This window comes from Gigantopelta aegis, chromosome 3, assembly GCF_016097555.1.
Source record: "Gigantopelta aegis isolate Gae_Host chromosome 3, Gae_host_genome, whole genome shotgun sequence".
Lineage (NCBI taxonomy): Eukaryota > Metazoa > Mollusca > Gastropoda > Neomphalida > Peltospiridae > Gigantopelta > Gigantopelta aegis.
The window spans coordinates 29,666,159-29,738,247 of NC_054701.1; the positions used below are offsets into that span (position 1 = coordinate 29,666,159).

At 38.5% G+C, this 72,089-nt stretch overlaps 2 protein-coding genes and 1 non-coding gene across 3 annotated transcripts in view; 1 reads left to right on the plus strand and 2 right to left on the minus strand.

The window, feature by feature from the left end:
- Positions 1–35,956: 35,956 nt before the first annotated feature.
- LOC121368585 (15-hydroxyprostaglandin dehydrogenase [NAD(+)]-like) lies at positions 35,957–56,970 on the minus strand. Its single transcript, XM_041493324.1, has 7 exons — positions 56,878–56,970; positions 51,584–51,707; positions 48,785–48,891; positions 47,350–47,446; positions 46,344–46,420; positions 44,256–44,401; positions 35,957–36,277 (listed from the first exon to the last, which is right to left on the minus strand). Exons 1-7 carry the CDS (start codon positions 56,968–56,970, stop codon positions 36,112–36,114), a joined length of 810 nt encoding a protein of 269 aa, XP_041349258.1. The 3' UTR covers positions 35,957–36,111.
- Positions 54,520–54,592, minus strand: Trnar-ucu. The gene has a single exon. It is a non-coding gene; the product is annotated as a tRNA-Arg (tRNA).
- Positions 56,971–64,442: 7,472 nt separating the features above from the next.
- The window catches only part of LOC121368586 (15-hydroxyprostaglandin dehydrogenase [NAD(+)]-like), a 17,082-nt gene continuing 9,435 nt past the window's right edge, over positions 64,443–72,089 (plus strand). Inside the window, exons 1-3 of the mRNA XM_041493325.1 lie at positions 64,443–64,535; positions 67,017–67,140; positions 68,086–68,192. Coding sequence (XP_041349259.1) covers positions 64,443–64,535; positions 67,017–67,140; positions 68,086–68,192 — 324 coding nt within the window. The remainder of the gene's footprint in view (positions 64,536–67,016; positions 67,141–68,085; positions 68,193–72,089) is intronic.

A 72,089-nucleotide genomic window follows, 5' to 3' on the forward strand; every position in this document is an offset into this window, starting at 1 on the left:
TGTGGGTGTCTTCAAGTTACCAGGTGTGGAAATTTCAAATCCATCGGCCATGCTGATTTTCATAATGAACCATCAAAACTATTGGCAGCCACCAATATTCCTGACTACATTTTATTGATAGCCTACTGTAGTTGGAGGTTTTAATAGTTGTGATATCTGGAATAATCATGCAGCTTTAACACATTTATATTTGATTAATTACTGAAAAAAACTATTTTTAAATGACAAAATTACCCGAACATCTATTTTCTTGCATTATTTTCTAATCCGGATGAATACAATATGTACATTAGATGTATTCCTACAATCTGTAATCCAGCATTTTATTTAGCTAGTAACATTAGGTAATACAGCTTTAACAATAAAATAAATTATCAACTTAATCCAAGGCAGATAATCAAATCTGAAAAATTTGGTTCTGAATCTAGTATAAACTCAAAATGCTTTTCATGAGAGCTAACTAAGTGATTATTAAGAGAAAAAAAATGATCTGGAGATCTAAGTATATGTTTAACAACCTTATTGTTATGTACAAATAAGAACAGAAGGCACAATAGTGACAACAAATTTAATTATGTTTTTGGTAAAGTTTTTCTTCAAATTTACTTTAAATTCTGCATAAAACTACAAATTTGTCTAAAATATAACTTAGCACCCTATAAATATGTCAAAATGACAATAAAAATCAACTTCTTTACAAATTTGAGTTTTCAGAATTTCATACATAAGAAATTAACAATGTTAATGGAAACTAAAGACATTAACCCACCATTGGCACATGCTATTTTTAATATAAAAATAAATTGCTATTAAAATCTTAGTTCAGGTTGCCTATATATAATACCATATTTAAGAGCAGTTGTATATGGCAAATCAAATACCATGTAAAAAGAAATTATTGAAATCTTTACAGTATGAATTATAGGCCAAAACCAACTTTTCTTCAGTGCCAACTCTGATTCAAACTCCATTCAGAGCCATGTACAGAAATTATTGTCACGGTCAAGGTCATTGTGAACTTGCATGATCGAGTGATGGCTAATTAATCAACCAGTATAGTTTAATTAAATAAAATGACAAAATCATAATATTTTTTATTATGCACTGAATATGTGCTATAGGGTGTATACTACCAAATCAAATCCCATAGACGACAATAGTAACATATGTGGCTAAAACTCGTACCTGCAACGTATCAACCGACATAAACACCACGGATATAAATACTACCACCCCTTACACTTAAAGTGAATCAGAAAAAAATGTGGGTCAAGCTGCTCGTTTCTGAGATAACTGGTAGCGTCTATGACTACCCTAGTTTCGCACAAAATTCGAGTACTTTTTTTTACAGGTACCCCATACATGTTTCAAGCACAAGGCTACTTGACACATTGGTACTAGATGAAATAAAATTGCACATTTTTTTTACTCAGATGAAACTATTATTTTTTATAACCAACACACTCACATTTATAACCAATCACAGGACTTGTGGTGTTCACTTCTCTATCAAAAGTTCGGTGCACCTCCAACTTTGACCCAGCCGGAAGTTATTTGGTTTAGTACTACCTTTATCAAGATATGTTCCTACTTAGAAGGTAATGATGAGGAACAATTAACAATTTCTGACCTGAGGTGTAAAATGAAACCATTTTTATGCTGTAACTATTCTCTTCCATATATACATTACTACCTTAAGGACAAACTAAAGCATAGCAGGAGGGGTAGGCCTTCACGACTTAGTGACTATGAGAGAGAAAACTACACAATTACTTCGGTCTTACTTCCAAAGTGCTAAGGAAGGTGATGAGGAATATCAATATACTTGAAACTACTGCCAGTCAAAAGTGACATAAAAACCAATGTTGCTTCTGTTACTGACCAGTATCCAGATAGTCGTATGCTGAAACTGGATTCTGCTTTGCAATTAATTCTAGACACCCTTCATACGATGCTGGATTTGCTATTTGTTGGAAAAGATACTCGGAGAAAAGTGGCAGTCATTGGTCAGTCAATTATTCAAGTTGTTAAGCCAAGTGCTGTTTGTGGTGCCATTACAGATGAGACTTGCTGTCCAGATGCACCATTTATATCAATCTAGACTCCTTATAGACACTCTTTCTGAAATGGGGTTTATCTCCTCCTTTACTGAAGTGCAACGGTTTGAAAAAATCCCGCTAATTCTGTTGCCCCAGATGTTCTAGGCAAGGATAATGACCTGTTACACACAACATTGTTATTCGCTGCAGACCAGATTGACCACAACATCCTCACAATAGATGGAAAGAGGCTATTTCATGGGTTGGGTATGATTGTCACACTAACACCAGGAAAGAAGACAAATCGTATTGTACCAAGAAAAACGTCTGTCTAATTTAAACATAACAGGAAAGACAAAGATCAAAATAAAAGACTACCGTTTTGCAAACTCTGCTGCAATGCCATTTTTCAAGAACTTCCCAAACTCAGTGATTATGATAGGCGAGTAGATATTTTATGGCAACTGCCGTTCAGTTTCAACAAGCTGACACCAAATTGGCAGAGCATGGTGCATATTGTCCATCAAGATTATGTTCACACTGGTCAGTCTTCTGTTGTGTTTTTGCCCATGATAGACATATACTGTGAAGGCAAGACGTGTATTCCATTCACACTGGATTACCTTTTTAATCTAGCTTTGAAGTACTATGTATCCCCAATAATAGCATTTGACCAACCTTTATATTGGAAGGCATCCGAAATTATCAGCAATGTATCAAAGAATAGTAACTTGAAAATTATTGTTTTGATGCTCAGCAGTTTTCACACATTCATGAATGTACTTGGACTCAAAAACATTCTAAAAGTTGTTTATGGTGAAAATGCTGTTGTTCATAATGCTGACAGGAAAATCATTCCAGGGATCATTCCGTGGTAATTTGTTTTTGTGGACAAATGTGTTAATTGCATGATTATGTCAGACATGGTGGATAATGATCCTGTGTTTGCATCACTCGTAAATCAGTCCGAGGAAATGTACACTTCTTCATTGGCAGGTGTAATTGACTTTTGAATCCATATAAACATCTGAAATGATAGCCAAAATGTAAACAGAAATGGACAAAAGGAAGACTGAGCTTTCTGCTTGGTCGACAACCAGTCAGTTATGGCTTGTTTACCAAAGAATGATACAGATTGCTAGAACGTTTGTCAAGGCAGATCGCAAGGGGTCATGGATAATGCACCTGCAAGCTGTATCTGACTGTCTGTCGATTTTTTCTGCAGCTGGGCATTTCAAATATCTAAAATCTGCCTACCTCTATTTACAAAATATGAACGAGTTTGATACAACCCATCCGCTGGTTTTCAGGACGTTTGAACAAGCGTTCAACATTATTCGAAGCAGTGATTACTTCTGGGCTGGCCTTGGGTCAGACCTGGTGATAGAGCAGACACTGGTGCGATCTTTAAAGAGTACTGATGGCCTAACAAGAGGAAGTGGATTGACAGAAGAACAACATGCATTATGGGCAATGTCTTCCTCCATATCTGCAGAATACAATGATACAATGCAGGATTTTAACAACTGGTCATACACCACAAGGGAACAACATAAGGAATCCACTGAAGCAAGAATCAAGAGAGATTTGTCTGACCCAGAGAAAATAAGTTTAAAAATGGTCCCCTGTACGCCATTCTCCACAAACATATTAAATGGTGTGGGAAATAATGATGTGAATGTGCATGACTTAAGAGTCGTGGAAAGAAAATCGTCACCAAAATGATAGGAAATCCTGCATACATATATTCATTCAAAAGGATTGACAAAGCCAAAACCTTCCGAAGTCTGCTTTCCATAAACCTGTTAAAGGTGATTCGGTCCTGAAATCCTGTGCATCCCAGTTTACCTGGCCAGACAAGTGACATCGTGGAGAACTTGGGAAGCCAGGCTATGACTATCCTGTTTGAGGGGGGGGGGGGGGGGGGGGGGGGGGCATCTACAGATTCCCTTGCCACCTTGCACTATAACATTTTCAATAAAAAGTAGATGCAGCAGAATCATTTGTTACACCTGAACATCTTCCCCCAATTACATCTTCAACCAAATTCCACTGCCTCAGTTTACTACCAGATCATGGTATGGATTGGAAAGGAAGGTAACATGGATCCTCTAAACTGGGGATAGAATGCTGAAGACAATCACTTAATGCAGAATGTTGCCCCCGACATTCTCCTGAAGGTGGTCCATGCAACTGCTGAACTATCTGTAGAACACCCCGTTATAGCTGCAGGGGCTATGGACTACCATGCATAGCTGCTTGTGGGTCCTGCCAACTTGAGTCATTTTATGGATGGACAAGAATGCTAGTATGTGGATTACATGTCATAGGTTATCATGACCTCACGTTCATTATTTTTGCAATGAAGCATTATTCAAAATGGCATTAGAAATTGATATTTTGCAAATAATGATATCTTTCAGATAAAATACAGTCAACTTTAAGGACAATAGTTTTTGAATATTGGATATTTTAGCAACCAAATTGGAACGTGATGTCAAGATATCATATGACGTCGCTGCAAGATCATAGACATGTTTTTTAGAACCCTCACAGTCATTTTCCTAGTCAGGAATAATACATGTAATGAGCTTTTGGTGCACCATGTCCGAGATAAAAAGCCCAAAAAGTTTATATATCCGCCATGTTGGATTTGACCTAATTTTCCTACTTTCTGATTGGTTAATTTTAATAGATTTTTTGTATGTTATTATGTACAACTCAACAAACCTAAAACCACCAAAAAACCTTTTGTAGCAATTTTTTGAGGGTCAAACCATATATTGACTCTACTACTCAGTCTTCATTCATTCACATGGGGCGGGACGTAGCCCAGTGGTACAGCGCTCGCTCGGTGTGGGATCGATCCCCGTCGGTGGGTCCATTGGGCTATTTCTCGTTCCAGCCAGTGCACCACGACTGATATATCAAAGGCCGTGGTATGTACCACCCTGTCTGTGGGATGGTGCATATAAAAGATCCCTTGCTGCTAATAAAAAAAGAGCAGCCCATGAAGTGGCGACAGCGGGTTTCCTCTCTCAATATAGACGGGCTTTTCCGATTGTCGCCCAGCAGTTTATGACGTTGTCGATAGATGGCGTAACCGTACGGCCGCCATTAAGGGAGTGAAATTCACGCAATAATAACATGTGACGGTATTGCAGCTGGGTGCAATTCAATCTAATTAAAATTAGCTCCACTATTACATGTGGATCTAAAGACAGCCAGTTGGAGCTCATGTCCACCAATCAAAACCTTACTTGCAGAATCCTGCCAGTGATTTAAAAATAATTTGAAAACATTCCGAATTATCCTGAGGGTATACGACATGTTTCGTGTGAATTACGAATGCCTTAAAACATGTTTTATTTTATAAAATAAATAATTTGTAATGTAAAACTGAAGACTGATTTAGGTGGGTTTTTTAATGTTATAAATAAATAAATAATTTTTAATGTAAAATTGAAGACTGATAACCCACCCCGTACGTATTGGTATGGTTCGCTGTACTGTGGCCACTAAAATAGACTGGCCCGATATTTTTAGAATTTGTATGCTCCCAAATAACGTTATAAAAGGCGAAGTGTGATTGGTCAATATTTAAATTATTATTTACAGACGAAATGTTACCTGGACATTGGGGACTACGCAGTGTTGTTAGTTTTAAATCACTGGCAGGATTCTGCAAGTAAGGTTTTGATTGGTGGACATGAGCTCCAACTGGCTGTCTTTAGATCCACATGTAATAGTGGAGCTAATTTTAATTAGATTGGGTGCAATTTCAGGTTTTATGACTTTTTTGGAACGTTTTGCAAAAGCAAAACCAGTCTCTTGGATAATTCAATCTCATTTAAAGATTGTATATTCATATCAATATCGGTGTAAATCTGTGAATGATTAAAAACATATATAATAAGACACCTATACACGCAAATACAAAAGCATAGCGAATAAATCAAACACACACAAGTGTGAATAATTTTGATGGTTATTAAAGCCGCACGCCCTAGTTCCATCCAGCGAAAATAACTTATAATTTGGTTAATCTACAAACCTGTAATGGGGCGATCACACTGGCCCGAATGAGCTTCCGTTTGTTTTCCGTATACGAAAGTGGTGTGATTTTTTAAACTGGCCGAATGTCCCTCCGAATGTGTTTTCCCCAATGTATCACCGAATGCTTTCCGTTTGTTTCCCGAATGTTTTCAGTATGGTTTCAGAATGCTTTCAGAATAGACCGAATACTTCCCGCATGTTAACTTCGAAAGGTTTCCTTTCCGAACGCTTTCCGTATGCTTTCCGAATGCTTTCAGAACACGGCGAATCGACCTAGAATGGACAAAACTCTTTCCGCATGCTTTCCCGCAAGGGTTCGGAAAGCGTTCGGAAAGTGTTCGTCATGTTATATGTCCATTCGGGGTATTCGGAAAGCATACGGAACATACTGTGCATTCTGGAAGTGTACGAGCAGTTCGGAAAATGTTCTGAAAGAATACTGGGAGGGTTCTGGCTATTCGTTATACATTCGGCGGCATAAATGAAAAAACATCCGGAAAGGATATTGAAAACGTTCGGAAAGCATTCGTCATGTTCTAGGTCCATTCGGGGTGTTCGGAAAGCATACGGAACCCAGCACCTCCAAATTTTCATTCCGAATGCACCAAGAACTAGACGCATGCTTCCCGAAGGTTTTCCGTACATGCCGTATGCTCCTAGAATGCTTCCCGAATACTTCCCGAATACACATGGACGCCACATTCGGATGGTCGATGAAAATTATTTTGAACATGCACAACAAATTTTTGGAGCTACCGAATGCCGTTCCGTATGCATCCGTACGGAGCCGAACAGCCAGTATGCTCCTAGAACGCACCGAATGCTTCCCGAATATGATCCGTTCGCTCCCCGAACACCCAAATTCCCAGTGTGATCGGGCCATAACACACTTAGATCACGTTTTTATCAAATGGAGTGAAAAAGCAGGTTTTATATCGATAAATACCATGGGAATCCCCATGTCCCAATTGCTTGAAATAATTTTGAAAGTTAGTATTCTGATGTCACCGGTAGATGTCGCTCAAAGCACAACAATGCCTACGTCACGACAAATTTCACAGAGTGCGCACAGACTTGGGGTGCGTTCCTTTCACCTCTCCTGGACATGTTCCAACTGTTCTGTACTGGTTGTATCCCATCTCCAGATATCGTAAGACTTAGCCAAAATTATTGGTTTTAAGGGTTTGTAACGTTTTGTATTGAGATACTTACTTGTCTGAACTTTATTGTTACTGAAAATGTTCACGAACTGTGAATAAAAATCTCACAAATGAACAAGCAAACAACAACAAATCGGATGTTGATTGCGCGAACCGTGCACGAGAAAACAAACCGAACCAAAATGATAACGGTCACGTGGTATACCAACGTCTGTGACATTGAAATACGAAAAATGCATTTTGTGGTATTACAAACACCAGGATTACCAAAAAACACTTCAGGTGAATGGAAATGTATATTCTAAATAATAAACGGTAACTAAAGTGCAATTTTATTTGTGAAAAAATGGGTTTAATAGCGAAAAACAACGGCGTAATAGTTAACAACTAGGGCGTGTCCCTTTAAGTGAAACTTTACTGAATGCATCCTAAAATATAGAAAAATATTTCAATTATGTATACGTTTGTAGAAATCGTGGTGTACCATTTTGAAAAAAGATAGACTGACCTTAGATCTAGAGTAGATGTCAACGTTTAGCTGTTACTATTATTAGCTTTGGGATATTCCAGATGTGCTCACATGGGGTTGAAGCGGGTCGCTGTTAACACTGCCAAATATTTATCTCTTATTTATTTTTTATTTTTTTATTTTTATATATATATATATATATATATATATATATATATATATATATATATATATATATATATATATATATATATATATATATATATACAGACGAGTTATTATGGTGTTAAATGTGTGCGATAACATGATAAATAATTTACTGACGTAACACGCATGCATGCCTCACTGAAAATCGCACCCCACCCATTTCGTCGAATTTTTTAATAATTTTTTTTTTATTTTTTTTTTTTTATTATTAATTAATTAATAAATAATAATAAATAAAATAAAACATTAATTAATTAATTTATTTATTTGTTATTATTTTACAATTATAATATATATTTTTTTAATTATCTTTTGTTTCTTGAAAAAAAATTTATATTAGATTAATCATACACAATAAACAACACTAAATTACCCCGAAAATGCGCTTCTGGTTTGTCATAAAATTTTCTATATACTAGTTAATTACAAAACGTACCCCTTTGACACTTACTGGTGATGACCAAGGCAAGGACAAACATATCAGGAGCTTAGGCTGGTGGGGGGTGGGGGGTGGGGGGGGTCATCTTTTACCCTCGTCCGCTGAGGCTAAAATATTGTTTTAATGTTCAATACATTAGGCTATACAAGTGTCCAGGGAAATTATATTTGCTTGCATAAGTTTAAATTATTCGTTATGCTTTTATATTCGCGTGTATGGGCTATATACATGCTTTATTATTTACGTTTTTAATGATTAATACACTTCCACCAACTTTGATGTGAATCTACAATCTTTAAATGAGGTTGTATTATTCGACATACTGGTTTTGCTTTCACAAAATGTACTAAAATGGTAATAAATACTAAAAATGCACCCAGATGCAATGCCTTCACATGTTATTATTGTGCGAATTTCACTCCCTTAATGGCGGACCGATCACGTGATTATAAACATGGCCGCGCACAGTACTTTGACGTCACTGGCCAATAAACCCGTCTATATGTGTGGTCCATAACTATATGTCTTACGCCATATAACCGTAAATAAAATGTGTTGAGTGTGTTGGTAAATAAAAAAATTCTTTCATTCATTCACTCTCTTCCACACCTTTTGGTTTTCTGGGCAAGACGTAGCCCAGTGGTAAAGCTCTCACTTGATGCGCGGTCGGTTTGGGATCGATCCCCATCAGTGGGCCCATTGGGCTATTTTACGCTCCAGCCAGTACACCACGACTGGTACATCAATGGCCGTGGTATGTTCTATCCTGTCTATGGGATGGTACATATAAAAGTTCCCTTAGAAGTGCTGGGGTGTCGTTAAATATTCATTCATTCATTCATTTGTTTTCTGGTTAGCACAACACGATCGAGTTATCAACTGTGACCGAAGCCTTAACTTTCGCAGTTGAAAGTTGTCTGTTTCAGTTGTCATGGTGTTCGTGTCCTGATTTCACTCCCTTCGAATGTACCACCGATTCCTCCATATTACAGTTTGCGTGCAGTTGTCAGTTCTCGAACTCGGTGATGCATCTTTGTAAGCTTTACCCTCCATAGGCTTGCTTGCTTACTTCCACTTGCTCATGGCACTGGGATTCTGCATTCATTACACCATCACCAGTACTGTCACTCTCGTCCACATGCTCGCTGTTGTTATTTACACTGCATACACACTCATCCTCCGTATTTCCACATTTTTCACACATAAAGGTTTTCATACAATTTCTGGCGATATGTACCTTCTCTTTGCAGATATGACAAGTGATATTCGGGCAATCCCGAATCACGTGACTATCAGACATACATTTATAGCACACCTTTATTTGATTGTTATGCAAAACACGAAAAAACTCAACACCTTCGACAGTGTTAAATTTCATCGAATAAGGTAAACTCTTTACATTAGGTGGACATTTAACACGCACGTACCTGGTTCCATCCGCAATGCGAGTACCCTTGTAGATCGCCTGTAAATAGGTATTATTAACTCAATGTTCATCGATTTCAATTTCTCCTCTATCTCTTCATCCGAAATAGTATATGCAAAAAGGAAACAACAACACTGTCCGAATGTAATAACCTCGCCTTCATTTTCATGCCATTCAGTTCCAAGGAATCATTATACGAAATGATCCTCGCTTGCACAATATCATCCACAGTCACTTCATACCTGTCAGGTCCCTTTGGTACACATGCATGAATCACATCACCAACCTGCTCACTAAGGAATTTTATCAAGTCGCCAGCCGCCATCTTTCTATTGTCACTTACACCAACGACGACCGTGCACTCCTTCTTGTAGGAGCGGGACGTAGCCCAGTGGTACAGCGCTCGCTCGATGCGCGGTCGGTGTGGGATCGATGCCCGTCGATGGGCCCATTGGGCTATTCCTCGTTCCAGCCAGTGCACCACGACTGGTATATCAAAGGCCGTGGTATGTACTACCCTGTCTGTGGGATGGTGCATATAAAAGATCCCTTGCTGCTAATGAAAAAGAGTAGCCCGTGAAGTGGCGACAGCGGGTTTCCTCTCTCAATATCTGTGTGGTCCTTAACCATATGTCTGACGCCATATAACCGTAAATAAAATGTGTTGAGTGCGTCGTTAAATAAAACATTTCTTTCTTTTTTTCTTCTTCTTGTAAATCACTTTCTTCACTTCTTCTTTCTCCATGTCCACTCACACTCATCTCCACTGGTTTAAAAAAAAATCGGACACCTTATCAATTAAAACTTTCCAAAACGGGAGCCGAAGTGAAACATGTCCTCCATCAACAAAACCCAAACCGGAAGTCTCGCGCTATCCACTGCGCTACGGGGACCTGATATAACAATAAAAATAACCGTACCTACTTTACAAAATATGCTGAAATGTCGTTAAACAAAACATTATTTTCGTTTTCTGTGAGCGCACATATATTATGTGGTAGATGGTTTTATTATTACTCTTCAATTTAAGATGTTATTCACCTGTGGAATTATACGATTTCATGTGCATTGGGAGGGTTTCGGGGGTCCAGCATTCCGAGCTATGCCTTCGATGAGAAAAGACTTGTCGTTCTGCTACGGCTCTTTGTTGGGAGTACCACGTCGCTTACTATGGGTCACGGGCAACCGTCACTTTGGTGTATGGCGACGCGGTAACGAACACAACGAAGAGGAAGGGAAGAGGAAGGAGGAAGAGGAAACCTGCACCAGGGACGGCTCAGGGGGGACCTAAACTGGCGGTCCTGTCCCACCCCCGGGACCCGACGAACCAGTGCCAGTCGACGCAGATACGTCTGAACAGACTGAACCAGTGGACCAGTCGACGCCGCAGTTGGACACAGCGATCTGCGAGACTCCACGGCGTGCGTCTCCCGTTACAACCCCTTCGAGGCGGTCGGCGTCGAGTCCCCCATCCCCGGTGGACTCCGCCAAGACCCCTATGGATGGTGCTGCTGCGAAGCGATACGCCGCCTGGAGCCTCGCCATCTCCAAGATCAAGGGCCAGTACGTTCGATACTTGGCCGGGGACACCTCGGACAGTAGCACACTGCCGGGAGGCATTCTTGAGGGCAACTTTAAGAAGTTTCCTGACGGAGTTGAGTGTGCCATCCACGCCATGTAACTACGAGACGGGAAATTTGGACTTGTGGTGACGTCGCGCCGGGATGATCTCCACAGACAGGAATACTCTTCGAAGACATGGACAACTACACCGTCCATTACGTCGAGCTAGCCAAGACCTTGCTAGCCCACCGTTGGAGGAAACTGGTGCCGCAGTTCAACGCCAAGCACTTAATCTCGTCCTCGTAGTCGCTAACCGTTCCAAGGGATTAGTTTGACTTTAAATTTTTGGCCGGCATTCAAAATTTTATTTTATTTTTATTTTTATTTTTTATTATTATTTATTTTTTTTTTATTTTTTTTTTTTTATAAAGAGTCCGACACACTTTATTTTGGCAGCCCGTCTAAATTGCTCAAATCACCTTAAAACCCTTTCGGTCGAGCACTAATTTTATTCTTTATTCATGAGTAGTATGAATGAGCTCATTTTGGCTTTAGGTCTTTGACCTAACTACTAAATTCTTATTCCAAATTCCGCCCACCTTAAACTCCCCCCACCCCCCACCCCCCTCCACCCCCCCACCCCGGGCCCGGACTATATAGATCGGACTATAAACTTTTGGACCTCCGTTCAAATTTTTATGTCGAAATTACTTTCTTTTTTTCAATATTATTAAATAGTCCGATCATCTTTTCTTTCTCTTATTTATTTTTGGACTGTCCTTCTAAAATGCTCCAAATTATATAAATATTTGACCGAACAGACAATTTTTTTTTTTTTTGGCTTGTAACTTTTTTTATTTTTTTATTTTTAATTCCATTAACTTTTTCACTCATAACTATTTTCAACTCTATTCTCCACCGAGCTACACCCCGCCCCTTGTCAAGCACCATACTTCAGGCTAGTACTTTACTACTGAGCTACACCACGCCCCTTGTGAAGCACTATACTCCAGGCTAGTGCTTTACCACTGAGCTACACCCCGCCCCTTGTGAAGCACTATACTCCAGGCTAGTACTTTACCACTGACCTACACCCCGCCCCTTGTGAAACACTGTACTCCAGGCTAGTGCTTTACTACTGAGCTACACCACGTCCCTTGTGAAGCACTATACTTCAGGCTAGTACTTTACTACTGAGCTACACCACGCCCCTTGTGAAGCACTGTACTCCAGGCTAGTGCTTTACCACTAAGCTACACCAAGCCCCTTGTGAAGCACTATACTTCAGGCCAGTGCTTTACCACTGAGCTACACCCCGCCCCTTGTGAAGCACTATACTCCAGGCTAGTACTTTACCACTGAGCTACACCCCGACCCTTGTGAAGCACTATACTCCAGACTAGTACTTTACCACTGAGCTACACACCGCCCTTGTGAAGCACTATACTCCAGGCTAGTGCTTTACCACTGAGCTACACAACGCCCCTTGTGGAGCACTATTATCCAGGCTAGTACTTTACCACTGAGCTACACACCGCCCTTGCGAAGCACTATACTCCAGGCTAGTGCTTTACCACTGAGCTACACAACGCCCCTTGTGGAGCACTATACTCCAGGGTAGTACTTTACCACTGAGCTACACCCCGACCCTTGTGAAGCACTATACTCCAGGGTAGTACTTTACCACTAAGCGACACAACGCCCCTTGTGGAGCACTATACTCCAGGGTAGTACTTTACCACTAAGCTACACCCGGTCCCTTGTGAAGCACTATACTCCAGACTAGTACTTTACCACTGAGCTACACCTCGACCCTTGTGAAGCACTATACTCCAGGCCAGTGCTTTACCACTGAGGTAAACTACGCCCCTTGTCAAGCACTATACTCCAGGCTTGTGTTTTACCACTGAGCTACACCCCGCCCCTTGTGAAACACTATACTCCAGGCTAGTACTTTAGCACTGAGCTACACCCCGCCCCTTGTGAAGCACTGTACTCCAGGCTAGTACTTTACCACTGAGCTACAACCCGCCCCTTGTCAAGCACTATACTCCAGGCTAGTGCTTTACCACTGAGCTACATCAAGCTAGTGCTTTACCACTGATTTACATCATGCCCCTTGTGAAGCACTATACTTCAGGCTTGTGTTTTACCACTAAGCTACACCACGCCCCTGTGAAGCACTGTACTCCAGGCTAGTGCTTTACCACTGAGCCATACCCCGCCCCTTGTAAAACACTGTACTCTTTACCACTGAGCTACACCACGCCCCTTGTAAAGCACAATACTTCAGGCTTGTGTTTTACCACTAAGCTACACCCGCCCCTTGTGTAGCACTTTACTCCAGGCTAGTGCTTTACCACTGAGCTATACCCCGCCCCTTGTGAAACACTGTACTCTTTACCACTGAGCTACACCACGCCCCTTGTAAAGCACTATAGTTCAGGCTTGTGTTTTACCACTGGAGCGATGTGAAGATCCCGATGTACATGTACAACATACATCAACACAAATAACGACCCCGGAATAACAAAAGGACATAAAATCAGTTACATATTCCAGGTTACAACATATATTATTTTACCATACATAACGCTATTTGCCAAGTACAAATTACTACAATATTATATTACTAATGTACATTTAACACCAACATTTCAATTCAAAGAGACTTAAATCAAATATAATTATAATTCAAAGGTTAATTTAATTATCACATCAATGCTATAAGCATGTGCTAAGCATGTCATAAAACTACATAAATACCTGTCTGTATATTCTATAACACACAGAATCACGACATCACAAAGAAGTAAATATTTAACCTACCGACTGTGGGTCAGGTCGTTTGAATAATGATGCTGGTTGTGCTACATCATTGATAACCTGTCAACAAAATACCACTTATAAATAGGAGCACATAAAATATACACATAGAATATATCCATATATACACTTAATAATAAAGTAGATTAATAACTGATTTAGTTATTTACTTATTTGTATTATCAAACCTAATTAAATATTCGTCTTAGAAGACAAATATCCCTATATAATTATAAACATTATTAAACACTACTTTAACTCGTTCGCTATAGAATATGTTTTATCAACTGCTTACACATGCTAAGTTCTAGTTTAAGGCTTATCATAAAATATGCATACACTAATCTAGTTTACTACTTAAAACACATGGTTATATCTTAAAATATATGTTTGTATTTACCTGTGCTGTTAATAACTGTGCCGTGCAGAACTTGATCAAATAGAAAACTTGCAATGCAGAAAACCACCTCTGTCTTGCTTGAACGTTTAAAAGTCTCTGACTCCAGAGAACACCAGGTAACAAAAGAAACAATAGATGGGCTTACCACTGAACGACTACCTGGCCTGAACACTGAGGGGTGAACACAACCCAAGCTGACAATTCCAAACACAGGAAAACAATAGAAACAAAATAAGAAACAGCTTTGCACTATTAGAGTTGGAAAGAATAAAATGTATGTAAACTGTTTTAAAATTGTAGTGTATGTGATATGCAATTTAAAACATCTGGTTACAAACTCCCCTCCCAAATAAAATGATGTCCTCATCATTTGTCAGGGTTCTGTTCCAATAGATTGAGCATAACTCTGCAGACTTTCCTAGGAGCTCTTGAGAAAAAATCACTTTCTGCCAAAGCCTGCAGAAAAGTAGCTTTCTCTCTCCAAGTAGATTCCGGAGTACATGCTGTTTGGAGCATACTAAATTCTCCACTTCGAAATCTAGCTGGTGGACGTTTGTCTCTATTGGATCTTCTGGGTATCGGTAGTGTGTCCTCTGCACCTTGAACTTCATGGTCTGATTCTGGTGAAGAATCATGGGAGCTGACACCATCTTGCCCACCATTGCATCCTATGGACTCTGGTATAGAATCCCGTTCATCATCTTGATCCAACTCTTGATCCACTGGTAAGGTTTCTGTTTCCAACGGTTCCTCTTCTGGTTCTTCATCCTGTTCAACACCGTTGCTGATCGCAATGTCAGGTTGGGTGGTATCTCCTGAACCAGTTCCTTCTCCAGCATCTGTGACAGCGATGTTTGGGGCGTTGACCACTGGAGGTTCTTGAACCAAAAGACCAACCACAAACCCATCAGAATCATCCTCCAACAAACTACCAGATGGGGTTGCTCCATCGTTGGATTCTGATGACTGTGGTTTTCTCACTGGTGTCTTTGGTATGTGCGGTCGGAGTCTTGTCATCGTTGGTGGTGTGTCAGGCAGTATCCGTCGTACCTTTTCATCGGCTAAAATAAAAGGAAGAGAAGTGATTGGCAGGAGAAGGTTGCGGTGTAAAGTGCGACTCCTTCCCTGTCCATCCTCTCTCTTCAGCACAAATACTGAGATTTCTGGATTAGGTTGACGATGTACAATGTACATATCTTCCTCCCATTTATCTGCCAGTTTGTGTCTGACAAGTACTCTGTCTTCTATGTGGATGATTGCACCTCGCACTTTTGCATCAAAATACTTCTTCTGCTTGTGTTGGCTTTGGTCAATGTGGTCAGATGCCAGCTTGTAAGAATCCTGTAGTCGTTTCCTAAGTCCTGAAACATAACTGGACAGGTTCTTCTTGTCTTGCTGCAAATCCATGCCAAGTGCTACATCCACAGGTAATCTAGGATGGCGGCCAAACATCAAGAAGAAAGGTGAATGTCCTGTTGTCTCATGTCTCGTGCTGTTGTAAGCATGAACAAGAGGTGAGACGTAAGACTTCCAATCAGTCTTCTTGTTAGGATCCAGTGTTCCCAACATACTAAGAAGAGTCCTGTTGAAGTTCAGTCGCCAGTGCATCAAACGTAACGGCTTGTCTATTAACTGCACACTGCGGCGTGCTAGGCTTCATGTTTTCAAACCTGCGTACGCCGTGCGCCTTTCTGCCTGTTTGGTTTCTTGTAATTTTACTTTTTAGCAAACTCCATTATGTATCTTTTTGTATTGCACTCATGTACATGTATGGTGCATGTTTGTTTGTTTATTTATTTATTTTTTATTATTTTATTTTTTTCCAGAAGACAGTATCAAATTTGTAGATATTTGACGGAATTTTAAAAACTGTTCACATGAATATACTTTTGAAATTATTTGGATTACAACACAGTTAATATTACTATATCTGTATACACACAACGTATTTACTTTTAATAATATGATTATGTGTGTGATAGGCTCCTAGTTGTCACAGCTTTCTGCATATGAGTATTCATATCCTTTACACTGTTATTCTCTGCATACATTTCTTGCTATCTTCCACGGTCATATTTGTCTTTATAAGCTTTGTCGCATCACTCTTCTATTCTTTGCCAAGTCGCATTTCAATATTTGTTTTTGAGCCGGTGAATTGTTACTTACAAACTTATTATATTTACATTCGGGTAAAGCAAAGTAGTGGACAACAGTCCGTGTATACGGTGCCTGTATTTTGTACATACATGTATATTATTAAGTATATATTACACATTTTGAAATGACTTCGGTACAAATTATGACACTAAACTGTCAGGGACTGGGAGATCCAGCAAAAAGAAAAGATGTATTAAATTATCTAAAACAAAAGAAATATAATATATATTGCCTGCAAGATACACATTTCATTAACGAACTGGAACCATACATAAACGCACAGTGGGGCTACACGTACATTTTTAATTCCTACTCTAGGAACTCCAGAGGTGTAGCTATCATGTTAAGTAATAATTTTGAGTGTAAAATTAATAAAACCAAAACGGATAATTCTGGAAATTACATAGCAATGGATATAGCTATAGAAAATACAACAATAACGCTATTAAATATTTACGGACCAAATGAAGATAACCTTATCTTTTTTGAAAATGTTCTGAAAAATATTGAAGACTTTGAAAATGAACAGTACATAATTTGTGGCGACTTTAACTTAGTGTTAAATCAGGATTTGGATACTAGTAATTATCCTAACTCAAAGAAAACATTGTTAGATAATTTACAAGTGTATGATTTGGTTGATCAGTTTAGGGAATTGTACCCAACATTAAGAATGTATACATGGAGAAAGAAAAATCCTATTAAGCAGGCGAGATTAGATTTTTATTTGATCTCTAACAATTTGATGACACATGTAGAACAAGTAACTATTGATAATAGCTATAGATCTGACCATGCAGGAGTGATTTTAAAATTAAAACTAAATACTATTAAAAAAGGTACAGGTTTGTGGAAATTTAATACTTCTTTATTAAACGACAAAGAGTATGCTAAGATAGTAAAAGAATAATAAATAATATAAAAACGCAATATGCTGTCCCGGTATATAATATAGATGAAATAAACACAATTCCAAATGACACACTTCAATTTACCATTAATGATCAACTTTTCTTGGAAACGGTATTAATGGAAATCAGAGGGAAAACGATATCATATTCTTCCGCCAAAAAAAGGGAAAAACAAAAACTGGAAACTAAACTGTGCGAAGATATTAAGGCGTTAGAAGAAAATGCAGCCATATACTTTAAACAAATAGAAGAACAAAAACAAAAATTAGTAGAAATTAGAAAAGAGAAATTAAAAGGGCATTTTATTAGATCTAGAGCTAAATGGGTAGAAGAAGGAGAGAAACCTTCAAAATATTTTTGTAACATGGAAGCAAGAAACTTTCATAGCAAATTAGTTTCCAAAATAGAATTAGAAAATGGAAATTTAATCACAGACCAAGCTGAAATATTGAAAGAAACAAAACGTTTTTATGAAAAACTGTATTCAAAACAGGAATCTGAATGTTGAAAACTGTAATTTTAATATTCTCTCTGATAACGAAGCAGCAGAGTTGGAGGGGGAATTAACGTACGCTGAAGCTTTATTATTTCTTAAAAATGTGAAGAATGAAAAAATTCTTTTGGCTTGATTTGGGGCACTTTGTAGTTAGATCCATCAATTATAGTTACAGTATTCAAGAAATGTCACATGTACAAAAACTAGGCATCATAACCTGCATACCAAAAGCAAACAAACCTAAGCAATTTTTAAAAAATTGGAGGCCACTCACCCTTTTAAATTGTACTTATAAAATAGCATCTGGTTGCATTGCAAATAGGATAAAAACCGTATGTGACAAAATTATTGAAAAAGACCAAACAGGATTTATAAAGGGGAGATACATAGGAGAAAATATAAGGTTGATATGTGACATTATGCAATACACAGAAACATATAAAATACCAGGTCAGCTATTATTAGTAGATTTTGAAAAGGCGTTTGACTCCTTATCCTGGAAATTTATTCAAAAAGCTCTAGACATTTTTAATTTTAAGTGTTCAATAAAAACTTGGATACAAACACTGTATAAAAATTCAGTTTCAGCTGTAATCCAAAATGGACATCTATCAGAAAGTTTTAAGTTATACAGAGGCTGCAGACAAGGCGATCCGTCATCGCCCTACATTTTTATAATATGTGCAGAAATACTGGCCATTTTAATACGCAATAACAAGAATATTAAGGGAATTTATATTGATGGAGAAGAATATTTTATTTCGCAGTATGCTGATGATACTACTTTTATTTTGGATGGATCTCCCGAGTCATTGTACGGCACACTTACTACTCTAGACTGCTTTGCAAAAATGTCAGGTTTGAAGCTAAATTATTCTAAATCAAAGACAATATGGATTGGCAGAAAAAAATTCTCAAATGAAGTCTTATCATACTAGATAGAAATTAGAATGGGGTTCAACTAAGTTTACTTTATTGGGAATTCGCTTCTCTTTAAATCTAAAAGATATAGTTAAAGAAAATTTTGAACCAAAAGTATTAGAAATGGAAAGTACAATGAAAATCTGGAGTGCACGAAAATTGACGCTATTAGGCAGACTCACTGTTTTAAAAACATTAATAATACCCAAAATAATAAATTTACTAATCTCATTACCAACTCCTTCTGAACAATTAGTCCAAAAGTTAAAAAACAGATTTTATAGTTTTATATGGGAAAATAAACCAGAAAAAATAAAACATGAAACTATAATTCAAGATTATCAAAACGGAGGATTAAGAATGATTAATATTTCAATTTATATAACAGCCTTAAAATCAACATGGATAAGAAGACTACTTACAAATGATTCAAAATAGATACATCTTTTTTCATCTATTACAAAGGTATCAATACATGATTTAATTATATATGGGGATCAATTTATTAGCAAGAAAATGAAAAATACAAGTAATCCTTTTTGGAAAGATGTTCTTGAAAGCTGGAGAAAAATTCAATGTGAAGAAATCATTGAAAGTATAGACGACATAGTTGGTGTCAATATTTGGCACAACAGTGAAATATTAAAAGATAAAAAAAAACTATTTTCTACAAAAAGTATGCCGAAAAGGGAATTATTTTTATAAATGATTTAATTGGTGTACATGGTGGCTTTCTAACTGTTGACGAATTTATGGTGAAGTATAAAATAATAACGAATTTTTTAGATTATACGTCTTTAATTAAAGCAGTAAAATGTTTCATTTAAAAATATGGAAAATTAAATTGTCAAACTCTGAATTTTTCCCCTAATTATAAACCAGTTTATCCACAAAAGTTAAAGCCAATTTTAAAAGAGAAACAAGTTTGCAAGGAACAATATAAACTGCTATGCAAAACATCACAAATACCAAAATCACAATTAAAATATCAGGAAAAAGGTTTTAACTATTCATTAAGGGAATGGAAAATATATTATAGCATACCCTTTAAATGTACTAGAGATACAACTTTGCGGTGGTTTCAGTACAGAATATTGCATCAAATACTCGCAACTAACCATTTTTTATATACTATTCACTATATAGATACCAATAAATGTACTTTCTGTAATCTGCTGCCAGAGACAATGGAACACTTATTCTATGATTGTCATTTTGTTAAAAAAAAACGATGGAAATCTATTGCAAATTGGATAACAAATACTATGGGTGAACATATTACTTTTAATAAACATAGTTATCTTAGGTTTGCCTAATGAACAAAACAGCAGTGTAGTAAATTGGATGATTATCAATATAAAATATTATATTTATTCTATAAAAATGCAAAAACAAAAATTGAATTTACGATTATTACAACGGACAATTAAAAACAAATTAGAAATTCAAAGGTGTATTCTGCTTAAAAACTGTGAATACGAATATTTTGAAACATATTGGAAGAAATGGTATAATTTATTTATTGACAATTTTACATGAAATTTTTCAACTGTAGTTTAACATACTGGCTTAGAGACAAACATTAAAAGATAAAATTTGCAACCAGTTATTCTTTTCTTTCACTTGTGATATTTCGTTTTTCCCCTTTCTTCTTTCTCTTCTTTCTTGCTCCCAGAAATAATTAACACTAATTACCGACATGTATGAAAACTGATGTACATGGATATTTGTGTGTGTGTGTGGGGGGGGGGATGTGTGTGGGGGTGTGTGTGTGTGTGGGGTGGGTGGGTGTGTGTGTGGGGGTGGTGAGTAGGTGAGTGGATGAGAGAGTTTTTTTGAATGCAGTATATGTTTTAAACATGAACATTGTGTGCATGTAAATAGTCTGTATATAAAGTATATATATATATATATATATATATATATATATATATATATATATATATATATATATATATATATATGAAATATAATTAAAATATGTGTACGTCAGTGAGCTCAGGGCACCTCAACCCTGACACTGCCAAATATTTCTGGGGACAATAAAAATTAAAAAAAAAAGAAAAAAAGAAGAGTCCTGTTGAACCTCTCAGTTATGCCATTTCCCATCGGGTGGTATGGGGATGTTCTCGACTTCGTTATCCCTGCCACTGAACAAAGCTGTTTGATGAGCTGGCTCTCAAAGTTGGCTCCTTGATCAGAATGGATTCGAAGAGGAAATCCATTGTGAACAATGAAGTTATTGAAGAGAGCCTCTGCTGTTGTTCTTGCTGTCTGGTTTCTTGTAGGAATAGCCTGGGCATAACGGGTGAAGTGATTTGTGATCACCAAGATGTTCTGGAAACCTCCTTTTGATGTTTCAAGTGTCAGATAGTCCATGCAGACTAACTCCATTGGCTGGCTGGTGGAGATGTTGACTAATGGAGCACGAATATTGGTGTTCGATTTCCGTCTAACACATCTGCCACACCCCTTAATCCAGCTGTCAACAGCCTTGGACATCCCTGGGAAATAAAATCGTTCTTGCAAAAGTGACAAGGTCCTGTCACGTCCTTGATGTCCTGCATCATTATGGAGTCCCTGGAGAGCACGCTTCCTGTATTCAGTTGGTAAAACCAACTGTTTCCTCTCCTCCCCATTGATCTTTGTCCTTCGATAAAGTACTCCTTTATCAAGTGACAAATGATCAAGTTCCCTAAACAGCGTTGTCGACTATGGTGAAACAGGAACTCGATCTCGAGATGGTCTCTCTCCATAAGTTAGAGGTCTTGCAAACTGGCCAATGATGGGATCTCTTATTTGTGCTGATCGCCAATCTCTGGATGACATGCAGTCAACACTCCTGATATCTACATCATCCAAATGATGGGTAGATAAGCAAAGAGTTTCCAGATAATTGGGGATCTGACTGGACGAACAAATGGCTTGCACTGAATTAGTGGGGATGTTGACACTCTCAGCTGACTGGATTCCAGGAAGTCTTGACGGGGCATCTGCATCTGAGTTGAGCTTGCCTGGTCTATACTGGATGTTAAAGTCATATGAAGCGAGTGCGGCTAGCCATCGATGTCCTGTCGCATCCAGCTTGGCAGTTGTCAGGACGTACGTTAATGGATTGTTGTCTGTTATGATGGTGAACTTGTTTCCATAGAGGTAGTTATGGAACTTTTCTGTAAAAGCCCACTTCAATGCCAAAAACTCCATCTTGTGCTCGGGGTAGTTCTTCTCTGCCTTGTTTAATCCCCGGCTACCATAGGCAATGACTTGCTTCACTCCATCGTGGTCTTGGTAAAGAACCGCACCAAGTCCCTCCCCACTGGCATCTGTGTGCAGTTCAAATGGCAGATTATAGTTGGCATAACCCAACACAGGTGGAGTCGAAAGAGCAGTCTTCAAGTTGTCAAAAGCATTCTGCTGTTCTGGACCCCAATACCAAGAAAAAGGAGTGTAATTATGTTTCTTGTTCCTCTTGCCCTTCTTCATGTTAGTAGGTGGAAGCAAGTCTGTTAAAGGCCGAGCTATTCTAGAAAAGTTCTTTACATACTTTCTATAGTATCCAGCAAATCCTAGAAACTGACGAACCTGGTCTGGATTTGTCAATGCTGGCCAATTGACAATCTTGCCAATCTTCTCTGGATCTGGTTTGATACCATCTGCAGAAACAATATGTCCCACATACTTGACTTCACTCTGGAAGAATTTACATTTCTTTGGCGAAAGCTTGAGGCCATTCTCCATAAGTTTCTTGAAGACAAGTTCCATCCTCTCCAAATGTTGTTCGTAACTGTTAGAGAAAATGATCAAATCATCGATGTAAATCATACAGATCTTCAAGTGGAGATCACCAAGACAGTCTTTCATCAGGCGCTGGTATGTTGCTGGTGAATTGGTAAGGCCAAAACCCATCCTGTTATATTCGTAGAAACCCAGAGGACCAACTGTAAAGGCAGTTCTGGGTTTATGTTCTTCCTCTATTTCCACCTGGTGATAGCCACTCTTCATATCCAAAACACTGAAGATTGTATTTCCAGCTAAAGAGTCAAATATTTCTTCAATACGAGGGAGTGCATATGAATCTTTAACAGTTCGTGCATTTAGAAGCCGATAGTCAATGCACATCCGCAAAGAATTATCAGGCTTTCTAGCAATGACAACTGGTGATGCCCAGGGACTATATGATCGCCTGATAACACCACTAGCAAGCAACTGATGAAGATGTTGCTTTACCTCGTTGAACATAGAAGGCGGAATGCGTCGGTGCCGCATCTTGAAAGGAATTTCATCCAATAAATCAATGCGGTGCTTCACTCTGGGGCAGAATCCAATATCTAAATCACCTTTAGAAAAAATGCCCTGATATTGGAGAATGAGATTAATGCCTTGCTTCAGCTCCTCTTTGGTAAGTATATCTGAAGACAGTCATGTTCTCCAAAATGGACTTCTCATCTTCGGTTATGTCAAATGGAAGATCTTCAATCGTGATTGGTTGAAGTTCACACAGAAGACCTCTCGGTGGTATAACCACTGTCTGGGTAGTGATGTTAGCCACTGGAACATCCACCACAGAGCTACCCTGAAAACTATAACCCAGAATAGCAGGCGAGACATCCAGTTCTGAAATAACTGAATGCTGAGTAGGATGGAGTGCAGCGCAAACATTCCTATAAGGAACCTTCCTGTCTATGTAATCTCTCACAGTTACAGTTTGGTTTGGTGGAATGATGATATTGCTGGTAGCAGCACTTCGCACAAGTCCCAACCTAAATTTGTTACGAGTCAACTTCTTTTCCTGCAAAACAATTGCCCTGAAAGCTAAATAAAAAGAAGTTTGCAGACTGGCACACTGCAGAAAGCGAGTTCCATACTATTTGCGGCATTCATCAAGAGCTGGTGTCAATATGTTGGTACCAATCAAAACTGGAACATCACTGTTGTACCTGCTATTTGGAACAACTAGCAATAAAGAATGATAAGCAGTTTCTGAAAGAAGACCCTTAAAAATAAGAGTTGCTTCCACATATCCTCGATATGGTAAACTCTCTCCATCGGCACATTCAATGTCCAACAAAGTTTCCAATGGATGAACTGTCAAATGAGAAAGAAACTGTTTGTAAAATGTCTCACTGATAGTGGAAACATTTGACCCAGTATCAAGGAGACCTCTACAAACATGTCCATCAATGCTAACAGTCACCTCACTAGTATCACCAACAAGACCATCTGGTAAACCACGACGTGTCACAGACATATTATTGCAAACAGGAAAGTTAACATTTTCCTGTTGAAATCGTCTGGAGTGATCTAGTCGTAACCTGCATGCCATCTGGATGTGACCATACTGTAAACACCTATAGCATTGAGGAAGTCTATCCTCAGATGCATAAACAAAATGGTCTGAAGTGGGTGTTGGGGTGGAGGGTGGTGACTTCGAGGAGAAAAAATCTGTTTCAGCCTCATTCAGTTGCTGTTCAAATCGATCCAACTTGGATGAAAGTTGGAGTACCGCCTCTTTTAGTTGTCGAATAACTTCTGAATTGTAGTCCCCCGTGATAGATTACTAACAATGGAAGAAAACAACTACCTCCAAACATCAGATAATCTACACTGAATGGCTATCAGGAGAAACAACAACCTCAAGACACATAACTAAAAGTACAATATCTCCCAACAATCTAAACATACCTGAAAATGAATGTACACAAAATAAAAGGAAATGTGAAATGTACAGTGACCAACTAAAAACTACGAATACATTGTAGTTATCTGAGTAGCAAAACATGAAAACAAAAATTCATTCAAACTTTAGAAACTTGAAAAACAAGCTTCTAAAATACATTTCTGGGTCAAATATAAAATTTGAAACAAATATATTGCTATCCCATGATTGTGGTGTGTGTGTGTGTGTGTGTGTGTGTGTGTGTGTGTGTGTGTGTGTGTGTGTGTGTTTCAATTTATGATGGAAATAATCTGTATTAAGAAAACAAAAAGTGGAAGTCTTACATATGTAAGCTTTCTAGACTATAGAACAACTGAAAATAAAGAAGAGCGGGGGGGGGGGGGGGGGGGGGGAATCAGAATGAAGAAATATCAGCAAACCACAAAAACCAAATCATCCTGAAATAAAAACTAAGTGCAAGTATCTAAATATGTTAGTAATGTGCACATATCTCAACTATTTGAGTTTTTTTGTTTTAAATAAATACAAACCCTACTTGTAAATTCAGACTTAAATTATAGTTTAGCTATTTATAACTAATTATAACCTATTTATTCAAAGTGACGGTTCCCTAAATTTATTATTGTCTAATTTATATTTATTAGTTTAAATTCAATAAAATTATTTTATAAATCTTGAAATAACTTTGGCTTAGTATTAAGTATATTTAAATTTGTGTTTATATACTAAATGGTAATTGCCTACATAACAATCACTAAATTACTTAAACTTTATATCAAACTAAGTCAGTCAACTAAATGGATGTAAACTAAGTTGTTACCGGTACCTATAGCTATAAAAACTATAACACAACAACCAGCATCATGATATTTTTCAACAAAATATAAATATCAAAGACAAATGATTAACCAGTAAACAGACATCAGCAAAATATAAATGATAAGTTCAAGTCTGTAAACACATAATGATTCAAAGATTCATAATGCTTATACTACATTTATATGTGTTGCTATGTACATGTACTGTTACAATCAAAGTGGGTGAGCTAAATTACAAATGGGAGTTACATACATTAATTAATCTGAAAAAATATGAAATTTTTTAATAACCAGACTTTAGCCTGTTATTAACAAAGAGTGATTCAAACTGAATGCACTATTTATTAAGCACTGACTGAAGTAATAAACATAACTAGGAATTACATTATCTAAACAGAAAACTAAATATGTCAAACTATTAAATAGCAACCTTAAATCTATTTAAATGGAGAGTTCAAAAACAAAACTAAAGTTTGTCAAAGTAAATAAATTAAATTAAAATAAAAGCAATTAAGAAATATAATTATACAAGTGTGTATATATCCTTAGAGACAATATCCCTTTAAGAGTTATATTAGTCTATAAAGATAGATACGTACTGTTTAACAAAACAAAAATAAACAAAGCTAAACTAAACTAAAAACAAAATTCAAATTTAAATTTAAATATTTAAACACAAGTTTATTCAAATAAATTTATTTTAAGGTCAAACAAAAATATTATGTTACTAATATTTAAATCTAAACTGTCTTCAAACACTTATTACCAATTCAACTTAAAAAAAAATCACAAGATAATAAATGTGTAAATCAATTACACAATAGTTTAGCTGAAAACATATTAAACTACCTTCATTGGTATCAGTGTAACTAACTAAAATTAAGAAAAAAATCTAAATTAATTTTCCAAAAATAAAACATGTAAATAAATAATTAATCAAAACAAAACAAAAAAATAATCAGTTATTACATGTACTTTATGAGTACATCATCAAAAATTTTAGTAAAAAAATGTTTCTCTGAAGACAACTGTGAGTAACAATAATATAAATAGGATAAGAAAATAAACGAATGAATAAGAAAATATCAACAACAAAAAATATAGACAGAATACTCACAGATTAGATACAGATGCAGACATTGTACATCAAACACATGAATAAAACACAACACACAATCAATAAGTCACATTTACTGTCACTGAAATGTTTTAAAAATAAAACTGGATAAAAACAAATCAGTTCTTCATAAATGTCAATGAATGTCAAAGTTCACAGAATGTTACTTCACACAAGGTCACCTGGTACAAAATAAACAAATTCACAAGCACTCACATGACCACATGGTGGAACACAGTCTCGAATCACAAGAGTCACATTGCACAAAAGTTAAAAGATGAAAATAACCAGTCACAAGTTAGAACACAGTTCCGATCCACAGTAGTAACATGATTGATCACATGATATCCCAAGGGTCCCTACGTCGGCTCCAATGTTACCGAAGGTTCTATATATATATCACAGAAGACTTCAGCTGGGTTTAAGGTCTTTATTCGGGGATCACCTGGAGGGATGTGAAGATCCCGATGTACATGTATAACATACATCAACACAAATAACGACCCTGGAATAACAAAAGGACATAAAATCAATTACATTTTCCAGGTTACAACATATATTATTTTACCATACATAACGCTATTTGCCAAGTACAAATTACTACAATATTATATTACTAATGTACATTTAACACCAACATTTCAATTCAAAGAGACTCAAATCAAATATAATTATAATTCAAAGGTTAATTTAATTATCACATCATTGCTATAAGAATGTGCTAAGCATGTCATAAAACTATATAAATACCTGTCTGTATATTCTATAACACACAGAATCACGACATCACAAAGAAGTAAACATTTAACCTACCGACTGTGGGTCAGGTCATTTGAATAATGATGCTGGTTGTGCTACATCATTGATAACCTGTCAACAAAATACCACTTATAAATAGGAGCACATAAAATATACACATAGAATATATCCATATATACACTTAATAATAAAGTAGATTAATAACTGATTTAGTTATTTACTTATTTGTATTATCAAACCTAATTAAATATTCGTCTTAGAAGACAAATATCCCTATATAATTATAAACATTATTAAACACTACTTTAACTCGTTCGCTATAGAATAAGTTTTATCAACTGCTAACACATGCTAAGTTCTAATTTAAGGCTTATCATAAAATATGCATACACTAATCTAGTTTACTACTTAAAACACATGGTTATATCTTAAAATATATGTTTGTATTTACCTGTGCTGTTAATAACTGTGCCGTGCAGAACTTGATCAAATAGAAAACTTGCAATGCAGAAAACCACTTCTGTCTGTATTGAACGTTTAAAAGTCTCTGACTCCAGAGAACACCAGGTAACAAAAGAAACAATAGATGGGCTTACTATTGAACGACTACCTGGCCTGAACACTGAGTTGAGGGTGAACCCAAGCTGACAATTCCAAAGACACAGGAAAACAATAGAAACAAAATAAGAAACAGCTTTGCACTATTAGAGTTAGAAAGAATAAAATATATGTAAACTGTTTTAAAATTGTAGTGTATGTGATATGCAATTTAAAACATCCGGTTACACTTGTATAATTATAGTAAATCAAGAAGGGTGTGAATTATTATAGCCATGCACCTATTGTTGTGTTAAAGGGACACACCCTAGTTACGGCTAGTTGTTAACCATTACGGCGTTGTTTTTCGCTATTGAACCGATTTTTTCACAAATAAAATTGCACTTTACTTACCATTTATTATTTAGAATATACATTTCCATTCACCTGATGTGTTTTTTGGTAATCCTGGTTTTTGTAATACCACAAAATGCATTTTTCGTATTTCATAAAATCGCACGCACGTCTGAGAAAAAACCGTTGAGCAGACAAGGTCTAATCTATTTTTAGAGGGGATATTTCCATTTCAATGTCGCAGACGTTGGTATATCACGTGACCGTTATCATTTTGGTTCGGTTTGTTTTCTCGTGCACGGTTCGCGCAATCAACATCCGATTTGTTGTTGTTCATTTGTGAGATTTTTCTTCACAGTTCGTGAACATTTTCAGTAACAATAAAGTTCAGACAAGTAAGTGTCTCAATACAAAACGTTACAAACCCTTAAAACCAATAATTTTTCTAAGTCTTACGATATCTGGAGAGGGGATACAACCAGGACAGAACAGATGGAACATGTCCAGGAGAGGTGAAAGAAACGCACCCCGAGTCTGTGAAATTTGTCGTGACGTAGGCATTGTTGTGCTTCGAGCGACATCTACCGGTGACATCAGAATACTAACTTTCAAAATTATTTCAAGCAATTGGGACATGGGGATTCCCATGGTATTTATCGATATAAAACCTGCTTTTTCACTCCATTTGATAAAAACGTGATCTAAGTGTGTTACAGGTTTGTAGATTAACTAAATTATAATTTATTTTCGCTGGATGGAACTAGGGTGTGCGGCTTTAACCTGTACATCAAACATGAAAACAAACACAAATCACAGCATATTAAATAGTAAATAGCAAGTCTATGATTTAAATAGTAGGAACAGTTACGACTGACATTTTCCACCACAAATAATCATCACATCGGCATAAGCGTACTGGAGCAAATCCTCAAATTCGGGCAAAAACGATTGAGATATTTGGGAAAAATAAGCCGGTATGAAACCTTTTCACTATGTATTTCCATCATTCTACCCATGATATTAGGTAACAACGCGCAGTGATTCGTTTGCAACTCTATATAGCTATTTTCTAGTAATGATAACATGAATAAATGTTGTTATTTAGATTCAGGCATTTTTGCATCATAGGCCGGGGTGTGTGCTGTCCTGTCTGTGAGAAAGTGCTTATAAAGGACCCTTTGCTACTAATGGGACACATGTAGTGGGCTTCCTCTGAAGATTAAGAGTCAAAATCACCATGTTTGATATCCAATTAATAAATCACAATGCTCAAGTGGTGTCGTCGAACAAAACAAACTTCAACTTTAACCTTAACGACAGATGTCTATGATACACATTGACTGGCTCGAATCACCTCCAGCCTTACCCCTTATTAATATTGATATGTGGGCATTCCAATATCAGTAATGGGTAGGGCTGGAGGTGACGCGAGCTACATAATGACATAGTCCAGCGTGATATATTGTCGAATACGTGAATACTACGCCGGGAATACTACGCTGTGAATACTACGCCGTGAATACTACGCCGTAAATACTACGCCGGGAATACTACGCCAAAAATACTACGCCGTGAATACTACGCCGTGAATACTACGCTGGGAATACTACACCGGGAATACTACGCCGTGAATACTACACCGGGAATACTACGCTGGGAATACTACGCCGTGAATACTACACCGGGAATACTACGCCGTGAATACTACGCCGGGAATACTACGCCGTGAATACTACGCCGGGAATACTACACTGGGAATACTACGTTGGGAATACTGTGAATACTACGCTGGGACTACTACGCTGGGAATACTACACTGTGAATACTACGCTGGGAATACTACGCTGTGAATACTACGCCGTGAATACTACGCTGCATCTCGCTTGCACCCTCCCCCCCCCCCCCCCCCCCCCCCACAATTCAATGCGTTCAACCCGGTAGTTATAACTATTACTTAGCAAGACATTAAATTACCTTTCCACCCCTTTTCAGCATTGCTTCTGCAAATCCTTTGCCGAGGCCTTGAGCCGCCCCCGTTATGAAAAATACTTTCTTGGATATTTCCATCATAGCCGAAGCGCCGATTCGTATGTTGTCAGTAGTCCAACCTGTATTAAATGCGAATTAGAAGTGCAAGCAGTGTGCAGACTAATGCAGATAGACTTTGACCTGCTCGTGTGCGTTGGCAGCAATCTGCAATCTTACACAGTTTGGGTAACCAGTTACGTACGACTAATATCACGATTAAACCAAGGCTGTTTACAATGATCAATCAGTCATAGACGTACAGGCTCCCAGTCATGTTGTAGGCCTGGGTTTAGAGGTCAGGCTGATCTTTCCCTGAATTAAACAAAACAGGCCCCAATCTGAATAACAACATTTATTCGTATTAGCATTACTGTTAAACATAGTTACAAACGAACCACTAAGCGGTCTTACATGGATGTCCCGTCTGTGTGATGGTGCACATAAAAAGGAAATGTTTTATTTAACGACGCACTCAACACATTTTATTTACGGTTATATGGCGTCGAAGTGCATATAAAAGATCCCTTGCTACTAATGGAAAAATGTAGCGGGTTTCATCTCTATGACTGCGTCAAAATTACCATATGTTTGACATCCAATAGCCGATGATTAAAGAAAAAAAGAAATGTTTTATTTAACGACGCACTCAAAACATTTTATTTACGGTTATATGGCGTCAGACTTATGGTTAAGGACCACACAGATTTTGAGAGGAAACCCGCTGTCGCCACTTCATGGGCTACTCTTCCGATTAGCAGCAAGGGATCTTTTATTTGCGCTTCCCACAGGCAGGATAGCACAAACCATGGCCTTTGTTGAAAACCGATTCTCATTTTATTCTCAAGGCCAGCTGAGAGAGAAAGAAAGAAATGTTTTATTTAACGACGCACTGAACACATTTTATTTACGGTTATATAGCGTCAGACATATGGTTAAGGACCACACAGATTTTTGAAAGGAAACCCGCTGTCGCCACTACATGGGCTACTCTTCCGATTAGCAGCAAGGGATCTTTTATTTGCGCTTCCCACAGGCAGGATAGCACAAACCATGGCCTTTGTTGAACCAGTTATGGATCACTGGTCGGTGCAAGTGGTTTACACCTACCCATTGAGCCTTGCGGAGCACTCACTCAAGATTTGGAGTCGGTATTTGGATTAAAAACCCCATACCTCGACTGGGATCCGAACCCGGTACCTACCGATGATTAATAAATCAATGTGCTCTAGTGGTGGTGTTAAACAAAAAATACAAAACCCTTTTTTTCTTTTCTTATATGGATGGGTCAGGACGTAGCTCAGTGGTACAGCGCTCGCCTGATGCGCGATCGATTTAGAATCGATTCCCGTCGGTGGGCCCATTGGGCCATTTCTCGTTCCAGCCAGTGCTCCACAACTGGTGTAACAAAGGTCGTGATATGTACTATTCTCTATGTGAGATGGTGAATATAAAAGATCCCTTGCTGCTAATCGAAAGGAGTAGCCCATGAAGTACAATACAATAAAATACAATCTTTATTGCATGTACACACACACTTATAGTCATACACACGTGCACACACGCGCGCACACACACACACGCATACACACACAGACGCACACGACACGCGTGATAAGATAACAATATAGTAATGATCTGCCAAACAGCTATAGACAAAATTCTCAACCTATTCCTTTAACTCGGGCAAGGGGTCTGCAGACGTTGTTTGTTTGTTTTGTTTTTTTAAATATTTATTTTCGTTTTATTCATTGGATGGTATGGCATTGGTGACCTGGTCATCACCTAGGAGCAGCCATTCGTATGTCTTTAAAATGTTAACATGCATATTTGTTAACAAGTATAACGAATAATGTTCTCACCAACGGGTATGTATGAAATTATTTTCTTAACACACCCGTTGGTGAGAACATCATTCGTTATTTTTGATAACACATACTTGTTAACACATGTACGTGTGTTAACAATTTCAAGACTGGCTGCCCCTAAACAAGTCATATTTACGGTTATATGACGTCTATCATATGCTTAAGGACCACACAGATATTGAGAGAGGAAACCCGCTGTCTCCACTTCATGCACTACTCTTTTCGATTAGCAGCAAGGGATTTTTATGTGCACCATCTCACAGAAAGGATAGTACATACCACGGCCTTTGTTACGCCAGTGCATTGGTTGGAACGAGAAATAGCCCAATGGATCCACATACGGAAATCGATCCCAGATCGATCGCGCATCAGACGAGCGTTGTACCACTGAGCTTACGTTCAACCCCGGGGAGAGGGGGTCACGTGCCCCCCCCCCCCCCCCCTTGTGAGCTTTTTTCTTTTTTTTAATCACATTAATGTTTGCCATTGTAACCATAATCTGATATAGAGTTTGTACCCGATCCGTCGTTCCTACGGGCTTACTATGAATATTTTCTGAGAGATGGTCGGCTTTATTATTCAAAGTATTGTGTAACAAAGGCCGTGGTATGTTCTATCCTGTCTGTAGAATGGCGCATATAAAAGATACCTTGCTGCTGATCGAAAAGAGTAGCCCACGAAGTGGCGACAACGGGTTTCCTCTCTCAATATATGTGTGGCCCTTAACCATATGTTTGACGCCATATAACTTTAAATAAAATGTGTTGAGTGCGTCGTTAAATAAAAATTACCTTATTCAAAGCATGTAAGCTGCTATGGTTTCGTGTGAGATTTCATATAGTCAGTTACTGTTTATGCCTACTTCCGGTGCCTATGATCGTTAATTAATTATGGAAAGTCGTATGATGTTCATTTTATGACTTGCTCCTAGTAAGCTCAAGCGGTAGCGTGTCCGCCTGTGAAGCGGTCGGTCATCGGATCGATCCTTCTCAGTAGACCCATTTGCAGTTTGGGCTATTTTCAGTTCCAACCAGTGGTCCACAACTGGTTCATCAAAGGCCGTGGTATGTGCTGTCCTGTCTGTGGGAACGTGCATATAAAAGACACCTTGCTGCTTATCGGAAAGAGTAGCCTATGTGGCGGCAGCGGGTTTCCTCTAAAGAAATATGTTAGAATGACCATATGTTTGACGTCCAATAGCCGATGATAAGATAAAAATCAATGTGCTCTAGTATCTATGGTAATCGTACAACTAGCATAGTCTTCACATAGGGCTAACGTTAGTCAGGATAGTCGAATGTTTAATCTCATTGCGAGATAACTGTTAACACGTTAATTATATCATTTGGGCCATATCATTTATATGTAATTTTACATGTACGAATGTCAAGGTGTCATTGTGAGAATGTTCGCAAAGTATCGCTTTATACTATACTACGGCTATTAGTCTTTGTCCATACATATCGATTTAAGACGCAAGCACACTCTCCTTGACACACCAGTTCGGGGTCGATCCCCTGCCCCCCTCCCTCCAACCCTGCTCAAGCGATTTTTCTTTGTAAAATGTTTTCCAGGGAAGCATCACTCGACCCTCCCCCTCCCTAGAAATATCGCTGACCATAGTCTAGATCTCCTGCAAACATTATTGCACACGACTGCACATACCACAGTACAGCACGTGCAGTTTAAAGTCGCAGACCCCAGTTTCAACCCGTGCAGTTTAAAGTTGCAGACCCCAGTTTCAACCTGTGATAGTGGACACTAATGCCCCAGTCACACATAGCTAAAGACCATCTTACAACCACTTATGACCAAAACCCCCCACAAATATCGGCAACCTTCTTGAGACCAAAAGCAATAAACTTGACTGGTCGCCAATTGGTTGCTGGTGTTTGTCAGAGTGTGCCACGGTCGCTGACCAGTCGGCGATCAGTCTTCCATGGTCCCCAACATGGTCGTAAAAACGTTTTTAGTAGTCTTAAATTGGTCTTCACTGATTGCCGATCACTTTATCGTCATTTTTGTCGCAAGAAGGTTGCAGGTGTTGCAACAAAAACCTTCTAGCGACCACATTGGTCGCCAAAAGGTCGCAAAGCTTTTTTTGTAGATTGGGAATTAGTTGCCGATCAGTAGGCGACCAGTCCCAGACCGGTCCCAGATTAGTCACAAAGTGATTTTTTTTTTTTGGGGGGGCGGGTATTTTGTTGGGGACCATGGAAGACTGATCGTCAACTGACCGCCGACTGATCGCTTACTGGTCGGCGACCGTAGCACACTGTGACGAACACCAGCAACCAATCGGCGACCAGTCAAGTTTATTGCTTTTGGTCGCAAAAAGGTTGCCGATATTTGTGGGTTTGTTTGGTCGCAGGTGGTCGTAAAATGGTATTTAGCTATGTGTGACTGGAGCATAAGGTTGATTACTCTACAAAACTGTTGGATTAAGTTAGAATAGAGTAAAACAAGAGTCTGAGACACGGGAATGGGGAAAATCCTTAAACATGGTTTGATGAGCCAGTAAGAACGTCATTTTACTAAAAGCCAAGTGTCGGAGAACACACGAAACAAAAACAAACACCCCCCCCCCCCCCCCCCCCCAAATCAAATGGAAAAAACCCCCAAACAAAACATAAAACTAGGTGGGGGAAAATGTAGAAAAAGAAAAACAGAAATCGAATATATTAATAATGTTTATTAACTTAAATTATAATGTTTATATTTTATCAATTGTTACAGATTTGTTACAATGTAATAGAATAATAAAAACAGGTATCTGTTTAAAACGACATGGTAAAAAGAGAAGTTTTTACCAAAAATAATTTATGCATCTATTTGATGACTTATTCTTTCTTTCATTCATTGTCCATGTTAACTTGAATTCGTACATAAATCGAATAAAGGTTCAAGCACGTTATCCTGGGCTTGCTTGCTGCTCAGGTCATGGGTCGGAATAAATGTTTATTTGTAAGTTGTTATGGAGAGAGAAGTCCGTGTATTGGTCATTGAGCCGGTAAAACTCACTCTAGCTGACATCCGGTATGAACCTGCTGTCTATCAATTTTATGCCAGTGGCTTAAAGGGAGAGTAAACTCAAACATGAGCCCTATGTGTTGGAAAGATGCATACCCGGACCACCAAAACATACTGACACTTTAACAAATGAAAAACGCATACTTTTATAGAGTTAATAAAAAAAAAACGTGATTACTCTGCTAACTGGGGGCAGCCATTTTCTTTACTTTTCGATGCGTCCGGGACTCTAGCTTGGGGCGAAGTGACGTCAGCTCCGACTAACTCCTGTATGCACAGTGTAAACAAAAACCTGACTTGTAAAACAACATAAATGACGTGATAATATAATAAACTATTTAACTAAATACATTTCAAGTTGCATTAACGGAACGAAATGGGTGAAAGTATTTTTCTCTGTTAAATAATCCAAAGGAAAAATGTACGCTATTAGGCCTTTGGTATGCTCCGTAGGAGCAAAAACGACAACCCACGATACCCAAGTGATAATTTTATTTTTTGGGGTACTACATAATTGGTCAGTTCTGTGATTTTAGATGGGAAAGTATACTTAATCAATAGTGTTACGGAACTATTTACAGTAATAAACTATGTTCATTACCATTTTAGGGGCGACAGGTAATATTACACAATACCGGTATATATTTTGGCTCGTCTGGTTACCTATCAAATACACACATGCCAATCAGGAATCACAGGTAGTGGCAAACACCAAAATAGACCAATTAACTAAGAAAACACTCCGCGTGTCATTTCAGTACATAGGTTAATACATGGACAATGGTGATTTATTTTGTATTGAAAAATAATATATACTTATAGCTTATACACTTAAGCATTCCTTTAACACTTTGATCTAGTATATGATATCTTGACTCGTATCAAGCTTGGGCATCACAAGCGGCGGATCAAGCACCTGTTCCGTGTAAAACGAATCTGATCCTGGCATGATGGCCATCAGCTTCCCATTGCTATCCTCGTCCTGAACCAGTTTGATGAAGGCATCACCTACAGCAGACACTCTGAAATGAAACATGTACAAAAACATTCAGGATGACACCAGAGAACAATTTAGATCTGTGGGACAGGGTCAGTGCTTTCGACGTGTTGCCTAAACATACGTTAAAGCTAGGTTTATACTTTTGACGCCGCTACTCGCCGTAATACGTTAGCATACGGTCGCAGCCACCGGCTGCCGGCATTCGCCAGCGCATAGATTTATATTTTAAACTCCGGCGAGCACTCGCCGTAAACCGGCGCATGTCAGCATAAAACTTTCCAGAGTTCAAATGTGTTCAACTTTCAAGGTGTGCGCTTGCAAACGCCGGAATTCAGCCAATCAGAAGTTGCTACATCATTCTATAATTAGGTTTTTCCCGGCCTAACCATTGCTCCACAACTGGACACAGGCCGTGGTATGTTTTATCCTGTTTGTGGGATGATGCATATAAAAGATCCCATGCTACTAATGAAAAAAGGTAGCGGGTTTCCCCTGAAACTATGTCACAATGACCATTATATTTGACGTCCAGTAGCCGATGATTAAACAGTCAATGGTGCTATAGTGCTATAAATAAAAACAAACTACTTCCAATAAATTATTATAACTGCTGCATTAGCATTTATGTCCGCCATCTTAACATCTGGTAAAATTAAAATATCTCCTTGGAGCCTTGAAAATAGGTCGCGCCTGCGAGCGTTGATTTACACTTGGGACAATGACGCTAAACGCGGGTGACGGCGTCAAAAGTATAAACTCAGTTTAACTCGGGATTGTGGAGAAAACCATAAAAGGTGCCAGCGTGTTGCCTAAACCTAGGTTAACTCTGGTTTGTGGAAACAACCATATAAAGTTTTCAACCTGTTGCCTAAACCTAGATTAACGTTAGATTTTGGAAACAACCTGGGTTATATAAGATTTTGGATATAACACTGGGCAATATAAGGTTTTAACGTGTAGCTTAAATCTAGGTTAATCTGGATTTTGGAGATAACCTAGGGCTGAAAAAGGTTTGCAATATCTTGTCTAAACATAGACTAACCATGGATTTTAGAGTTAGCCGGGGTCTATATAAGGATTACAACGAGTTGTTTAAACTCTGGCTAATCTCGGCTTTGGGAGGTAACGTTGGGCTAAAGACATTTTCAACATATTACCTAAATCTAATATTAACCCTGGATTTTGGAGTCGACCTGTGGTTACAATAGGTTTCCAACGTATAACACGTTGCCTAAGCCCAGACTAACCATGGTTTTTGGAGGTAACCTAGGGCTATATAATATTTTCAACGTGTAACGTAAATCTGCCTCGGCAGTATATTGCTTTCAAAGCTATCGACCGTAAGGTTGGTAGGTATTGGTTCGCGCCCTAGAACTATCCCCAAGCCAGGGTCTGATTTCACAAAACATTTGGCACGTAAACGTAATTGACCCCTCCGTACGGCGTGATTGACAACCGCGCTGGACCAATCATGTTTCGCGGTTCAAAAACCGCGGGCCCAAATTTGCTTGGACGCCATTAGGTTAGACAACTTTTTTCGATGTGTAACGTTTTTGTATAGTTAGCATTAAAATTAGTTAAAACAATTGTCTCCTCCAAATGAATTATAATCATAGTAAACATATACTTCTGCTGACAAGTGTTAACAGCGGTGACAACTATGCGGAGCCTACGATTGACGTAAAATCAGTGTTTTCCTGCGAAGCCGTCACATGGTATTGAAAGTGAAGTTTTGCCGAAATCCATCAACATTCAACTGATATATAAATTGTACGAAGGTAAGAGTTTAAGAATCACTTTCCCTCCAATGTAAAAGAATTTACTGACTCATTTAATCAGTCTTCGGTGTATATTTTGTCAAGAATCCGTCGTTAAACTGCACACAGTCAGACGAATGGCCAAAATAAAAGTTTTGGCAAGACTTCCGAACGTTCCAGCATTCAGTTAATTTAGGCTTAAGTTAGGTTTAGGGTTAGTGATAGTATTAATAAGCATGCTGGAACGTTTGGAAGTCTTAGCTTTCTTTCCTTTTCTTTTTGTTTGCATGTATGTAGGCGTGAGTGTGTGCATCTGCTTTTGTGTGGGGGAGTGAGGGAGTAACCTATATGGTTGTGAGCTTTAGGGGGATAAGGAAGTATTGTCTGGAAAGTTATAAATTAGGCAAATTTTATGTATGGACCCTGGAATGTTTTGAAGCAAAAAAATAATAATAAAAAAGAAAAAGAATTGTGATTTTTTGCAATCGGAACAGATCTGCTGATTACGGTTTCTCGGTTTGATTCGATTTAAGCCAATGCATCACGACTAGTATATCAAAGGCTGTGGCATGTGCTATTCTGTCTGTTGGGTGGTGTATATATATAAAAGATACCTGGCTACTAAAGTAGCAGGTTTGCACTCTGGACTATACATGTCAAAAATACAAAATGTTTGACATCCAATAGCTGATGATTAATAATTCAATGTGCTCTAGTGGTGTCTTTAAACAAAAAACCTTTAACTTATCCATTAGTCCCCCTCCACCCCACCCCACAATTAAAACAACCCAATTTTACCATATTATATATTAAAACAATTCCTCACCTAACAGCAGATCAATTACCAATCTTCGGTAATTTATAATAAATACTGGTAAGATATTTTATTATTCCTTTATTGTTATTCTTAGAATTTTCAACTTAATGGTTTCTGCCAGAGGCTACTGAGGTTAAACTTATGTACCCTAAAATCTTGGAAAGTAATAGATATATTTATTAATGTTTAGATAAATGATAGTAAAAGAACTGCTGTTTATAAATGGTCATGTGCTTGAAATGTAATGTCCTAACCCTAATTTCAAAACATTTCAAGCCCATAACCACCTAGATGAGGCACTTACATCTGTTTTGTTTTTATTACCTACTCTAAATATGATTTTCTTTTGGAGACAGTAGTTTTGTTTTTCATCATTATTTTATACCCCAAATTTTAGCAAAGCATAGGCATTTTTCTTCTTCCACATGTCATCTTATATGTAGCTTTGTGCAACTTTCTAATAGAAATCAAATAACATCATCAAAGTTAAATACATTGTTTACTACTTTTCTTAATTTACTGCTATACTTTTTAATTTTATACTTTGTTCAGTCACATTGATTTTGTTTCCTGTTAAAAAATTGTTTTCCTAAAATTAAATTAAACTTTAAATTAATACAACGATATGTAATTAAGTTACAGACTAATGTACTTCTTCAAATGATGTAAAATACTTAACATGTTTGTTTTTATATATTTCAGCAACTGGACCAATGGATGTGGAGTCATTGATTAGATGTCGAAAATGAGATTCTGAAGACAAACTATTAAACAAATTAAATTGCATCTTGATATTGAGAACAGAATGATAGAAATAATAGAACAGTTTCAATTGATATGTGAAAGAAAAACTGGGGCAGGGGGTGAAATTGCTGCTGAGGAGTAATTCAGACTTCCAAGACTTGGGATTCAGTTTGACACCACCCATCAAATGGTAATCCTTAATTGCTCAGTTGACTGTACAAGTTTCGAGGATAATGATTTGGAGATGGATGCCACAGAAAGATACATTTTTGAATAAATATATTTACCTGTACCAGATTGCATGGGGATTAATATCTAAAGACCCTCTCTTTGAGAAAAAAGAAAATGTTAGGAAGTATTCTCATAATAAATATTAAACAAATTGTGCGAACTGCAATCTGTGGTTTAGTTTCATGTTATGATACATATATATACATGTAAATCTATATAATTTTGCCTCTTTTTTTTATATATATATCTACATTTTTTTTAATTAAATTTTTATTTTGTATTATTATTATTGTTCTGTAAGCCAACATATTTTCCAATGATTAACATGATTATAATGTACAATGTGCATGTATGACTTCAGAATCTATAATACATTATGGAACACTTAAATTAATCATGTTAACTCTGTTTTACTGTGCATCAGCATTCCTATGCATGTAAATATGTATACTGATTAATATAGTGTACAGTAATTTGAAATAACTGTATAACGTGACCATTATATAAGATTCACATTATTTTTGATAGAACACAAAATACATGTACAAACTAAGCACCACATACAAAGGTGTTTTGAGCATGAATAATGTCGCTACGTACTGTTTCAGTCCTACTTTTGTTCTACGTTTTCCTACTTTTGTCCTACATTTTCTATATTTTCATTCCTAATTGTGTCCAACTTTTTCAAAAGGGTGTGCTGGATAGCCTGATTTTATAAAAAGGGGATGAAACACCCAAACAGCCCTAATATGTCTTGTCAGAACGGAGACGGGCCAATATGTCAGTATACATAACTGGAGGGCCAAAGATGTGGTCCCCAGTTGTGATTTGTTTTTGGGTTTTTTAAATTTCGTGTATGGCTTTGGTTTCATAAATAGGGCAAGTGTCGTATATCGGTTGATTCAAGCAGTGCAGCTATGTAAGAATACACCCCCATAAACAGCGCTATCCCACAATCTAAACCACTGCCTGCATAATTTTGGCACAGGCGACTGTAGTTCATTTAAACCACTGCCTGCATAATTTTGGCACAGGCGACTGTAGTTCATCAAGATAAACGTCTCCGGCACAATATTTATTATTGTGATGTTTATTGCTGTGCCGTAACGTTTATCCATTGGATCGAATTTTCCATTTGCAATCACGATTTAATAAAATCAGGCATATGTGCTTTATTTAAGAGCCTCAACACGTACAACAACATATTTTAATAAATTTTAGACAAAAATAATAAGTACAATACCTTTGGTAACCTTTCCAGGATTAGATGTTTGAAGATGACGCATTTAAACATTTGAAAGCTATTTTTATCCTGGCACATCGAAAATGCGGAATGAAAATTTTGCGGAACGAGAATTATTTGTATCAAGCATTTTACGTACACCCAGTAAAAAGAAATATTGCGGAACAATGGAATTGATTATTAAATTTATTTATTTTGTTATTTTTGTTTCTACATATGTGCTTTGTGTGGGTTGCATTATATGCATTGTTAATAATATTATCACATTACAGTTTTGGGGTGTATTATTCTTTTTTATTATTATTAAAAAAATAATGATTGTTAGTACAGGTCATTACTTATTTTAAGGCCTTCATTTATTTACTTTTTCCAAAATTATTATTTCCTTTAGTAATTGTTTTTAAATATTATTATTACAGGCCATTGCTTACATGTGTTTCAAAGGTTTTTCTCTTTTTTTTCTCTTTTTTTTTTTTTTAATTTCATTTCTTTTTTTTTAGCTATAATTACTGGTCATTAGTTATTTTAGGGGTTTTATTCAGTTAAAAAAAAAAAAAAAAAAAAAAAAAAAAATATATATATATATATATATATATATATATATATATATATATATATATCTAGACACACAAAGAATGGGGAAATAGACAATTTGAAAGTTAAACTGGCAGTTGAAAACAATTTATACATGTAAATCTAACATGTTATAATGATTGTCAGCTCCATGTAATTTATTCCTTGAAACATATTCATGTAACTACTTTCAAAACTTGTACTATAAGTTATATGTTGTTACATTACAAATCTGCACAGCAATGTACTTAAATAAAGTACTGAAAAAGTATGTTCAACTACATAATTATCAAGCATTAAGTCTCAAATGTTAACCATAACATTTAGAAATTAACATAAATGCATGAACATGTTAACAGTAAACTTACCTGAAGTAATCCACATCCACCCCACTACTTGCATGTTATTGTCAAGTGCACACCAGTGTGCAGACAGGTACAAGGCAGTCATTACAAGCAGCAGTTGTCATTAATTACTAAACATGTTCATATGGTTGCGAGGCAATCCTCAACAACACATTTAATGTTCAAACGGTTAAGTAGGAATCAGAGTACACATCGGTTTAGCCAATGTGCAGACAGGTACAAGGCAGTCACCACAAGCAGCAGTTGTCATCAAGTCACAGTTATGCATTAATTACTAAACATGTTCAAACAAGCAAATGCGTGATATCTTGCCACCCCCGTTTCATCCCTCTATGTCTGTCTCCCCCACCCCCTTCTGTTTTGTGTGTATATAAGTGTGTGTGTGTGCGTGTGTGTGTGTGTGTAACGGAAACATTTATAAATGAAAAAAACAACATTTTATTTAGTTAATAATAAAATTAATTAATTAATTTATTTATTATCATTGTTATTCAATCAATAATTTATTTATTATGTTATTTATTTATTATAATTACTAACATTATTCAGTAATTTATTATTATATTATTATTTATTAAGTATTAATTAATTAATTTATTATTATATTATTTAATTGTTATTATTAATTTATTATCAATTAATTGATTTTTAAAAAATATTATTCTTTAATTAAGTTTATTTATTTATTATTATTAAACGTGATATTCCATTAAATATCGTGGAATAAACTCGTGAACCCGAGACGAATAATAATAAAAATAATCCGATTCCACCAACAGTTTTCAATCACATTTTAAATATGCTCACAATGGTCGGCGGGAATATTCGAGATTTTGTTCGTAACTGAAAATTGGATTAATGCAGGATTACTATTTGGACAAACTGTCTATTTATGCGTAAAACGTGACTCGGGAAGTTTTCTTTATACAATAAGTGTTTATATTTATTGGTACATCTCATATTTCGCCACGAAATAATTAATTCCATGGTTGTATCGATTCCGCCTGAAATCTGGGCGGAAACTGCACGCTTGTTTTTGCTGTTCAAGTTGTAAACATCGGGTCCAATAAATGTCAAAATGTTAAAAAACGGACCGTAGATGTTTACCTTGGTGAACTAAGGCGACTGTATCCTGCTATAGTTTTGTAACCTTTCGTGCATAAAATTATGGTACACCGATAGCATTCCCACACGCCTTGTATTTTAATGTTACTGCTCACGTCCACCCCCCTTTTGTTTTTTTTAAACAAAACATTTAACGCAACCCGACCAAAAATAAAGACGCCACGGTTTTAAACGGGTCGTCGCCGTGCATTCTATTCTCTTGTTCCTCGGCATATCGGGATTCCATTAATATCAAAGTCGAACAACAACAACAACAACAACAAAAATTAACATGAAAAAGAAGAAGAAAAAAGAAACAAACAAGACATTTTAATTTATCAGTTTGACAAGAAAAATGAGCATAGGATGTTTTAAATGTTCTTTTGGTTGCATTCGACGTTCACTTCCGGGTTCTTGTGCTTCGATAAAATTTACTGAAGGAAAAATGGTTTCGTCGATTTAAATCACGTTATCATCGTAAATGTACCCTGTAGTGAAATACTTGAATGTCTCCTCTTGTCGGCTTTTTATTTAAACAACGATATTTGTAAATAAATTAAGGCAAAAACGTAATCGGCAGATCGGTTGATTTTGCTATCGACCTATGCGAATTGGCAGCCATTATTAAAAGTTTGTCTAACCTTGCATCACGTGTCACGGTGGGCGTGGTTAACTCGTCATACGGAGGGGTCAATTAGGTATACTTAGTTCTTATTATAATTGCCATTAACAGTACAACAAATATATATATATATATATATATATATATATATATATATATATATATATATATATATATATATATACACACACACACACATACATGTACTTCATTTTCTTTTGTCTTTCATCTTCCGTAATGATGTATTTTTTCTGCGTGAAATAAATGCTAAACAAATGTAAACGTACTACAGATATATCTGCTAGTCGCAGACGTAAACTTACGATGTTTTGTGAATTTGACTCCAGATATCTAGTTTTAACGGCTCGGTGATGAGGTGTAATTCCATTATGTTGACTCATCTCTCACTAGACAGTATAGCGCCTGTCCTTGAGCAGGTAGCTTAGATAGCTCAGCTGTATGTTTGATCAGGACAAAATGCCAACACAATAATTGGATATTAGCAGAAAAATAAACTGATTTAATAATTCAAACGCCTACTTACGGAACGATTTCAAGAACGTCGAGATAGGCCATTAGACTGTCGTAGCAAATACATTGATCTGGCTTTGGATGCATAAGACTTGTGTCTGCAGCGGATGGACACAGACAGGCCAACCTCACTCCCATGCTGGGCATATTTGGATTTGACTGGAACATATGCAAAGAAAGTCAATTTTAAAAAGTAAAAAAAAAAAAAAAAAGTAAAAACATATAAGCCTAATTTACATTGACTCCCTTATAAAAAAAGTAAAGTTTGTTTTATTTAACGATGCCACTAGAGCACATTGATTTTTTATCTTATCATCGGCTATTGGACGTCAAACATATGGTCATTCTGACACTGGGTTTTTTTTTATAGGAAACCCGCTGTTGCCACATAGGATACTCTTTTACGGAAGGCAGCAAGGGATCTTTTATTTGCGCTTCCCACAGGCAGGATAGCACAAACCATGGCCTTTGTTGAACCAGTTATGGATCACTGGTCGGTGCAAGTGGTTTACACCTACCCATTAAGCCTTGCGAAGCACTCACTCAGGGTTTGGAGTCGGTATCTGGATTAAAAATCCCATGCCTCGACTGCGATCCGAACCCAGTACCTACCAGCCTGTAGACCGATGGCCTAACCACGAAGCCACCGAAGCCAGTAACTCCCTTATAACGTCATACACAAACATCAGTTGTGGGCAAAAATCGACATGCTATCCACGTTTTCTCAAATAACTGACTGTATTACATGCATGTATTATCCCTTTCTTCCGTAATAGACTATACATAACAAATAATAGAAGTCATGGACTCTTTGCTATCGACTTACGTTGTTAGATCACTGGCTACTGCAGACCTCCCCAGGCTGTCCATTGCCAAATTAGCCCGTTGCTAATTTTTAAGCAAAATTGTTACTACTTTTAGCTTTTGGGTAATTAAATAAAAAGTTACTTACATTATCCTCATTTTAATAATTTTCAAGGAAATATTCTATATATCTTAAAATTGACTAAACCAAATTTGTTCTAGTGTGAGCCCTGTTACTGGATGTCAAACATACGTCATTGTGACACTAGAATGCTAGAGAAGAAACTCACAGATGCCACACGAACTGTCTTATTACTTATTAACAACTATCTCACTATGTTCTGTGATATACCAGGCGTGGAACAATAAGTTTTGTTGGAAATGGTACACAGTGGGCCCAGTTATTGGCGTGTGTTTGTGTGTGTGTGTGTGTGTGTGTGTCTGTTGTGTGTGCGTGTCTGTTGTGTGTGCTTGTGTGTGTGTGTGTGATTGTGTGTGTGTGTGTGCTTGTGTGTATGTGCTTGTGTGTGAGAGAGTATATATATATATATATATATATATATATATATATATATATATATGTGTGTGTGTGTTGTGTGTCTTTTGTGTGTGTATGTGTATGTGTGTGTATTTATGTTGTGTGTATATAAGTGTGTGTGTGTGTGTGCGTGCGTGCGTGTGCGACTGTGTGTACGCGTGTATGCAAATTTTTTATTGTTTGTGGTAAGTACTTGCTAGTATGTATATAATTGGTCTCTCTAATTTTTGTGCTACTTTATGTCACACAAAGCGCTTACGTGGAAATGTAGCACCTTAAAATTTACAATGATATCCCATACGCTTATGTGTTCCACAACCCCCCCCCCCCCCACCAGCCACCCACCCCTGATGCGTACTCTACCACGTGATTTGTAGGATTAGTGGAAAAACTAAATAAAGATAATCTTAGAATACATTTAAAAGAAATAATTTTTCAGCTTTAGTAGACTCGTTCGTATTACGAATATGTTTAAGTTGAAGTTTAACCTAGATTCGCACAGAATAGATGAATGAAGTTAAACCCTACACATTTTACCATTAGTAACAATGGATCTTTTATAGGCCTATACGCCATCACACAGACAGGATATCACATAATATGGCCTTTCATATACCAGTGGTGGTGCACTGGCTGGATCGAGAAACAGCTCAATGGGCCTACCCACGGGAATGGATCCCAGACCGACCGCGCATCAGGCGAGTACTTTACCACTGGGCTAACGTCACACTCCAGAATAGATCAATGACTTCTACTAACCGCCCAGCTTTTAGTAAATCCAACTACCGCATGTTTTGTAGCCGTATAGACTGGAAACCAGAAAAATGGCGCCAAACCTGAAAAAAAAAAATAGAAAAGAAAATGTTTAAAAGAACAGGTTCCCTGGGCCGTATCTAGTCCAAATGGTCTAAGGCATAACGTAGGAACGATATGTAAAGCGTGTGCGTGTGTGTGTGTGGAGGGGGGTGGGGGGTGGGGGCCCGGGGGCTGGGGTTGCAACACACCATAGTGAGGCACACACTCATATATATATATATATATATATATATATATATATATATATATATATATATATATATATATATATATATATATATATATATATATGTGTGTACATATATATACAGTCAAACCTGTCCTAGCGGCTACCTGCATTCAGCGTCACCTGCCTTAAGCGGCCACTTTTTCCCTCCCAAATGATTTATAACGTAAATGCACCTCTAATAAGCGGTCACCTGTCTAACGCGGCCAGCGGCCACCCACATCGGATCCCAAATCGCTAAAATACCTGTATTAAGCGGCCACAGTAAATGTTTACTGTTATATAAAAGTGATATTTAACAACAGCGATAAGGTGCAGCAAATAACCGATCTTCACACATTCAGGAATATTAGTACCCATTCAGTCCCGACATCTCTATTGTGTATCAATTAGAAAGTATGACTGTGGAAAGCATCTATTTGACTCTGGGCAGGCTACGGTTGACATTTGTGACATTAAAAAATTATATAAACCATCTTGTGATATTTACATATTATAGGAAGCCTATTTGTTATAGCATTTCTGGATGTAGAGAAGGTTTTTTTAAAATTGGCTTAATGAGTCCCAGATGTACAAATCTGTTTCTCCGTGTACCACGGAAGGTTCACCATTCACGCCACACCATCCCCATCGTCAGTCAGGAGGTGACACACTGGACGACTAAGGGGTTGATGTATCTGTTATATATATCTTATGTAATTAACATTACCTATTATTATTCACCTGCTATTGAAGCCGTATTTATTATCATCCCTCCTCTACCACCTTTATCCTTACGCATGTGTTCCATGGCCAAATTAGTTCCCCAAATAACTGCATTCTGAAATTAAAAGAAGAAGGAAAAAAGGAAATGTTTTACTTAACGACGCACTCAACACATTTTATTTACGGTTATATGGCGTCGGACAAATGGTCAAGGACCACACAGATATTGAGAGAGGAAGCCCACTGTCGCTACTCTTTTCGATTAGCAGCCAGAAATCTTTTATATGCACCATCCCACAGACAGGATAACACATACCACGGCCTTTGATATACCAGTCGTGGTGCACTTGCTGGAGCAGTAAATAGCCCAATGGGCCCACCGACGGGGATCGATCCCAGACCGGAAATTAAAAGAATGCCAGATTTAAACACAATCAAATTAGATACATCTTTTTATGAAGACCTTATGAGGGGCTATGTAAAACATTTATAATATTTGCTTATATAATGAGAAAGCTCCCCCCCCCCCCTCCAAAAAAAAACAAAAAACCCCAAAACAAAACAACAACTTGAAACTGTAGCCCAAATTTCAGTGACTTTTTTTAGCTTCGTAAAGTACATAGATGTAATGTAATGTAATGTGTGATTGAATGTCAGTAATGTGAGATTGGATGTCAGTAATGTGAGATTGTGAGATTGGATGTCAGTAATGTGAGATTGGATGCCAGTAATGTGAGATTGAATGTCAGTAATGTGAGATTCGATGTCAGTAATGTGAGATTCGATGCCAGTAATGTGAGATTGGATGCCAGTAATGTGAGATTGGAAGTCAGTAATGTAAGATTGGATGTTTGTAATGTGAGATTGAATATCAATAACTTCCTGGCACTCTGGATGAGAGTTTTGATTGCAGTCAGTCTTTTTCATCCATAGTTCGTGTGCGTAGAGAACAATCAAAGACGCCATTTCTTGCAGATAGAAAGTGTGTTTGTTTTGTTTAACGACACCACTAGAGCACAGTGATTAATTAATCATCGGCTATTGGTAACATTTGGTAATTCTGACTCGTAGTTATCAGAGGAAACCCCCTATATGTTTTTCTAATGCAGCAAGGGATCTTTTATATACACTTTCCCACAGACAGAAAAGTACAAACCACGAACTTTGACAAGTTGTGGTGCACTGGTTGGAACGAGAAAAAACCCCAACAGTTCAATTGATCCATCGAGATGGTTCGATCCTGCGACGCAAACACCTCAAGCAAGCACTCAACCGATTGAGCTAAATCCCGCCCTTTTGATTACTCGTCAAAATTGGAAATCATAATTTGGAAAAGAACCAAGCGAAAATACAGACACCTACTACTCCGCCTTGTGCCAACCAGGTGACAAATCTGCACTCTCCAGTTATTACTACGAAACAAATCACCGACTACCATAATACTAATACGTACCACATTGATCGCTATCGTCATTTCCCACATATTCTCATTCATTATTCCTGCGTTATTCACCATCACGTCAATGTGACCAAAACTATTCACAGCCGACTGAAAGGTAGCTGAAATTATACGAATGTTATTGCACACAGTAAATAAATAAATAATACCTCTTCTGTTTTCATTATTTCTTAATGACATTGAAGAGCATGGCTGCAGTGGACTTAGTCTTGAAAAAACCATATCTGACGATATGCTACATTTGTGTACTGTTTTATTTGTTTTATTATATGCCGATGACATGGTACTCATCGCAGACAATTATAATCATATGCAACATTTATTAGATGTCTTTGATGTGTATTGTAGTACATGGAAATTAACTGTCAATTGCACGAAGACTAAGGTTTTAATTTTTGGTGGTAGCAAGAAGGACTATACAAAAACCTATTTAATTTAGGAAACATAAGTTTACTAATACTAGAAAAGCTTTGTTTTCACAAGCCGAAAAAGCCATGTATTTTATCTTAAAACAAGGAAGACGGTATGACCTTTCTGTACAAGTCCTTTTGAAATTGTTTGATTGTATGGTACAACCTATTTTGTTATATGGTTGCGAGATTTGGGGTTTTGAAAACTTGTCTTATTTAGAAACGTTACAAAATAAATTCATGAAGTTTCTGTTGTCAGTTAAGAAGTCAACGCCTGTGAATATGTTATATGGAGAACTGGGGCGTTACCCAGTCTCCCTTGATGTCAAATTAAGAATGATAACTTTTTGGTTTAAACTAATAACTGGAAAACACACAAAGTTATCATTCTTGATATATGAATTATTGCTGAATGATTATAAAAATGGAATATGTGATCATAAATGGTTAAAGTTTATCAAATCTGTTTTGGATGACGTTGGATATAGCAATGTATGGACTGCACAGTGTAACCAGCTACCAGATGTAAATCTATTAAAACAAAGAATTATTATAAGATTACAGGATCAGTTCTTACAAACATGGAACAATGAAATTGTTAATTCATCTAAAGCATCTTGTTACAGACTGTTTAAATCAAATATTGTGTTCGAGACATATTTAACCAATTTAGAGAAAAAATATTGGTTACCACTATTACATTTTCGACTCTCAAATCATTATGTTCCCATTGAAAAAGGCAGATGGAAAAAAATAACTTTAACAAATAGAACATGCTTTCTGTGTACAAATAACGAAATTGGTGATGAATTTCATTATATAATGTGTTGTCCTTTTTTTAAAGATGAAAGAACAAGACTTCTGCCAAAGTGTTGCCAGTCTAGACCAAATGTTTATAAATTTACAATGCTATTTGACAGTAAAAAAACCTGGTGTTCTCAGAAAGCTAGCAGTTTTCTGTAAACAAATTATGCATATTCTTAAGTCCCAGGGCTGAAATCTGTTTTTTACAATTTCATTTTATTTGTATATGCAATGTATGTCTTCAAATGCAAGTATGAATCCATAAATATACACTTGTTTTATCTGATGTACATTATTATGACGAATGTGCCATCTTGTCATTTATTTATTTAATTATATTTTTACAATGTACTTCATATGCCGTTGAATTACGGCCAGAGTGTAAATAAAGTTCAGTTCAGTTCAGTTGTTTCCCTTAGCAGGAACCATATATGATTTACGAATGCTACAAAGTTCAGCCTTAAAGATAGTGTCTCACATCCCCATCCCACATAAATATCGTTTACTAATTATTCACTGCCGACTGAAAAGTTGTTGAAAGTATACGAATGTTAGTACACACGGTAAATAACCGAATACAAATGTGTTGTGTCCCATATATGATTTACGAATGCTACAAATGTCAGCCTTAAAGCTACAGTCTCACATCCCCATCCCACCTAAATATCATTTACTAATGTAACATGCATATATGAACTTCAGTTTTGATGTGTTCGTATACTTTCGTTGGCTACCTGGATATAACATACAATCTGTCGCCATTGTCTTTGATACATGGTACCACTAAACTGTGGTGAGAAGCGACCCGTCTTTTGGTTGTCCAAACAGCAAATGCCAAATTTTAAGTCACCAAAATTAACTAAATCGAAGAATGGCATGCCACTAAAGGAAAGTCAACATGAATTATTTATTATAACTTGTGAAAATGTAAAAATATACTCGAGATGGCAGATTTAAACCGAGGTGAACAATAAAAAAAAACCCATAAAAATGTCGTGGTTAGGTAATCGGTCTACAGGATGGTGGGTACTGGGTTCGGATCCCAGTCGAGGCATGGTTTTTTTTAATCCAAATACCGACTCCAAACCCCGAGTGAGTGCTCCGCAAGGCTCAATGGGTAGGTGTAAACCACTTGCACCGATCAGTGTTCCACAACTGGTTCAACAAAGGCCATGGTTTGTGCTATCCTGCCTATGGGAAGTGCAACTAAAAGATCCCTTGCTGCTAATCGGAAAGAGTAGCTTATGAAGTGGCGACAGCGGGTTTCCTCTCAAAATCTGTGTGGTCCTTAACCATATGTCTGACGCCATATAACCGTAAATAAAATGTGTTGAGTGCGTCGTTAAATAAAACATTTCTTTCTTTATAAATACACACAAACACAATAAAAAAAAGAGAGAAATCGCCTAGATATTGCTTTCATGTAATGATAAAAATCCCATTTCAGTACTTTACTGCCTATGCTAAATATAAAACACAAAATATGTTGGATTTTTTTTATGAACTGAATCGTAATGCTTGGCATAGTATTATTTCAAAAATAATAAACTGCAACTCGAAACCAGGGGCTACAACTGACCTGTAAATTGATCTTTCTTGGTAACGTCGCATTTTCCAAATCTGACATTGTCAGCTCCGTATTCCTTTTGTAGGGCTGCTAAAGTCTCCTCGCCGGTTTTTGTATTGAGATCTGCAATAAAAACCTGAAAAGGAAAACAAATCTATATAATCCTTGTTTATTTATTCATATTATTTAGTCCTATATAACAATTATATTGCCGAAACTGTTCAACCCAATCATGGACCAAGCATAAACAAAACATATGGTTTACTGAAAGAAAAAAGAAGACGTCAGAAAATAGATTTAGATAGAAAAAAAGAAGATTTTGTTGTTGTACTGTCTAGTACTCGTATGAACAGAGCACTCGGCATGATTCTATCAGCGATGTTCCGAATTGTTGGACAAAGAAAGAAGAAGGAAATGTTATATTTAACGACGCACTAAACACATTTTATTTACGGTTATATGGCGTCAGACACATGGTTAAGGACCACACAGATATCGAGAGAGGAAACCCGCTGTCGCCACTTCATGGGCTACTCTTTTTTTCGATTAGCAGCAAGGGATCTTTTATATGCACCATCCCACAGACAGGATAGTACATACCACGGCCTTTGTTACACTAGTTGTGGAGCACTGGCTGGAACGAAAAATAGCCCAATGGGTCGACCAACGGGGATCGATCCTGGACCGACCGCGCATCAAGCGAACGCTTTAGCACTGAGCTACGTCCCGCCCCTGTTGAACAAGGGATTATAAGAGTTACGTTAGAATCTATTGAAAGCTCGTTTCATTAGACTGAGACACATTATTAGGCTGTCCTCCAGACATTTGACTGTTACCGGTAATATAAACAAAAGTTACAAGAGATATGTTTGACTATTGACAATTAGTTTCATTAAACTGGGACAAAGTATTCTAAAACTCTAAGTTTTACTATGAAGATAATATTTATGAAGAAAATGAAAATTTTATTTTTGCTTCAAATTTGTACTCCGTTGACCTTTAATGACATATGGTGACACCCCCCCCCCCCCCCCCCCCCCCCGATTTTTTAAAAGTTGACGTCCACTGGGATATGACGCAGAACATGATGCTACATAGATTAACTATGGTGGTAGCTTTGACATGACATAATGTTTTTAACATGCTCCTATACCACTAAGGTTTCGAGCATGTCCACCCCGGGTTCGACCTCTGGAGGCCAGGGACCCAATCCGGGGCAGAATTACTTAGGTCAATTTTAAACTTAAGCCAATGGTGAATGGGGCTTTATATTTTGATTTTAGATGCGCCATTTCTAAAAAAATTAATAAATATAATTTAAATATTTATAAAATTTTGATCGCCATTTTTGAACGGGCGTTTCTAATTATAAAATATTACCATACAGAGCTCTCTATTAGCCCTACAATTTTTTTAAGGGAGGTTGGTTTCCAGGAGGTTGGGCCTAGGCCACAGGAATTTGTTTAGTAGGGGGACAGAGTGTTATAAGGGGCACCAATTATATCGGGAACTTCAGTGTGGCCGAAACCGGGGGGGGGGGGGGGGGGGGGGGGGGGGGGGGGGGGTAGTGGCAGTCCACAAACCTAACACCCCCTACGGCCGAAACCGCCTACGCCTATGGCCTAAACCTACTTCCATTCTCGGTACTCCTCAGGTGAAGATTTGCGGCTGGATCACTAGAAGAGTGTTCCACATCCGCTAATGATTAACAGGTACAGGAAAGTTTGCGTCTGGTGAGTCTGGCAGAGTGAAACGTATTCGGATGATTTTGAAGTCCAGAGGCGCCTCTCCGTAGACCACGGGAATCTAAAAGTTACGTCATTCACCAGACGATGTGACCCTTTAATTTAGAATACTAGAGGGTGGAGACGGGGTATAGTACCAGGTTCCATCAACTAGGATAGGAGCAGCGCACCGCTCTATTGAGTTCCGGGGTAGCTTTGACATTTTCGGGTAGAACGAACTCGTTTTCTAAGCCACTTTTTTAATTCTTCCTCTAGACTACAGACAGCTGTTTTCATTATATAGAAACATGGCATTAGGCTGTCCTCTAAAACTCCAAACGTTTGACTATTACCGGTAATATATACACAAGTTACAAGAGAACACACATCTAGGATGAGAAATATCCTTACAGCAATCTTAATTCAGTGCATTGCAGTTATAAATAGAAATCATTTAGCTATAGTCAGAAATGCATTTAGGCCTACCTTTCCGCCCCTTTTTAGTGCCGCTTCTGCCTTCCCCTTTCCAAGGCCTTGAGCTGCCCCCGTTATGAAAAATACTTTGTTAGATATTTCCATCGTAAGCTCTCAACTCGTCTGTTTTCATTAATGGTGTTGTCTGACCGTTCAAAAGTGCTAGCAGTATGCCCTACTAATACGATAGGTGTTGTCCAAACATTTACAACGATAAAGATGTTGCTGAGTGGAAAGTTTATTAAAAACAACAAACCGATTCTCGTTTTATTCTCAAGGCCAGTTGAGAAAGAGGCGACAATCCTGAAGCAGAAAGCAGACACTCAGAAAGCCAGAAGATATTTTTGTATAGGCTATGTGAGGTCAAAGTCATGTCACGGGTCGATGTAACGTTGTTTTGCTGTAGCTTGACGGGCCTTGGTGCTGTAGTAGTTATACCATGAGACATAAGGGTGGTAGGTACTGGCCACTGGGTTCGCCTCCCGGTACCAGTTGCCACTCACCCAGAGAGAGTTTAACAACTCAGTGGGTAGGTGTAAGCTCACAACACCGACTTCTCCCTCACTAACGACTAACAACTAACCCCGACATCTATACATCGTGAAAAATGCATACAAAACTGAAGTGTTGAGTTATCTGCAGACATCTCGTTGAATTTTACTCGTTGTATGTACGAAACTGCATTTCACGACATCAAATTTTCGAACGCTAAATGACCAAAATAATTCGACCAATCAAAAGTATTTTTAACATCCCCGGCGGGATTCGAACCCGCGACCTCTGGATTAGAAGTCCAGCGCGCTATCCACTGCGCTACGGGGACCTGAATTCCTTATGTTTTCTGGGGGATTATAAGAGTTACGTTAGAATCGTTGAGACACAGTATTAAGCTGTCCTCCAGACGTTTGACTGTTACCGGTGATACGAACAAAAGTTACAAGAGATACGTTAGACTCTACTGACAGTTAGTTTAATTAAATTGAGACAAAGTATTCTAAAACTCTAAAAGTTTTACTATGAAGATAATATTTATGAAAAAAATGAAAATTTAATTTTTGCTTAAAATTTGTACCCCGTTGACTTTTAATGACTTATGGTGATCCCCCCCCCCCCCCCCCCCCCCCCCACACACACACACTTTTTTAAAGTTGACCTCCTGTGACGGAGACATGCCAAGTCTATATTAGCTCGGCCATTTACCTTTCGACCGACCGTTCAAAAATTGCGCCAAATTCCCTCAATCAAAATTGCGCACCCTTTTCTCTTTGGCATTTAACTGCTCCATTCAAATTCCATAGCACCACCACCACCCCCACCCGCCTGCTACCGATTTGATCGGGCTGCTGGTGCTCCCTTGCACCTGCCAGTGCAGGCGGTCCCTCCTCTCCCCTTCTCCCACCTTTCCTGTCATGGACGGAGGAGCCGGCCAAGGCCGGCTCTTGTGCCCACGACAGGCGTGCGCTACAACAGCTTGTTCTGAATGTGCACGTAAAACCCTATGACATGACATGACATGACATGACGGAGACAGCCGTCTGCACATTAACTTTTGACCGGGGTCTGAAACAACTGGAGTAGCACTTTAATGATCGAAAGCCAGTGCATGGAGTAATTATCCAAGAAGGTTCCCCTATTAATTAGATGGTATTTGTATTGTTGGTAGTTTTAGAGAATTGTTGTGGCCATTATTTCGCCACTTGTCCATAAATGGCAGGACTGCCAAAGATGGGACCCAGCTGCCAAAAATCCAAATAGGGGATATAAGCTGAGAGGCGGTGTTAACGCTGTCCGCTGGGCGAACTTTATTAGTCCAGTGGACATAGGTAACTATATTTTACTGCTCTGTAGTAACTGAAAGGTATTTTGTTGTGGCATTCAAGTACATGTATTATAATTATGTGTATTCTTGTTTTGCTTAGTGGGGGAAGGACAGCTGGTAATGTAAGTCAGACCGACTAAAGTAAAGTGTAGGCGTCGCTTACCCAAAAAATATATATAGAGAGGTTATAATATCTATAGGTGGTAATCCTAATATCATGACCTGGTAAATTATAGGTCCTCTGAATATTGGATGTAGAGAAGACTGAAGATAATAATTAATTATCTCTATAGGTGGTAATCCTAATATCATGACCGGGTAAATTGTAGGTCCTCTGAATATTAGATGTAGGGAAGACTGAAGATAATAATTAATTCTCACTATAGGTGGTAATCCTAATATCATGACCGGGTAAATTGTAGGTCCTCTGAATATTGGATGTAGGGAAGACTGAAGATAATAATTATATCTATAGGTGGTAATCCTAGTATCATGACCTGGGAAATTGTAGGTCCTCTGAATATTGGATGTAGGAAAGACTGAGGATAATAATTAATTATTCTAAGGTTGGGTGATGTTTTAACTGTGAGTGGTAGCTATATCCCTAATTGTCAAGTGATTAAGTTTACGTGTGGCGCTCAGCCTAGAGTTGGTGTGACACCGGCTTTAACAAGCCATGTAAGTGCTGTAACACTTACCTGGTATTATATAATACACATTTGAAACTAAAATGGTGTTGTTGTCTTTCTAGTGAATTTAACGTTGGTTAATAGTAAATATATATACGATCCCGTTCCCTGAATACCCTAGAGCCAGCCACTCGGATAGAAAACTACCCGATACAGGGAGATCTATATGTATAGACTGGGATATTTGGAGAAATACTGTTACATCCATCTGTTACCGGGGAACTAAGTGGTGGGAGCAGTTCCGGTAACGGCGTTAGAACCCCCGTGACACCTCCACTGGGATATGACGCAGAACATGATCCTACATGGATTAACCATGGTGGTAGCTTTGACTCTCTCTGGTAGAATGAAATCGTTTTCTAAGCCACTTTTTGGATTCTTCCTCTAGACTATACAGACAGCTGTTTTCGTTATATTGAGACATAACATTAGGCTGACCTCTAAAACTCCAAACGTTTGACTATTACTGGTAATATATACAAAAGTTACAAGAGGACACACATCTAGGATGCGAAATAGCCTTACAACAATCTTAATTAAGTGCATTGCAGTTATAAATAGAAATCATTTAGCTATAGTCGGAAATGCATTTAGGCCTACCTTTCCGCCCCTTTTCAGTGCCGCTTCTGCCATCCCCTTTCCAAGGCCTTGAGCCGCCCCCGTTATGAAAAATACTTTGTTAGATATTTCCATAGTAAGCGCTCAACTCGTCTGTTTTCATTAATGGTGCTGTCTGACCGTTCAAAAGTGCTAGCAGTATGCCCTACTAATACGATAGGTGTTGTCCAAACATTTACAACGATAAAGATGTTGCTGAGTGGAAAGTTTATTAAAAACAACAAACCGATTCTCGTTTTATTCTCAAGGCCAGCTGAGACAGAGTCGACAATCCTGAAGCAGAAAGCAGACACCCACAAAGCCAGAATTTTTTTTTATAGGCTATGTGAGGTCAAAGTCACGCCACGGGTCGATGTAACGTTGTTTTGCTGTAGCTTGACGGGCCTTGGTGCTGTAGTAGTTATACCATCAGACATAAGGGTGGTAGGTACTGGCCACTGGGTTCGCCTCCCGGTACCAGTTGCCACTCACCCAGAGAGAGTTTAACAACTCAGTGGGTAGGTGTAAGCTCACAACACCGACTTCTCCCTCACTAACGACTAACAACTAACCCCGACATCTATACATCGTGAAAAATGCATAGACAACTCTGAAGTGTTGAGTTTACCTGCAGACATCTCGATGAATTTTACTCGTTGTATGTACGAAATTGCATTTCACGACATCAAATTTTCGAACGCCTAAATGACACAAAAAAAAAAAATCAACCAATCAAAAATGTTTTGACATCTCCGGCGAGATTCGAACCCGCGACTAGAAGTCCAGCGCGCTATCCACTGCGCTACGGGTTATAGCTAAAACGGAACCGTGCCAAAACGGCACCAAGCGAAAACGGAACCAAATTGGACAAAACGGAACCTGCGTTGGCTAAAATGGCATAGAAATGTATGGCTAAAACGGCACCTACGATGGCTAAAACGGCACCATAATGTACAATACATTTGGTGTCAAAGTGTCACATCACTATTAAACAAAATGTTTTAATCTTGTCAACTTTGTTGTTAGTGTATTATCGGCTATTGGACGTCAAACATATGGCCATTCTGACACAGTTTTTAGAGAAAACCCGCTGTTGCCACATATGCAACTCTTTTATGATAGGCAGCAAGAGATCTTTCATTTGCGATTCCCACAGGGAGGATAGCACAAACCATGGCCTTTGTTGAACCAGTTATGGATCACTGGTCGGAGCAAGTGAGTTAAACCTACCCATGTCTCGACTGAGCACTCATTCAGATTTGGAGTCTTTACCTGAATTAAAAATCACATGTCTCGACTGGAATCCGAACCCAGTACCTACCAGTCTGGAGACCGATGACTTAACCACAGCGCTACCGAGGTCGGTATATTAGACGTCAAAGTATGTACAAAGAGTGAAGTGTACCAATGTCAAAAAAAATCTAAAGAAATTCAGACATAGAGGAGGCAGGGGAGGGGGAATGGGGAAGTAATGCACTTGGCGCTCTTAATTTACGTATTTACATCACGTTATAATCTATTAATACGTAATATTAGTAGTAACATTACATAAACAGTGTGGCCAGTCTACGTCATCAAAATGGAAATACTTCCGAATTCACCCAACCCCCCCCCCCCCCCCGACCCCTATTCATCGCTCTGAACCCTAACCCTAATCCTGAAATTAAAAATAAGATAAGTTATATATGTTTATATATGGTGCCGTTTTAGCCATGATATGTTCCGTTTTCGCCAACAAAAATGGTTCCGTTTTCGCCAAAGAAAATGGTTCCGTTTTGGCACGGTTCCGTTTTAGCCTGTACCCTGCGCTACGGTGACCTGAATTCCTTTTGTTTTCTGGGGGATTATAAGAGTTACGTTAGAATCGTTGAGACACAGTATTAAGCTGTCCCCCAGACGTTTGACTGGTACCGGTATTACGAACCAAAGTTACAAGAGATACGTTAGACTCTACAGACAGCTAGTTTCATTAAATTGAGACAAAGTATTCTAAAACTCTAAACGTTTTACTATGAAGATAATATTTATGAAAAAAAATGAAAATTTAATTTTTGCTTGAAATTTGTACCCTGTTGACCTTTAATGACCCATGATGACCCCCTCCACCACCCCCCCCCCCCCCCCCCCCCCACCCCCCGCACACACTTTTTAAAGTTGACCTCCAATGGGATATGATGCAGCACATGATCCTACATGGATTAACCATGGTGGTAGCTTTGACTCTTTCGGGTAGAACGAAATCGTTTTCTAAGCCACTTTTTGGATTCTTCCTCTAGACTATACAGACAGCTGTTTTCGTTATATTGAGATATGGCATTAGGCTGTCCTCTAAAAGTCCAAACGTTTGACTATTACTGGTAATATATACACAAGTTTCAAGAGGACACACATCCAGGATGCGAAATATCCTTACAATAACCTTAATTAAGTGCATTGCAGTTATAAATAGAAATCATTTAGCTATAGTCAGAAATTCATTTAGGCCTACCTTTCCGCCCCTTTTCAGTGCCGCTTCTGCCATCCCCTTTCCAAGGCCTTGGGCCGTCCTCGTTATGAAAAATACTTTGTTAGATATTTCCATCGTAAGCTCTCAACTCGTCTGTTTTCATTAATGGTGTTGTCTGACCGTTCAAAAGTGCTAGCAGTATGCCCTACTAATACGATAGGTGTTGTCCAAACATTTACAACGATAAAGGTGTTGCTGAGTGGAAAGTTTATTAAAAACAACAAACCGATTCTCATTTTATTCTCAAGGCCAGCTGAGACAGAAAGAAAGAAATGTTTTATTTAACGACGCACTCAACACATTTTATTTACGGTTATATAGCGTCAGACATATGGTTAAGGACCACACAGATTTTTGAAAGGAAACCCGCTGTCGCCACTACATGGGCTACTCTTCCGATTAGCAGCAAGGGATCTTTTATTTGCGCTTCCCACAGACAGGATAGCACAAACCATGGCCTTTGTTATGGATCACTGGTCGGTGCAAGTGGTTTACACCTAACCATTGAACCTTGCGGGGTACTCACTCAGGGTTTGGAGTCGGTATCTGGATTAAAAATCCCATGCCTCGACTGGGATCCGAACCCAGTATCTACCAGCCTGTAGACCAATGGCCTGCCACGACGCCACCGAGGCTGGTCAGCTGAGACAGAGTCGACAATCCTGAAGCAGAAAGCAGACACCCACAAAGCCAGAAGATTTTTTTAATAGGCTATGTGAGGTCAAAGTCACGCCACGGGTCGATGTAACGTTGTTTTGCCGTAGCTTGACGGGCCTAGTTATACCATCAGACATAAGGGTGGTAGGTACTGGGTTCGCCTCCCGGTACCAGCTCCCACTCACCCGGAGCGAGTTTATCAACTCAGTGGGTTTACTCGTTGTATGTACGAAATTGCATTTCATGACATCAAATTTTTGAACGCCTAAATAACAAAACAAATTGAACCAATCAAAACGTTTTTTGACATCCCCGGCGGGATTCGAACCCGCGACCTATGGATGGACCGCCCCCCCCCCCCCTAAATTTTGCGATAGTTATAATTTTATCATATATTAATTTTCTTCTTTTTTTACGATCCCCCTCCAAACCTCCCCCAAAGTTCCCTTGGCATTAGGTCCATACCGCGAGCTATATAATATCATGGATGGTGATTTTCACGTTGAAAACGTTTGACGTAGTCCCAATTGTTTTTAAATATTGTATTTGCTTGGTATCTATTTTCAATAATGTCGGATACTGCTGGTCCCAGGCAGGTAAAGTTTCTTGTAAAAAACACCCCAAAAACCCCCACAAAGCTATACGAATGTTATGTGTGTGTGTGTGTGTGTGTGTGTGTGTGTGTGTGTGTGTGTGTGTGTGTGTGTGTGTGTGAGGTCAAAGTCTTGATGTAACAGGTAGTATAAACCAAATAACTTCCGGCTGAGTCAAAGTTCGAGGTGCAGCGAACTTTTGATAGAGACGTTAACATCATAAATTATTCTAAATTGCTCCCATCATCTCAACTGTTCCCCTTCCCACTAGGGGGTCAGTATTCTAAGGGTGTCAAAATACCACGTTACACCGGCCTCGGTGCTGTAGTAGTTATACCATCAGACATAAGGGTGGTAGGTACTGGCCACTGGGTTCGCCTCCCGGTACAAGCTCCCACTCACCCAGAGCGAGTTTAACAACTCAGTAGGTAGGTGTAAGGTCACAACACCGATTCCCCGCTCACTAACGACTAACAATTAACCCCGACAGACAGTCCAGATAGCTGATGTGTGTGGCCAGGAAAGCGTTCCTGAATCTAATTGGATTTAAGTAGAAAATGGAATTACAAGGGGCGGGATGTAGGTCAGTGGTAAAGTGCACGTCTCAAATATAGTACAACATATGCAGGATTTCTGAAGGACCTCTGAATTAGAAGTCCAGCGCGCTATCCACTGCGCTACGGGGACGTGATATAACAATAAAAATAACCGTACTTTAAAAATATATACTATAATCCAGGCTAGTACTTTACCAGTGAGCTACACCCCGCCCCTTGTGAAGCACTGTACTCCAGGCTAGTGCTTTACCACTGAGTTACACCCCGCCCTTGTCAAGCACTATACTCCAGGCTAGTGCTTTACCACTGAGCAACACCCCGCCCTTGTGAAGCACTGTACTCCAGGCTGGTGCTTTACCACTGAGCAACACCCCGCCTCTTGTGAAGCACTGTACTCCAGGCTAGTGCTTTACCACTGAGCTACACCCCGCCCCTTGTGAAGCACTGTACTCCAGGCTAGTGCTTTACCACTGAGCTACACCCCGCCCTTTGTGAAGCACTGTACTCCAGGCTAGTGCTTTACCACTGAGCTACACCCCGCCCCTTGTGAAGCACTGTACTCCAGGCTAGTGCTTTACCACTGAGCTACACCCCGCCCCTTGTGAAGCACTGTACTCCAGGCTAGTGCTTTACCACTGAGCTACACCCCGCCCCTTGTGAAGCACTGTACTCCAGGCTAGAGCTTTACTACTAAGCTACACCCCACCCCTTGTGAAGCACTATACTCCAGGCTAGAGATTCACCACTGAGCTACACCCCGCCCCTTGTGAAGCACTATACACAAGGCTAGAGCTTCACCACTGAGCTACACCCCGCCTCTTGTGAAGCACTATACACAAGGCTAGAGCTTCACCACTGAGCTACACCCCGACCCTTGTGAAGCACTCTACTCCAGGCTACTGCTTTACCACTGAGCTACACCCGGTCCCTTGTGAAGAATTATATTCCAGGCTAGTGCTTTACCACTAAGCTACACCCCGCCCCTTGTGAAGTACTATACGTCAATCTAGTGCTTTACTACTGAGCTACACCCCGCCCCCTGTGAATCACTATACTCTTTACCACTGAGCTACACCCCGCCCCTTGTGAAGAACTATACCTCAGGCTAGTGCTTTACCACTAAGCTACACCCCGCCCCTTGTGAAGTACTATACGTCAATCTAGTGCTTTACCACTAAGCTACACCCCGCCCCTTGTGAAGTACTATAAGTCAATCTAGTGCTTTACCACTGAGCTACACCCCGCCCCTTGTGAAGCACTATACTTCAGGCCAGTGCTTTACCACTGAGCTACACCCCGCCCCTTGTGAAGACCTATATTCCAGGCTAGTGCTTTCCCACTGAGCTATACCCCGCCCCTTGTGAAGCACTATACTATATACCACTGAGCTACACCCCGCCCCTAGTGAAGCATTATACTCTTTACCACTGAGCTACACCCCGCCCCTTGTGAAGCACTACACTATTTACCACTGAGCTACATCCCGCCCATTGTAAAGCACTATACTCTTTACCACTGAGCTACACCCAGCCCCTTGTGAAGCACTATACTCTTTACCACTATACTCTTTACCGCTGAGCTACACCCCGCCCCTTGTGAAGCACTATACTCTTTACCGCTGAGGTACACCCCGCCCCTTGTGAAGCACTATACTCTTTACCACTGAGCTACACCCCGCCCCTTGTGAAGCACTATACTCTTTACCACTGAGCTACACCCCGCCCCTTGTGAAGCACTATACTCTTTACCACTGAGCTACACCCCGCCCCTTGTGAAGCACTATACTCTTTACCACTGAGCTACACCCCGCCCCTTGTGAAGCACTACACTATTTACCACTGAGCTACATCCCGCCCATTGTAAAGCACTATACTCTTTACCACTGAGCTACACCCAGCCCCTTGTGAAGCACTATACTCTTTACCACTATACTCTTTACCGCTGAGCTACACCCCGCCCCTTGTGAAGCACTATACTCTTTACCACTGAGGTACACCCCGCCCCTTGTGAAGCACTATACTCTTTACCGCTGAGGTACACCCCGCCCCTTGTGAAGCACTATACTCTTTACCACTGAGCTACACCCCGCCCCTTGTGAAGCACTACACTATTTACCACTGAGCTACATCCCGCCCATTGTAAAGCACTATACTCTTTACCACTGAGCTACACCCAGCCCCTTGTGAAGCACTATACTCTTTACCACTATACTCTTTACCACTGAGCTACACCCCGCCCCTTGTGAAGCACTATACTCTTTACCGCTGAGGTACACCCCGCCCCTTGTGAAGGACTATACGCTTTACCACTGAGCTACACCCCGCCCCTTGTGAAGCACTATACTCTTTACCACTGAGCTACACCCCGCCCCTTGTGAAGCACTATACTCTTTACCACTGAGCTACACCCCGCCCCTTGTGAAGCACTATACTCTTTACCACTGAGCTACACCCCGCCCCTTGTGAAGCACTATACTCTTTACCACTGAGCTACACCCCGCCCCTTGTGAAGCACTATACTCTTTACCACTGAGCTACACCCCGCCCCTTGTGAAGCACTATACTCTTTACCACTGAGCTACACCCCGCCCCTTGTGAAGCACTATACTCTTTACCATTGAGGTACATCCCGTCCCTTGTCATTTTGTTCAACATGCATTGGCTGTGAGCAAGCTACATTTCATTAATTTATTTATAGTCATTTTCCTGCTCATATCCAAGTAGACTGAAGCACGCTGTCCTGGGCATACACACCTCAGCTATTTGGACTGTCTGCTGTGGTTAGTTGCTGGTCGTTAGTGAAAGCGAAGTCGATATTGTGGCCATACACCTAAACTCTTAAGTTGTTAAATTCGCACCGGCACCGGAAAGCAAAATCAAGGTTACAACAACCCATGGCGTGACTTTAACCTCACATACCCAATAAAAATAGTGTGGCTTTGTTGGGGTATGATTTCTGGTTGAAGGTTGTCGCATCTGTCTAAAGCGGCCTTGAGAGTAAAGAAAAAACCTCCAACAACATTGGTATTTATAAACCAGAACCGGTTTGTTATTTTTAATACTGAGGTATTGCCGTACCGTCAACTTTACATCTTTATCATTGTATATGTCTGGACAGCACCTTTAGCATTAGTGGACATACTGCTAATATTTTTGAATTGTCAAACAACACCTGTAGCGTTAGTGGGTATACAGCTAGCACTTTTGAACTGTCAAACAACACAATTAATGAAAACAGAAGAGTTGAGAGCTTACGATGGAAATATCTAATAAAGTATTTTTCATAACGGGGGCGGCTCAAGGCCTTGGAAAGGGGATGGCAGAAGCGGCACTGAAAAGGGGCGGAAAGGTAGGCCTAAATGAATTTCTGACTATTTTTATTCATAACTGCAACGTACTGAATTAAGATTGGTGTAAGGATATTTCGCTTTCTTGATGTGTGTCCTCTTGTAACTTTTTTTCATATTACCGGTAATAGTCAAACGTTTAGAGTTTTAGAATACTTTGTATCTATTTAATAAAAAGAACTGCCAATAGAGTCTAACGTGAATATTATGACTTTTGTTCATATTACCGATAACAGGGCCATAGCTATCGGGGAGGGGGGGGGGGTCTTGGGGGGGGCTTGGGAGGGGCTTGGGGGGGGCAACGAAATCCGGAAAAAATTATAGAAACTTAAAGAAAATCCTCTTATTAACCGTTTAGGAGTTTCTGACTATTAACTACTCAGTTGCGCCCCCCCCCCCCCCCCCTCGCCCGCCTCCAACAAAAAGATCCTAGCTACGGTCAAACGTCTGGCTCCGTATTCATAAACACACTTAAGTGAATGTATGATACCTAAATACATACTTAAAGTATATAGATAAGTATAATACATTCAGTACGTTTATGAATACGGAGCCTGGAGTTCTAGAGGACAGCCTAATACTTCGTCTCAATCTAATTAAAAGAGCTGTCAATAGATTCTAACGTAACTCTTATAATCCCTTGTCCAACAAATCGGAACATCGCTGATATAATCATGTCGAGTGCAGTCTTCATACGACTGCTAGACAGTACAACCACAAAATATGTTTTCTCTATTAGTGTATCCTTTCACACGTTCTCGGTTTCAAAAGCCTACTTTCTCTATGTTTGGTCCACGATCGATTTGGACAGGTTCGGCAATGTAATTATTAAATAGGCCTACATGACAGCCTGCAATATGGGGCTGGTTATATAAACAAACAAAAAATCAAGTATATTTGTTAAAAAAAAACATTACATGACTGGCGTTACCAGTTGCATAGTACATGATAAATACGAACAATGCACAAACTAAATAATATGAATAAATAAACATCGATTGTATAGACGGGTTTTTCCGATTGTCGCCCAGCAGTTTATGACGTTGTCGATAGATGGCGTAACCGTACGGCCGCCATTAAGGGAGTGAAATTCACGCAATAATAACATGTGACGGCATTGCAGCTGGGTGCAATTTCAGGTTTTATTACTTTTTTGGAACGTTTTGCAAAAGCAAAACCAGTCTCTTGGATAATTGAACCTCATTTAAAGATTGTATATTCATATCAATATCGGTGGAAATCTGTGAATGATTAAAAACATATATAATAAAGCACCTATACACGCAAATACAAAAGCATAGCGAATAAATTAAACACGCAAGTGTGAATAATTTTTATTGTTATTAAGTGAAACTTTACTGAATGCATCCTAAAATATAGAAAAGTATTTCAATTATGAACGTTTGTAGAAAACGTGGTGTACCATTTTGAAAAAAGATAGACTGACGTTAGATCTAGAGTAGATGTCAACGTTTAGCTGTTACTATTATTAGCTTTGGGATATTCCGGATGTGATCACATGGGGTTGAAGTGGGTCGCAGTTAACACTGCCAAATATTTATCTCTTATTTATTTTTATTTTATTTTAAAAAAAAAAATTTTTATATATACATACGAGTTATTATGGTGTTAAATGTGTGCGATAACATGATAAATAATTTACTGACGTAACACGCATGCATGCCACCTGAAAATCGCACCCCACCCATTTCGTCGAATTTTTTTAATAATAATTTATTTATTTATTATTAATTAATTAATAAATAATAATAAAATAAAAAATTAATTAATTTATTTATTTATTTGTTATTATTTTATAATTTTTTTTTTTTTTTTTTAAATTATCTTTTGTTTCTTGATTTTTTTTTTAATTAGATTAATCATACAACACTAAATTACCCCGAAAATGCGCTTCTGGTTTTTCATAAAATTTTCTATATACTAGTTAATTACAAAACGAACCCCTTTGACACTTACTGACACCAAGGCAAGTACAAACAAAACAGGAGCTTAGGCTGGTGGGGGGTGGGGAGTGGGGAGTGGGGTCATCTTTTACCCTCGTCCGCTGAGGCTAAAATATTGTTTTAATGTTCAATACATTAGGCTATACAAGTGTCCAGGGAAATTATATTTGCTTGCATAAGTTTAAATTATTCGTTATGCTTTTATATTCGCGTGTATGGTCTATATACATGCTTTATTATTTACGTTTTTAATGATTAATACACTTCCACCAACTTTGATGTGAATCTACAATCTTTAAATGAGGTTGTATTATTCGACATACTGGTTTTGCTTTCACAAAATGTACTAAAATGGTAATAAATACTAAAAATGCACCCAGATGCAATGCCTTCACATATTATTGTGCGAATTTCACTCCCTTAATGGCGGACCGATCACGTGATTATAAACATGGCCGCGCACAGTACTTTGACGTCACTGGCCAATAAACCCGTCTATAGATTTATTCTCTTTTTCAGGTTTTTATTGCAGATCTCAATACAAAAACCGGCGAGGAGACCTTAGCAGCCCTACAAAAGGAATACGGAGCTGACAATGTCAGATTTGGAAAATGCGACGTTAGCAATAAAGATCAATTTACAGGTCAGTGGCCCATTTCACAAAACATCGTAAGTTTACGCCTGCGACTAGCTGTTATACCCGTCATACGTTCACATCTATTTCATGCAGAAAATTACATCATTATGGAAGAGTGAGCATTTTAAGAAGAAAAGAAAATGAAATATGTGTACTTCAAACTATATTTACTGTATTTTTAATAATAATAAAAATCGTGGTTTAGTCGTAGATTTACGTTTACGTGCAAAACTAGGCTTACGATGTTTTGTGAAATTGGGTCCTGTTCTTTATTGTAGCTACTGGTTTCGGTTTCCAATTTATTATTTTTGAAATGATCCTATGCCAAGCACTGCGATTCAATTCATAAAAGAAAATGAAAAACATATTTTGTATTTTATGTTTGGAACAGGCAGTAACGTATTGAAAGGGGATTTTTATAATTAAATGAAAGGCATGTTCCGGCGATTTTTATATTTATTTATTTATTTATTTATTTATTTTTATAAATGTATTTTTATCGTTCTCCTTGGTTTAAATCTACCATTTCGAGTATATTTTTTTACCTTTTTGCTAGTTATAATAAATCATTCATTTTGACTTTCCTTTAGTGACATGCCATTCTTTGATTTGGTTAATTTTGGTGACTTAAAATTTGGCATTTACTGTTTAGACACCCAAAAGACGGGTCGCTTCTCTCCACTGTTTAATGGTACCATGTATTAAAGACAATGGCGACAGATCCTGTCATATCCAGCTAGTCGACGAAAATATACGAAAAAATTAAAACTAACGTTTATATATGCATGTTACATTAGTAAACGATATTTATGTGGGATGGGGATGTGAGACAGTATCTTTAAGGCTGAACTTTGTAGCATTCGTAAGTCATATATGGTTCCTGCTAAGGGAAACAACAACACAGTATTATTTAGTTATTTACTGTGTGCAATAACATTCGTATAATTTCAGCTACCTTTCAGTCGGCTGTGAATAGTTTTGGTCACATTGACGTGATGGTGAATAACGCAGGAATAATGAATGAGAATATGTGGGAAATGACGATAGCGATCAATTTGGTACGTATTACCATTATGGTAGTCGGTGATTTGTTTTGTAGTAATAACTGGAGAGTGCGGATTTGTTACCTGGTTGGCACAAGGCGGAGTAGTAGGTCTCAGTTGTATTTTCGCATGGTTCTTTTCCAAATTATTATTTCCAGTTTTGACGAGTAAGCAATGACACGTGATCTATCTGCAGAAAACCGGCCTCGGTGGTGTCATGGTTAAGGCTGGTAGGTACAGTGTTCGTAGCCCGGTACCGGCTCTCACCTAGAGCGAGTTTTAACGACTCAATGGGTAGGTGTAAGACCACTACACCAACTTCTCTCTCACTAACCACTAATAACTTACAACTAACCCACTGTCCTGGACAGACAGACCATATAGCTGAGATGTATGTCCATGATAGCGTGCTTGAACCTTAGTTGGATATAAGTAAGAAAATAAGTTGAAATGAAATGAAAATCTTCACAAAAATGGCGTCTTTCATTGTGGTCTACGTACAAGAAGTACCGATTGAAAAGACTGACTGCAACCCTTATTCATAGTGTCAGGACGTTAATCTCTACGTACAAGAAGCACCGATGAAAACGACTGACTGCAACCCTTATTCATAGTGTCAGGACGTTAATCTCTACGTACAAGAAGTACCGATGGAAAAGACCGACTGCAACCCTTATTCATAGTGTCAGGACGTTAATCTCTACGTACAAGAAGTACCGATGAAAAAGACCGACTGCAACCCTTATTCATAGTGTCAGGACGTTAATCTCTACGTACAAGAAGTACCGATGGAAAAGACCGACTGCAACCCTTATTCATAGTGTCAGGACGTTAATCTCTACGTACAAGAAGTACCGATGAAAAAGACTGACGGCAACCTTTATTCATAGTGTCAGGACGTTAATCTCTACGTACAAGAAGTACCGATGGAAAAGACTGACTGCAACTCTTATTCATAGTGTCAGGACGTTAATCTCTACGTACAAGAAATACCGATGGAAAAGACTGACTGCAACCCTTATTCATAGTGTCAGGACGTTAATCTCTACGTACAATATTCATAGTGCCAGGACGTTAATCTCTACGTACAAGAAGTAACGATGGAAAAGACTGACTGCAACCCTTATTCATAGTGTCAGGACGTTAATCTCTTAGTACAAGAAGTACCGATTGAAAAGACTGACTGCAACCCTTATTCATAGTGTCAGGACGTTAATCTCTACGTTCAAGAAGTACCGATGAAAAAGACTGACTGCAATCCTTAGTCATAGTGTCAGGACGTTAATATCTACGTACAAGAAGTACCGATGGAAAAGACTGACTGCAACCCTTATTCATAGTGTCAGGACGTTAATCTCTACGTACAATATTCATAGTGTCAGGACGTTAATCTCTACGTACAAGAAGTACCGATGGAAAAGACTGACTGCAACCCTCATTCATAGTGTCAGGACGTTAATCTGTACGTACAAGAAGTAACGATGGAAAAGATTGACGGCAACCCTTATTCATAGTGTCAGGACGTTAATCTGTACGTACAAGAAGTACCGATGGAAAAGACTGACTGCAACCCTTATTCATAGTGTCAGGACGTTAATCTGTACGTACAAGAAGTAACGATGGAAAAGACTGACTGCAACCCTTATTCATAGTGTCAGGACGTTAATCTCTACGTACAAGAAGTACCGATGGAAAAGACTGACTGCAACCCTTATTCATAGTGTCAGGACGTTAATCTCTACGTACAAGAAATACCGATGGAAAAGACTGACTGCAATCCTTAGTCATAGTGTCAGGACGTTAATCTCTACGTACAAGAAGTACCGATGGAAAAGACTGACGGCAACCTTTATTCATAGTGTCAGGACGTTAATCTCTACGTACAAGAAGTACCGATGGTAAAGACTGACTGCAACCCTTATTCATAGTGTCAGGACGTTAATCTCTACGTACAATATTCATAGTGTCAGGACGTTAATCTGTACGTACAAGAAGTAACGATGGAAAAGACTGACTGCAACCCGTATTCATAGTGTCAGGACGTTAATCTCTACGTACAAGAAGTACCGATGGAAAAGACTGATTGCAACCCTTATTCATAGTGTCAGGACGTTAATCTCTACGTACAATATTCATAGTGTCAGGACGTTAATCTCTACGTACAAGAAGTACCGATGAAAAAGACTGACTGCAACCCTTAGTCATAGTGTCAGGACGTTAATCTGTACGTACAAGAAGTACCGATGGAAAAGACTGACGGCAACCTTTATTCATAGTGTCAGGACGTTAATCTCTACGTACAAGAAGTACCGATGGTAAAGACTGACTGCAACCCTTATTCATAGTGTCAGGACGTTAATCTCTACGTACAATATTCATAGTGTCAGGACGTTAATCTCTACGTACAAGAAGTAACGATGGAAAAGACTGACTGCAACCCTTATTCATAGTGTCAGGACGTTAATCTCTATGTACAAGAAGTACCGATGGAAAAGACTGGCTGCAAACCTTATTCATAGTGTCAGGACGTTAATCTCTACGTACAAGAAGTACCGATGGAAAAGACTGACTGCAACCCTTAGTCATAATGTCAGGACGTTAATCTCTACATCTCTACGTACAAGAAGTCCTGATGGAAAAGACTGACTGTAACCCTTATTCATAGTGTCAGGACGTTAATCTCTACGTACAAGAAGTACCGATGGAAAAGACCGACTGCAACCCTTATTCATAGTGTCAGGACGTTAATCTCTACGTACAAGAAGTACCGATGAAAAAGACTGACGGCAACCTTTATTCATAGTGTCAGGACGTTAATCTCTACGTACAAGAAGCACCGATGGAAACGACTGACTGCAACCCTTATTCATAGTGTCAGGACGTTAATCTCTACGTACAAGAAGTACCGATGGAAAAGACTGACTGCAACCCTTATTCATAGTGTCAGGACGTTAATCTGTACGTACAAGAAGTAACGATGGAAAAGACTGACTGCAACCCTTATTCATAGTGTCAGGACGTTAATCTCTACGTACAAGAAGTACCGATGGAAAAGACTGATTGCAACCCTTATTCATAGTGTCAGGACGTTAATCTCTACGTACAATATTCATAGTGTCAGGACGTTAATCTCTACGTACAAGAAGTACCGATGGAAAAGACTGACTGCAACCCTTATTCATAGTGTCAGGACGTTAATCTCTACGTACAATATTCATAGTGTCAGGACGTTAATCTCTATGTACAAGAAGTACCGATGGAAAAGACTGGCTGCAACCCTTATTCATAGTGTCAGGACGTTAATCTCTATGTACAAGAAGTACCGATGGAAAAGACTGGCTGCAACCCTTATTCATAGTGTCAGGACGTTAATCTCTACGTACAAGAAGTACCGATGGAAAAGACTGACTGCAACCCTTAGTCATAGTGTCAGGACGTTAATCTCTACATCTCTACGTACAAGAAGTCCTGATGGAAAAGACTGACTGTAACCCTTATTCATAGTGTCAGGACGTTAATCTCTACGTACAAGAAGTACCGATGGAAAAGACCGACTGCAACCCTTATTCATAGTGTCAGGACGTTAATCTCTACGTACAAGAAGTACCGATGAAAAAGACTGACGGCAACCTTTATTCATAGTGTCAGGACGTTAATCTCTACGTACAAGAAGCACCGATGAAAACGACTGACTGCAACCCTTATTCATAGTGTCAGGACGTTAATCTCTACGTACAAGAAGTAACGATGGAAAAGACTGACTGCAACCCGTATTCATAGTGTCAGGACGTTAGTCTGTACGTGCAAGAAGTACCGATGGAAAAGACTGACTGCAACCCTTATTCATAGTGTCAGGACGTTAATCTCTACGTACAATATTCATAGTGTCAGGACGTTAATCTCTATGTACAA

Bases quoted from the DNA above. Each gene is read 5' to 3' on its own strand.
- LOC121368585 (XM_041493324.1), bottom strand. From the start codon at position 56,970: ATGGAAATATCTAACAAAGTATTTTTCATAACGGGGGCGGCTCAAGGC. The intron at 51,708-56,877 runs GTAGGCCTAAAT...TTTCCTTTTCAG, and splicing joins CACTGAAAAGGGGCGGAAAG to GTTTTTATTGCAGATCTCAA. The intron at 48,892-51,583 runs GTCAGTTGTAGC...GTATAATTTCAG, and splicing joins CAAGAAAGATCAATTTACAG to CTACCTTTCAGTCGGCTGTG.